The sequence below is a fragment of the Cervus canadensis genome, chromosome 33, assembly GCF_019320065.1.
Source record: "Cervus canadensis isolate Bull #8, Minnesota chromosome 33, ASM1932006v1, whole genome shotgun sequence".
In the NCBI taxonomy this organism is placed as follows: Eukaryota; Metazoa; Chordata; class Mammalia; order Artiodactyla; family Cervidae; genus Cervus; species Cervus canadensis.
Window position 1 is genome coordinate 9876504 of NC_057418.1, and position 60948 is coordinate 9937451.

At 37.9% G+C, this 60948-nt stretch overlaps 2 protein-coding genes across 13 annotated transcripts; both read right to left on the bottom strand.

Moving 5' to 3' along the window:
* Positions 1–7709: 7709 nt before the first annotated feature.
* On the bottom strand, positions 7710–23613 carry MTFR2 (mitochondrial fission regulator 2). 4 transcript variants are annotated; one of them, XM_043456857.1, is made up of 8 exons: positions 23289–23613; positions 21774–21886; positions 16264–16368; positions 15671–15783; positions 14219–14454; positions 12385–12739; positions 9573–9760; positions 7710–8601 (listed from the first exon to the last, which is right to left on the bottom strand). In XM_043456857.1, exons 2-7 carry the CDS (start codon positions 21834–21836, stop codon positions 9574–9576), a joined length of 1059 nt encoding a protein of 352 aa, XP_043312792.1. In that variant the 5' UTR covers positions 21837–21886; positions 23289–23613; the 3' UTR covers positions 7710–8601; position 9573. The 4 variants fall into 4 exon arrangements, with proteins under 4 accessions (XP_043312792.1, XP_043312790.1, XP_043312791.1 ...); XM_043456855.1 differs by having other exon boundaries at positions 22733–23613; XM_043456856.1 differs by having other exon boundaries at positions 22666–23613.
* A 5242-nt stretch (positions 23614–28855) lies between these two features.
* BCLAF1 (BCL2 associated transcription factor 1) lies at positions 28856–60562 on the bottom strand. Of its 9 annotated transcripts, none has more exons than XM_043456865.1 (13): positions 60403–60558; positions 52431–52521; positions 50672–50785; positions 48958–49863; positions 47054–47200; positions 46732–46901; positions 44305–44410; positions 43178–43262; positions 40572–40747; positions 39260–39440; positions 38045–38191; positions 31652–31864; positions 28856–31493 (listed from the first exon to the last, which is right to left on the bottom strand). In XM_043456865.1, exons 3-13 carry the CDS (start codon positions 50773–50775, stop codon positions 31488–31490), a joined length of 2241 nt encoding a protein of 746 aa, XP_043312800.1. In that variant the 5' UTR covers positions 50776–50785; positions 52431–52521; positions 60403–60558; the 3' UTR covers positions 28856–31487. The 9 variants fall into 9 exon arrangements, with proteins under 9 accessions (XP_043312800.1, XP_043312795.1, XP_043312799.1 ...); XM_043456860.1 differs by having other exon boundaries at positions 47054–47719; XM_043456864.1 differs by having other exon boundaries at positions 48958–49869.
* Between the last annotated feature and the right edge of the window lie 386 nt (positions 60563–60948).

Consider the following 60948-nt stretch of genomic DNA (forward strand, 5'->3'; position numbering starts at 1 on the left):
TAAATTTATAGCATATCATTTTCTATCACATTTGTCAAAGAAAAGCATGGAGTCTAATAGTTACATGCATAGTCTTGGAGATCAGACAAGCCTGGGTTTGAGTCCAGCTTTTTCAGTTGGTAGCAGTTTTCTGAGCTCCACTTTTGTCTGTAAGATGAGGATAAAAATCTCTCTCTCGAAGGGCTGTCATTAAATGAGATAACCTCTATCCTAAACATCCTTCTTAATACATTGAAGTGCTCACTAATTGCTGCTTCACTAATTTGTGAAGTCGAATACACAAATAATTTTTCAAAAGTGCCCAGTGGAGTTGGGGTGAAACAGACCCGGAAGCAATTAGAACTGCAACAAATACGACAGCAAAGAGGAAAGCCCAGTTGGTGGGAAGTGGTCACGTCTGCTGGAGGGTTTAGGGGAGAGGGAGAATCAGATAAGGCTTCTGAGAAAAATGTTCCCTAAACTGAGTCTTAAAGGGTGAGTGGGAAACCCCATGTGGCAGAAACAGCAAATGCCATAGCACAGAATTATGCTAACTTGGCACTTTGGGGACCAGATGTTACCTATTGCCTTTGGTGGTCAGATGAGGCAGCAGTGGTATCCATTAGAAGGGGCTGGTTCATCAGGAAAGAATTCAGACTCTGGAACCCAGAGTCTGAACTCTAGCAGTTTACTAGTAGCATGAATGTGGGTAAAGTACTTAACTTCTCTGCTCCTTAGTTTCCTCATCTGTAAAAAAGGAATATGACTTAACAGGTTAATACTTGTAAAAAGTCTAGTTCAGAGACCAGAACAAACTAAGTTTTTGAGTTTAGGTATCATGATTGATTATCATCATCTCTGACCACAAGCAGCAGGACCTTGGAGGACAGGAGCCATGGTCTAGTTCTCAGGGAAGAAGGGTTGGAGTGGAAAGACCCAGCACAGGCTCCCTGGCTACCAGCTGCTTAGGGCAAGGCTGAAAGCCTGATCATGAAGGGGGGACTCAAGGTTCTTAGTGGGGAGGACAAGACAGAGACCTAGGCAGAGGCTGAAACCGCATGGGCCAGAGTGCCGTCCTGCTCAGGGGACCCCCCGTGCCACGTCATGCTTCCATGCCCCAGCAGATGGACCTGAAATTGCTGATACTCCTCTCCAGATTAGCCTCTGATAAGGCTTCTCTCAACTGCAGGATGACACTGGGCTAATACAAAAGCTGGGGGGGGGGGGGGGGGGGGGGGGGGTAGAAGGGGAGGGCAATCATTTAAACAATTACAGTGTCTTTGGAAACATTTATTTTCAAGTGTAAATAATGGTATGAAGTGAAAATGTTAGTCACTCGGTTGGACTATAGCCCTCTAGGTGCCTCTGTCCATGGCATTTTTCAGGCAAGAATTCTGGAGTGGGTTGCCATGCCCTTCTCCAGGGGATCTTCCCAACCCAGGGGGAAAAAAAATTCTACCACTTTTTTTTTGGGTGCCATTATGAGGGATCTTAGTTCCCTAACCAGAGACGGAACCCATGCCCCCTGCACTGGAAGCCCAGAGTCTTAACCACTGTACAGCCAGGGAAGTCCAAAATTCCACCACTTTAATGTACTAATCTTTACTGGAATAAAAACAAAAACTATAATCTTATTATTCATAATTAGCCTTATGCTTCTCTCTAGCAGTCAAATAATAGCTGTACTTACACTGAAGAACTTATAAGAATCTCACTGAAATCTTAAAGTTTAGCAATCCTGTCTTCTGCTCTTATCCTTGAATTACATAGAAAATTTATTTTGTTGGGAAAAGAACTGAATTACAAAAAGATACAAGCATCCAATGCTCATAGCAGCACTGTTTATAAGTGTTTAAGTGTTAGTTACTCCATTGTGTCTGACTCTTTGCAACTTCATGGACTGTAGGCTCCACTGTCCATGGAATTCTCCAGGCAAGAATACTGGAGTGAGTTGCCATTCCCTTCTCCAAGGGATATTCCCAACTCATGGATCAAACCCAAGGTCTCTAGCATTGCAGGCAGATTCTTTACCATCTGCACCACCAGGGAAGCACATAGTCTAGACACGGAAGCAACCTAAATATGTATCAATAATGAATGGATAAGGAAAATGTGGTACATATACACAATGAAATATTACTCAGCCATTAAAAAGAATGAAATAATGCCACTTGCAGCAACATGGATAGACCTCAAGATTATATTAAGCGAAGTCAGAAAAAGACAAATATCATATGATGTCACTAACATATGGAATCCTAAAAGAAAATACAAATGAAATGATTTACAAAATAGAAATAGACTCACAGACATAGAAAACAAATTTATGGTTACCAAAGGGGAAAGCGGGGTGTGGGGGGGGGGGATCAATTGGGTATTAGGGATAAACAGATACACACTACAGTATATTATATAGATAAACAAGAAGGATCCCTTGTGTAGCACAGGGAACCATATTCAACATATTCTAATAACCTATAATGGAAAATAAACTGAAAAAGAATGTGATTCAGTTAACTGAATCACTTGCTTTACACCTGAAACTTTGTAAATCAACTATACTTCAATTAAGAAAAAAAGTTGAATTAGTTTGATGATAAATCGCAGGTTGATAAAAGCCATGGTCATTTGTAATTCATGATTATGCTTTAAAGTAAGCTGTTTTTGCAAGTTATGAAAATCTGGCTCTATTTTGTGACTTCTAAAGATTTGACATCCACGTGGTATAACCAGCTAGTAGCTTCCCAAGCTCTAGAGGTAAAGAACTCCCTGCCAATGCAAGAGACACAAGAGACGTGGGTTCGATCCCTGGGTCGGGAAGATCCCCTGGGGAAGGGGATGGCAACCCGCTCCAGTGTTCTTGCCTGGAGAATCCCCTGGACAGAGGAGCCAGGTGGGCTACAGTCCATAGGGTCAAAGAGTCGGACAGAACTGAAGCGACTTGGGTCGCACACAGGTGCTCTCTAATACTATACTTCCCTCTTGTGGCAAATATAGAAAACTGCAGTCTGAACTTCTTTCCCTTTCAAGTTTTTCTGCCAAGTTTTATGCATCCTTGTAAACTGCCTTAAATACTTTCAGGGAAAAGGCAAAGTGTAAACAAATAAGTAAACAAATTTACAAGATGGACAATTTTTCCCAGGGGTTAAAAATATGTATTTTATAAAAGCATGTATATATGTGTATGTGTCTGTGTGTTTGCAAACCCATCTGCCTGTGTTCAAATCCCATTTGGCCACCTACCAGCAATAGAAATCTGGGGGAGTTCATTCGGTCCCATCTGTGAAATGAGGAAAACAATAGTACCTTGTCTTGTTATAAGGGTTAGAGTCAATATTTGGTAAGCACAAGGAACAGGAGCTGATATATCAATGCCATTCAAAATGAGAGCTCTTTGCTCTCATCTGAATGGTAAATCACAGCCCACTCCCAAGTGCAGTATAACAGACGTTCTTAGGGACCCACAGACCATTTCCCCACAGTGTCCAGTCCAAAACCACATCTCCTTGGTAAGAATATTTGGCACAGAGTACAGAAAACCTGATGCGAAGAACTGACTCATTTGAAAAGAACCTGATGCTGGGAAAGATTGAAGGCAGGAAGAGAAGGGGCCGACGGAGGATGAGATGGTTGGATGGCATCACCGACTCAATGGTCATGAGTTTGAGAAAACTCTGGGAGTTGGTGATGGACAGGGAGGCCTGGCGTGCTGCAGTCCATGGGGTCGCAATGAGCCCATTGCAAACTCCTGAGCGACTGAACTGAACAGAAACTGAAATGGCAACCAAATTGAGCTGTGAAAGTAAAAGTCATTCAGTCGTGTCCAACTCTTTGCAACCCTATGGACTATACAGTCCATGGAATTCTCCAGGCAAGAATACTGGGGTGGGTGGCTATTCCCTTCTCCAGGGGATCTTCCTAACCCAGGGATTGAATCCAGGAAACCTACATTGCAGGCATATTCTTTACCAGCTGAGCCACAAGAGAAATCCAAGAATATTGGAGTGGATAGCCTAGTCCTTCTCCAGGGGATCCTCCCGACCCAGGAATTGAACCGGGGTCTCCTGCATTGCAGGCGGATTCTTTACCAGCTAAGCAATCAGGGAAACCCAATTGAGTTATGATTAACCAAACTGAGCTATGATTATGTCTCTTTTCACCTGAGCCAAGTAAGTCAGAGGATGTTAATATCATACATCAGACCCCAGGGCATGTCCTGCTTCATTTTATAGTCAAGGAGCTCGGGGCCCAAGAGGTAATAACACAGTTCTCCCAGCACATTTCCAGCATTTCTTCCATTGGTTCCCAAAGCCACACAATGAGATAACTGTTTAATGTTTCTGAGTCCTTGAAAACTAGTTATTTCCATGAAAAGAAAAGGGCAAAGCTGTGAAAGACCAACCAAAGCTTACCTACACGGGAACCGAGGGGAGCAGAGTAGGTTCGAAGGGGGATATTTGGAGACAGAAAAGCATTCTCAACACCAGTTTTTAAAATGCAAACATTTTCAGGAAAATAAGTAGAAGGAGGACAGGGTAATGGGTACTGGGAATTCTGGACAGTCAATACTACTCAAAGGCTAATGGCAGTGGAAGGCAGGCTGGACCCTGCAACATTTTTGGAGCCCGTGTCTTCTGTGGATGACTAGTCTGCTAATGGACTGTGATGCACCACTGTGACAAACCTCTGTGGGGATGTCCTTGGTTGAAGAAGGATGCTTTGCTCAAGGTCATGCCGCACTCATCAGTGTAGGGTCAATGTGAAGACGTAAAGACCCGGCACCCTCAGAGCAATGGCAGACTACAAGCACGTGTGCTAAGTCACTTCAGTCATGTCTGACCAGGCTCCTCTGTCCATGGGATTCTCCAGGCAAGAATACTGGAACGGGTAGCCATGCCCTCCTCCAGGGGATCTTCCCAACACAACCCAGAGATGGAACCCACGTCTCCTGTGTCTCCTGCACTGGCGAGCAGCTTCTTCACCACTAGCACCACCTAGGGAGACTGCCCCATACGGCTACTCCAGCTTCAGAGCTCCCTCTGGAGTGCTCTGAGGCCCTTGCTGAGGCTACATTTCAGCCCAGCTTCTCCCTCACCCAATCCTACTTCCTTCCCTAGTGGGAGTATGTTCCTGAGAACACAGATAGATTTCTTCACATTAACCCCTATCTCACAGTCTGCCTCCCAGATGACCCAACCTGCAATAGCCCTTTTTTGGTTTTGTGTTTGATTTATTATTATTATGAATTTATTTTTTGTATGTTTTGGCTTCACCACGTAGCCTGTGTTATCTTAGTCCCCTGACCAGGCCCTGAACTGGAGCCTCCTGCAATGAAAGAGCAAATTCTTAACCACTGGACCACCAGGGAAGTCCCAATAGCCCTCTTTTTTTAATTTATTTAACTGCATTAGGTCTTAGCCGCAGCACAAGAGATCTTTGTTGCATCACGCAGGATCTTTCGTTGCAGCGCATGGACTCTCTAGTTGTCACACGAGCTCTAGAGCTGTCAGGCCCAGCAGCTGCAGTGTGTGGGTTTAGTTGCCCCTCAGCATGTGGGATCTTAGTTCCCTGACCAAGGATCAAACCACGTCTCCTGCACTGCAAGCCAGATTCTTAACCACTGGACCACCAGGGAAGTCCCCCACTAGCCCTCTTTTGATATAAAAATCTCACACTTGCATGATTGGCTTGTCTCCCAACCCAGTTTTTAAATAAATTTCATAATCAAAGCACAATTGCATTCTCATTGTAAAAGCAAGGGCTTTTGGTAACCGCTACCCATAACGGTCCCATGCCACTATTTGCAAATCCAGTGCCTCCTCCAGTTGCTGATGTATCCTCCTAGGAAGTCCCATCTCCCCTCCCTGCCTTGACAATCTCTACTATCATCTGCCTGTCCAACCAGTCAAGATTTTGAACAGCATTAGCTTCCTGCAATCTATATTATAAAACCAATATTTTTTGCCAAATATAAAATAGTATTAGAATGCTTTGTCAAATGCCTTAATTCTTCTATACAGATTAACTACCAGCCAATCAAGAAAGAGAATACAACTTCGTTTAAGGCATATGAGGAAAAGGGGAGAGGAGGGACTCTTTAAGACCAAGTGGGAGGATTCATGTCGCAGAGTCAGGAAAGTAAGTTTTTGTTTATATATCTTGCAAGAAGATAAAGATTCCACATTGACAATATGTTTAGACAAGTTTAAAATATGTTATAAACAACACTTAGGTATTAACTAACGTACAGATTCATGATGAAAGCCTAAACCCTCACAGATTCTACAGTCAACATTAAGTCACAAGGAGCCCAAGTGTAGGCCACTCAAAAGGCCTCCCAAAGGGGAGTTTCAGGGCATGGACTTGTGTTCCCCAGGACATTGGAAGTCAGCCTTCTAAATAGAGGTGTTAGTCACTTGGTCCAACCCTTTGCGACCCCACGGTATAGCCCACCAGGCTCCTCTGTCCATGGAATTCTCCAGGCAAGAATACTGGAGTGGGTTGCCAGACTTCCCCGGTGGCTCAGACTGTAAAGCGTCTGCCTACAATGCAGGAGACCTGGGTTCAATCCCTGGGTCGGGAAGATCTCCTGGAGAAGAAAATGGCAACCCACTCCAGTATTCTTGCCTGGAAAATCCCATGGATGGAGGAGCCTGGTAGGCTCCAGTCCATGGGGCCGCAAAGAGTCGGACACGACTCAGCAACTGCACTTTCTCCAAGGGATCTTCCAGATGCAGGGATCAAACCTGGATCTCCCATATTGCAGGCAAGTCTGAGTCACCAGGGAAGCAAATAGAGGTGAGCCCAAGGTCAATTCAATTCTGATGCATCCTAGTGCTGACATGTGCTTTGGACAAGCAGGAAATTCATTCTGAAGTAGAAGAGAAAAGCCCCTCTTCCCCCAAAACCAACTTGAGGTTTCTTAGGAAATAGACCTCACTTGGCAGAAAATAGTATCTTCAAAATGTTCCTGCAATGCAAGACTGCCCTATGGGATAAAAAGTAGTTATTTCAGAGAAAGAGGGACTCTAATTCCAAGTACAAGATGAGAAGAGGCAGAATGGGGACAATGACTAGGAGGGGCGGGAACAACAGCAAGAACAAACTGCTGAGAAGTGTCAGGAGACCACTCAGAGGGAGTAACAGGCGGGTCCGAAGGCCACACTGGTGCACTTGCTGTATCACGATGAATGCTTTTGGCTGCAAATAACAGAAAACCCACTCAGCATATTTTTTCATCTTTCTCATGTAATAAGAAGTCTGGAGATGGCTTTTGCTGGTGTTAGTTCAACAGCTCGCTGATGTCAGGGTTCACATTTCTGTGACTCAAAGCCTATTCCTCATGGTCGTAAGATGAATGCAGCATAGCCAGGCCTAACTGGAAGGTGCCAGGTGAAAGGGGTCGGAAATGGAGATAACCAGGCAGCCGACTCTCAACCACCATACCATGAAAACGGTAAGCAAACCGGGCTTTTTTAAAAGGAGAGAGCTTCCAAAATGGGTGGGTGCTGAGTCCATCCAAATGGAACCTAAGATGCATTTCTAGGGAAAAATGGAAATTGCCACACACATTAGTGTAACGGCAGAGGGGAAAAACACCTATTCCAAACTTAAGTGTTTCATCGTATTGACTAAGAAACTAACTACACAACCCTCTTTCACCCCAAAAGTTCAGACTTCCTAAGTGTAGTGAGAAGAAAACATGAATTTGAAGCGCTATAAAACACAAGCAAGTTCAAAAAGGTGTATTTACTTACAAAGGAACAGAGCACAATAAAGAACAAAGGAAATAAAATGACAGGTGTACATATTTACATAGCAAGTGTAGGCAAAACTTATCAGGAAGATTCTTTAAATACTTCTACAATTGAGCATTTAACAATCAAAATCAGCTTCTAAGAATAATTCTTTATCACCTCAAGTGTTTTGGAGGGTTCAATCTATGATCCAAAGTATGACTCTCTTAGTGAAAAAATTATAAGTTTATATTCTTTGAAAATCTCCAAGTTGTTGGAGGCCAGGTAGACCACATCACTACCAATCTTTAAAAGAGTCAAAGACGCTTAAATAAGCAAGTCATAACTGATTTAAGAAATCTTTTTTAAAAATCCAAATGTACCATCATCGGCTGTGTAGTACAATACAGACTTAGTTTACATTACTTTCTTAATCCACTAAATGGTTTCTGTTACCTTATAATGAAGTCTTACCATTCTCAAATGAGAAACATTAAATCGTTTACTATTTAGCTCTTAGGAAAATCATTCAAAGTATTTATTCAGCTTTAATAAACTTAACATATGTGGGAAAAAATGAAAAAGATCCATACACCTGACTATCATCAGTAGCCCGTTAACTGTTGGATCTTATAAAAACCAGACACAGGTCAGCATCCTTCTGACCTTTGCATAACATACCCCAGTGTACGGACTACATTTAAATTCATTAACAGGAGTCGCGATCCTTTCACAGGCAGGGAGAGGCTTGTCGGTATACTTCTGCAGGCCTGCCTTCGAGGGGTAGACACAGCCCCTGTTGCTCATGGCTTGGTCTACACCTGCTGGGTTTGTAGGTTCTTCCTTCAGTTCAACATACTTCTGACTTGAGAGACGGGGGTCCAAACTGAAATAAAGCAAATGTTTAATACATTATTCTGATGTAAAAAACAGAATAGCACCAAATGACCCTTTGAAGCTTAACTCATTCAATAGTAAGTAGTTGTCTGAGAGCGGGCTATGTGTCAGGCACAGCGCTCAGGGCTGAGGACACGGAAGGTGAGACCTCAGTTCTCCCGGAACTGACAGAGGAGAACAGCTCTCCCCTGCTCTGCTGCGCTGAGTTCTCATCTGCTTTTCGGCTTCCGCCCCTCCTCCTCTGCCAAGCCAGTGACACCCACTGGACGTTAGACTCTGTCCCTCTTTCACTCCACCCTTGTTCCCATGGCTTAATCCTCTTTACTTCCTCAACGAAACGATGAGATGGGAAACCACCCCCCAAATTAGGGTTATATCCGAAGTAAAGCAAAGAGGCTTCAAGTAAGGAGCAATCTTCAGGGTTAAGAGTTGAAATATATTGTGAATTTGTTTCAGTGTCCAGGGAGCATGGTCATTGAAGATAATTATGATCTCACTTGCTTTGTTAAGCACAATTATAAATATTCTATTTATCTAAATAATCCAGTCTTTACATGTGACCAGGAAAAATGCTGGGAGTATTCACATTTAAATATGGTTAGGTTGAATCTATTACATCATTCCTTTCTGGTCCTCTTAAAGTTACAGACGCCCAGTTCATACTGGGTGGTGACAGTGATAGACAGCAATGTCAAGTTAGCACATGTCCAGGATAAACCAGGATAAACTTATGCATAAGTATTTTTCAAATCAAATGTTTTATCTCAAAAAACATCATAGTATGCTAAAAGCTAAAATGAGCATGTAAGTGAAAGTCAGTACAAACAACCAGAACATTAACAGCACACCATATCAACAAACAATTTTATGGCTCAGTCCACATAATTACTTCAAAAGAATTTGAAGGTAAAGATACATCATGAACAATATGCATGAGAAAAACTGAAAATTTAACCTTACATTATAAGCGCACCCTTGAAGTTTCTGGACTAGAAAATGGAGAAGACTCCCAACAATTATCTTCTTTCTCAAAGGAATCTTCTTCTTGGAATGCAAATTTCTGCTTAAGTGCATGGGATATTAGAGACACTGGATCCCAAGGTGAGTCTTCTCTTTTCCTTTTATGAATGGGTCTGCCTCCAGGAGACCTAAAAAAATGGAATAACTTAAAACTTTGTGTATTAAGTTCCTTACTAAGAGCTTCCCAGGTGGCACTTGTGGTAAAGAACCTGCCGGCCTGTGCAGGAGATGTAAGAGACAGGTTCGATCCCTGGGTCAGGAAGATTCCCTGGGGAGGGCAAGGCAACCCACTCCGACTGAATTCTGGAGAATCTTTTGGACAGAGGAGGCTAGCAGGTCCCAGTCCGCGGGGTCACAAGGAGGTGGACACAACTGAAGCAAGTGCGCACAGAAGCCTTGACAAGCATAGCAAAAATATAAGCATTATACAGCAGAAATATAAGCATGACGTACTACAATCTAATCAGTTTTCAATAGATTGGAACGTTTTGCCTTAGGATAACAAATGTATGGATTAGGAATCAGAAAGCTGAGAAACCATATGGGGCTCTACCACCATCTGCTAGAACCTGGGATTTATCAAATATCATCTTTGGTTTTTTATTTTCTAATTCTCCAGTGGGTAGAAAAGTTTAAAGAAATATTTAATAACTTTTAAAAGGACTACGGAGTTCATGAAAAGAAAAACATCAGGCTGTTTGTTCACTCATTCAGTCTTAATGCTGACTATTTTGCCAGGCTCCATTTTTACACTCTGGGGGTAGAGAGGTAATCCTGCTCCCATGGAACACTCTAGGGGCAGCAGTTCATCAGTGAACAAGTAAGCAAGAACATCTGGGGCAGCAATTAGTGCTGTTAATAAAATAAAAGAGGGAAGGACTTCCCTGGTGGTCCAGTAGCTAAGACTCCCCACTCCCAATGTAGGGGCCCCAGGTTTGAGCCCCAGTCAGGGAACTAGATCCCATTGCCACAACTAAGAGTTCGCATGCTGCAACTAAGACTCAGCGCAGCCAAATAAGTATTTTTTAAAATAAATAAATAAAAGAGGGAAATGTGATAGTGGCTAGGATAAAGCACTTTCGATGAGATGATGAGGATAAGTCTCTTAAAGGATTTGCCATTCTTGTTAAGGAAATGACAAGCAGTCAGTTTTACTGTAAACATCCAATGATGCATCAGAAAGGAGGCTGGCATCTGTTAGAAAGGGAAAACAGGTACAACTGGAGTGCAGTGAAGAAAGAAGGGAAGTAGGACGGGATGTCAGAGACACAAGGGCTGAATCCAGGCCACAGCAAGGTGTCAAGATGTCATTCTAAGCACAGTGAAAACCACCAAAGGATTTTCAGCAGGGGAATGGCATGATCTGACTTCAATTTTTAAAGATCACTCTGGTCATTATTCATATACGGAGAATGGACAAGGAGGCAAGAATGAAAAGAGAGTGACCAGTTAAGAGGTCACTGCCAAAGTCCAAATTATATAAAATGGTGGCTTAAAGTGAAAGGTGGCAGTGAGGACAATTGAGGGTATATAGATTTGAGTGTGGCCTTCCCCCTCAAAAAATTATAACAGGAAAAACACATAGAAGAACTGAAAAGGATTTTCTTTAGAAGTATAATAAAAAAGCAAAGAGAAAGAAATCAGTAGAGGAAAGATATGAAGATAAGACAAATAATTCTGGCATTCAAACTTCTAATAGGAGTTTCAAGAAAAGGGAAAAAATAGGAGACGTATCAGAAAAATATTTTAAGAAATTTTCAAAAATAAGGGACAACTGATTGAGTCCATAAGTGCTCAGCGTGAGAAATTTTAAAAGAACACTCCAGGGCTCATCGTCATGAATTTTGAGAACATTAGGATCAAAGAGAAGATCTCAAATGCTTCAAGAATAAGGAAACAGGTTTCATATATAGTATCAGGAATTAAAATGACATTAACCTTGCAACAGGAACACTGAGAGCTAGAAATGAGATAATGTCTTCAAAATTCTGAGGAAAAATGATTTTCTGCCAATTATATATCCAGCCAAACTAGCAAGTGTGAGAATAAAAAAAAGTTTCAGATACACAAGATCTTAAAATAATTTAGCTTTTATGCATTCCTCAGGAAGCTACAGAAGACGGAACACCCAGGAAACAGGTGATGCAGCACCGGACAAACAGGATGCCCATGATGACAAAGGAAATCCTGAGGATAACAGTGCAGCAGGCTTAGGACCACAAGTAAGGTCAGAGAAGGACAGGGGGCTCCAAGAGGGGATTCCCAGGGTCTGGGGGGAATTCAGAGAGGCAACAGTTAACTGCCATAAAAAATAAAATTAGTTAACAAATAAAATGTAATTGTAGTATATGAAACTGCTTTCCTGTGAATGATTACTATTATAATAAGGATATAAATTCTGAACATGGATTTTAGACTGTGACTTAACCATATTGGGAAGATGTAATAAGAAGTGAATGTGTACATGTGTGTTAGGAGGTAGAACGTCTAAGAGAATGTATTTCAGATTTCTAACAATTCCAGTAAATATAACTAAAATACCAAAAAATAGCAAAAGTACAATGTTGTTTCAAAAATATGAAGATAAGACACTAGGAGAGTCACAAAAATTTGAAAATGATTCTCTCTGGGAGCAGTATTTAGGGTGAAGAAGAATCAAAGAGAAGACTTACATATGTTTAGTTTGATAAAATAATTTCTTTAAATACCACTGATAAAATTTTGGTTCATTTTGCAAATTATGACAACACACCTTTCAATAGCACGTAGTTTAACCTTATTCATATCCTTTAGAACATCCAACATGTTTGGAATATCTTCATTTTTCTGGTGTTTTGAATGATGACTATAATTGGTCTTCCTAGCATCTGGTTGCAGATTTTTCACTTCAGTTGCTGAATTATCTGATGCACAAATATTATTAGATGCTATTTTCTTGAGAGAAGAACATGGAGGCTGTACAGAAGAAATCTGAGGAGGCGGTGGTGGAGGAAGAGAAGAAGGAAGCACTGAACTTGAAAATGAATCTTCTTTGACATTGAGTTGAGTAGCCCCTGATGATGGCTTTTGTCCAAAACCACTAGGCCTGTCATTCAAGTCCAAGAAACCTAGAGAAAATTTAGTCTGTTGAAAAATGATGCAAAACTGTCTCCGACATAACATGTAACACTAATTAGAATCAAAATAGGAACAATTTCTATAATGCTATCAAAATAATGACATGGTGGCCAAGAAGGAGAATCAACCCCATCTGCTTAGCAATTTCTGGAACAGTCAAGCAAATAGTAGATTTCTTTTTACACCAACTAGGATTCTTTGTGTAGGGGGAAGGGAGAGAATGCATTTCAAAGAGAAAGTAAAAAATGTTTTCAGTTACAATATAAATTTCATCCTCAGTTTACAAAAACTAAAACACAATCAACAGCTTGTGGCTAGAAACACACGAACTGATATATTCACTCTATGATGATACCGTAAACATCCAGGCACATATTTCTAGGCAAGAGCCTAAGATGGGTACCAAATACTTAAATTTTTCACAACAGATTTGCTCCTAAAATCATATGTAACATGACTACTTTTTAAAAAGTGTATATCTAATCTCATTTTTTATTCTATGGTAACATATACTATATAGTCTTTCATATAAATTATAAATCTATAATACTATATAAATATGGGTTATAAACAAATCATATGTGTGTTTATATAGACGTTTCTACATACATACAGATATGGTGTGTGTATGTATATTTTATTTAAAGCAAGTCACATCTCTAAAACTTTTAGAAAGAATCATCTAGAAAACAGTATTCACCTAGATTTGACAGAAGTATAGCAGCAATAACTTCAAACGACAAATATATGAACCTCAAACCTATACTCTTCTCTCAAATTAATGCATCCCTCTGCTTAAATTTCCATCGCTTTTCTAAAGACTTAGAAAAGCTTATAGTTGTCCATCCATATCCTCAGCCATATCCTCTACATCTGTAGACTCAAAAAACTGCTGATTGAAAATATTTTTTTTAAAAATTCCAGAATAGTTTCAAAAAGCCAAACTTGACCTGCCACGCACTAACAACCATTTACATAGCAATTCCATTGTATTTACAATGATTTGCATTTTATTAGGTATTATAAGTAATGAGAGATGATTTAAAGTACAGAGGAAGATGGAGGATGTGACAGGTCATATACAAATATGCCATGCCATCTTATATAAGGGACGTAAGCATCCTTGGATTTTGGTGGCCACAGGGGTCCTAGAACCAAAATGCTGAGGGACAACTGTACTTAGAAAATCGGCTTTTAAATATAAAACTACCATCTTTGGCAGCATAGCTAGCTCTTCTTTAAACCAAAGCCATTCCGGTCACTACAAATGCATCTTAATTTATTCTTAATAAACATCAGTGTTTATATATATATATATACATACACACACACACATGCAACATCCCTTCATATTCCATATCATCCAGAAGATACATTAGCAGCAAACACTCTTTTCTTACTTAGAACCGCACTGACTTAAACACTGGAGGAATATTATCCAACCAAAACGAAAACCCAACGTTACTTACCAGCTTTTGTACTGTTCCCCAGTTCTTGCCGTCCCACAATTGTGGCAATCTGAGAGCGAAGAAAAGCTAGCTCATCTTCAAGGGCAGCTATCTTTTTAATTGCAGTTTCACTTTCAGGCCAATCATTTTCTCTTGGTTTGTTATGCCTTAAAGCAGGTGTCAATGGACCTTCAACTAGTTGCAAAGGATGAAAAGATGCAATTTTCTCCTCTTCTTCATTTTTCCATGTAGTATTTCTATGGGTAGAATGAAGGAAAAAATGGAAAGAGAGAGATGGAGGAGGGAAAATTTTCTAAGAGAAATAATTTCTTTCAGTCAAAGAACAAAAACACCACAACAAAATCAGAATAGCACTCTTTACTTTGTAACTGTCTGTAGACTCACTGCGGACAAACAGTATCTTACACAACTTTGTATTCTCAATACCCAGAACAGAATGTTGCCTTTAGCAGGTGACCAAAAGTGATCAGTGAATAAAGGGACACATCTTGCTTTCAAACTGTAAACCAAAAATAATTATCCTATAACTGTTCTATTAATGTCAAATAGTACAAATGGATTTATTTAGAAATGAAGTTAATTTATTCAGAAATTCTACATAGCTGGAATATAAGGCATGAAAGGATTCCATGTTAAATTGGGGTAAATGCTCTAATTTTTTGAAAATTTATAAACCAGCTTTACATAGAATAAATTTAAGCAGAAATTTTTGAATAATTGACCTTTATTGTACTTACAGCCTGTATCTGAATGCCCTAGTATTCCCAAGCAGTAAAACATTCAAATGATGAAATATATTTAACATCATTGCCTGGTACATAGTAAACACTATGTAAATTTTGGCTTACTATATAAAACAAAATAGATCTAGTATTGGACTTCCCTGGTGATCCAGTGGTTAAGAATTTGCCTGCCAATGCAGGGAACACGAGTTCGATCCCTGGTCAGGAAGATTCCCCTTGCCGAAGGGCAAATAAGATTGTGCACAACTACGAAGCCTGTGCTCTAGGGCCCACAAGATGCAATTCACCAAGCCCACGCTCTGCAACAAGAGGCTACCACAATTAGGAGCCCCTGCACTACAACTAGAGAAAGCCCACATAAAGCAACAAAGACCTGGAGTAGCCAGAAATAAATAATTTTTTTAAAAAAATCCAGTATTTAGTATACAGGAAAGAGCTTTCTCCTAAAAATGAATGTGGTGATCTTCAAATCCTTTTAATATCATTCCTTCATAGGCCTGGGTCAGGTTTAAACGTGCATTAAGAAAAACAAGCCAAAAATGAGAAAAAACACCAGTCATCCTTATCATGAAGACATTAGTAGGACTCAGCGTACTAGAGATACACAAAATAAATGAAAAGGCTCACTTAGTCTGAACACACTTCGACACGGGCAAGAATTCAGATTGTAGCCCACACCCCACTTTTGCAAGATATGTAGAAAAATTACCGAAATCTGAGATAATTGGCTTCCTCATCATGTGCCACACACCAAACGTCAGCAAAAGACGGAACTACAGATCCACAGTTAGCTGGGTCCATAGAGTTCAAGAGCGGAACCAGCTAAAGGGAAAAAGGGAAAAGAAAGTCAGAGTTCTGCGGGCAGTCAGGGCGAGACACACGCCTGTGGAAACCACTGACATAAGTTAAACTCCACAAGTGTGAAAATTTCACAAGTGTGCAAAGGAAAAAGGATATGCAAGAGAAAACCATACACCTGTTCGCAAGCAAAAGGACTCAGGAAAACCCAGTTCTAAAGTCTGAGCGTGTGGCGCCGTTCTCTCCCCAGGAATGTCATCCAACATAAAACACAGACTAAAAAAATCAAAGAAACGACTCGGATTTCTTCACATCTGCCAATCTTGGGATATAATTATTTAAAGTAATAAAGACAAAAACACAGGTGAAATCACCTGTTCCCAAGATAAGCTACAGGTTTCTGGTTTGCAGGAAACATTTCTTCTTCTGTTCCAGTCTATGTCCCTATTTCCCTATAGAAATTTTTATACATGGTACTTAAATAATACACGTTGACTGACTTACCTCAAAATTAGGCCTGGGACAAGGTTCTAAAGGAAGAAATTTCCCAATGATACGAACAATACTCCGAGCTGATCCATAGTCTTTGTTTTCCCAAATGTGTAAAACCTATTTAAACATAAATCACTATTTAAAAAGTAGTACTATATTGAGCATGTTTATACTGTTTATGAAAAGAACAAATGTTAAAGATAGAATAGCATTTTTTTTTAAATATAGAATAGCATGCTTTTAAATTATTTTCTTCAAAGAATCAAACTATTCACATGTACTTTTTAAAAAGCAAGGGTACAGGGGAGTTCAGCAGAGGGGGGAAGTTAACATAAGCACATTCCAGGAAGATCTTCTGCGAAAGCACCACAAATTCATTTCCTTTTATTTCTGATAATGACCAAATATCCTGGGGAACTTTATTAATTTTTAAAAATTGACAATGTCAATTTCTCAAGCAATGAAGTAATACAGAGTATATTCATGTAATTTCCTTTAAAGAGGTGAATAAATAAATCATGCCCTAGACAATTTAAGAATGCTTTACTTACTGTGGTATTGGCACAAAAACAGACATGTAGATCAATAGAACAGAACAGAGAGCCCAGAAATAAACCCACCCATGCACGATCAATTAACCTATGATATGGGAGGCAAGCATATACAATGGAGAAAAGACAGTCTCTTCAGCAAGTTGTGTTGGAAAGATGCACAGCTACATGCAAATCAGTGAAATTAGAACACTCCCTTACACCACGCATAACAATAAACTCAAAATGATTTAAAGACCTAAACATAAGATATGATACCATAAACTCATAGAACAGAACATAGGCAAAATATTCTCAGACATAAATTCTAGCAATATTTTCTCAGATTGGTCTCCTAAGGCAAAAGAAATAAAAGCAAAAACAAACAAACAGGATCTAATCAAATTCAGAAGCTTTTGCACCACATGAAAACCATAAACAAAACAAAAAGACAACCTACAAAACATTTGCAACCAACAACTGGATAATATCCAAAACATACAAACAGCTCATACAACTTTCTAGTAGCTACATTTGAAGAGTAGAAAGAGACAAGGTTAATTAATTTACTTAATGTATTTAATTCATATATGCATATTATGTCAATGTGAAATCAATATTTTTTAAAAACAATGACATTATTTTATAATACATTATTTTTTTCAGACTAAATCTTCAAAATCCATTGTATATTTTATACCTGTAACAGATCTCAACTTAGACATTTCAAGTATTTAAAAGTGACAACCACACTGATCAGTACAGCCTATGATACAGATGCCCGACTTAATTAACATTATTATCTCTGTGGTTCTGCAGATCACTCACAGGTGCACCCTTGCTAAGAACCACAGGCCTAGACACTTCACTACAGTGACGGCCACTATTGTCACACACAGTCATGTAATTCTTGGTTAATGTGAATGTCTTGCTCTGCAATTCCCATCCTGCCAAACTTCTGTCCTTCTCTCTCATTCCTTCATTGCCACTAACCATCTTCACCACTCCTATGATTTCACCTCCCTCTTATATTCCTGCTCTGGCACCCTCCAACTAACTTCACTGACTGTCCTACTAAGTAGGGATTATCAAGTTGTTTCCATGATATGTTCAGTTCAGATCAGTGCAGTCGCTCAGTCGTGTCCGACTCTGCAACCCCGTGAACCACAGCACACCAGGCCTCCCTGTCCATCACCACTCCCGGAGTCCACCCAAAATCATGTCCATTGTGTCGCTGATGCCATCCAGCCATCTCATCTTCCATCGTCCCCTTTTCCTCCTGCCCTCAATCTTTGCCAGCATCAGGCGCTTTTCAAATGAGTCAGCTCTTCGCATCAGGTGGCCAAAGTATTGGAGTTTCAGCTTCAACATCAGTCCTTCCAATGAACATTCAGGATTGATCTCCTTTAGGATGGACTGGTTGGATCTCCTTGCAGTCCAAGAGACTCTCAAGAGTCTTCTCCAACACCACAGTTCAAAAGCATCAATTCTTCAGCGCTCAGCTTTCTTTATAGTTCAACTCTCACATCCATACATGACCACTGGAAAAACCATAGCCTTGACTAGATGGACCTTTGTTGACAAAGTAATGTCTCTGCTTTTTAATATGCTGTCTAGGTTGGTCATAACTTTCCTTCCAAGGAGTAAGCATCTTCTAATTTCATGGTTGCAATCACCATCTGCACTGATTTTGGAGCCCAGAAAAATAAAGTCTGACACTATTTCCACTGTTTCCCCATCTATTTGCCATGAAGTGATGGGACCGGATGCCGTGATCTTAGTTTTTCTGAATGTTGAGCTTTAAGCCAACTTTTTCACTCTCCTCTTTCACTTTCATCAAGAGGCTCTTTAGTTCCTCTTCACTTTCTGCCATAAGGGTGGTGTCATCTGCATATCTGAGGTTATTGATATTTCTCCCTGCAATCTTGATTCCAGCTTGTGCTTCCTCCAGCCCAGCATTTCTCATGATGTACTCTGCATATAAGTTAAATAAGCAGGTGACAATATACAGGCTTGACCTACTCCTTTTTCTATTTGGAACCAGTCTGTTGTTCCATGTCCAGTTCTAGCTGTTGCTTCCTGACCTGCATACAGGTTTCTCAAGAGGCAGGTCAGGTGGTCTGGTATTCCCATCTCTTTCGGAATTTTCCAGTTTATTGTGATCCACACAGTCAAAGGCTTTGGCATAGTCAATAAAGCAGAAATAGACGTTTTTCTGAAACTCTCTTGCTTTTTCAATGATCCAGTGGATGTTGGCAATTTGATCTCTGGTTCCTCTGCCTTTTCTAAAACCAGCTCAAACATCTGGAAGTTCATGGTTCATGTATTGCTGAACCCTGGCTTGGAGAGTTTTGAGCATTACTTTACCAGCGTGTGAGATGAGTGCAATTGTGCGGTAGTTTGAACATTCTTTGGTATTGCCTTTCTTTGGGACTGGAATGAACACTGACCTTTTCCAGGCCTGTGGCCACTGCTGAGTTTTCCAAATTTGCTGACATATTGAGTGCAGCACTTTCACAGCATCATCATTTAGGATTTGAAATAACTCAATTGGAATTCCATCACCTCCACTAGCTGTGTTCATAGTGATGATATGTTCATTATTACCCCAAAATGGTTCATTCTTTTGATACTGTTCTTGTGTTACTAATGGATGAACCACCCCATTCATCTAAGAGTAGATGAACTACTCTTAGCTAGAGAAAAAAAAATAAGAAAATAACATTTAGAAAGACAACTTCCGCTGGGTATTCTGCAACCTCTTCATAACATGTTTTGTTCACTACTGTGTCACCCAGAGCAATTGCCCATCTCTGAAATCCCCAAGGCTACCATTTCCATTATCTGCAAGTGGTCTTGCCTCTGCTCTTCAGAAAACCAGTGACTGATATAACATACTTCACCTTTCATTTCTCTCCATATAAAATCTCTCCACCATCTCTCACTTTAATTCTACTCTTTTTTGATGGTGCTGTTTGAAATTTTATTAGTTTTTTTTAGTTAAAGTATAGTTGATCCACAATGTTGTGTCAACCTCTGCTATACAACAAAGTGACTCAGTTACACGCAGACATTCCTTTTTTATATTCTTTTCCATTATGGCTTATCACAGGATACTGAATATAGTTCCCTGTGCCACTAAACAGTGTGATCGTCTTTATCCATCCTACATATAATACTTTACATTTGCTCATCCCAAACTCCCAGTTCTTCCTTCCCTCTCCCGATCCCTTGGCAAACACAAGTCTGTTCTTCATATCTGTGAGTCTGTTTTGTAGATAGGCTCATTTATACCATATTTTAGATTCCACTTATAAGTGAGATCACATGATATTTGTCTTTCTCTTTCTGACTTACTTCACTTAGTATGATAATCTCGAATTGCATCCATGTTGCTGCAAATGGCATTATTTTGAGACTTTTATTCTACTTTTGAGCATCCTTCTTCCTTCCAAGGCCTTATTTACTTCTGTTCCCTGACCAACTACTTTCTCCAGGGCACTGCTCAATCGTTCTCTCACTTGTATCTTAATTTTTTTCTATGATTAAGGATAAAATGCTTACAAACACAAAGTTGCCTCTAACACTGAAGACTGCTGAAGCCACTTTCCTTCCTGGACCATTCTTCAAACTGCTACAGCTCGGCTGCCACTCTCCCCCTGCAGAAACCCCTAACGCCACCGGTAATCTGATAACCAACCAGCAGCAACTATGGATTAGCAAGTCTTCAGCTACCACTTGGTCTTTGTTATTTTTAACCTCCCCAATTCTGAAATTCAAAATGCTTTGTGATGGACATCCTCTATCATCAAATAACAGAAGTACACAGATAACTCCAAATCTCAATCTCTTTTCTTTCCTACACCCAGAACCACATATCTAATTATCTGCAAGATATTTGTATTTATATATTCCAACAGATTTACCTTATCTCCCTAGGAGAAAGTAGTTCCTCATACTGAGCTGTCCATTTTTATTAATGGCTCCATCGTTCTTCAACTTACTTTTGTTCAAAATCCTTTATTTATCCTTGACTATTCTAATTCACCACACCAAATAGCAACAATTTGCCCACTTTCTGTATGCCCCTTTATTATTTTGTCTTATATGTACTCTTATAGCTATATGTATATGTTTCTCATATCTCACACTATAAGAATAATGAACACAAGAAAGATGCGTTGCTACTCTGCATCACCTCCAGAACCATGCATATTGTCTTAGATCTTAGATGTCATAGCTTCTCAGTAAGTAGACAAAATCTGATTTACGATTCTCACACCTAAGTCAACCTTTCTCCTGAATTTGCTGAAATATATAACTCATCATTCTATAACAAATGTCAAACACTTTTTTTTCAACTTTTTATTAAGGACTGATGTTGAAGCTGAAACTCCAGTACTTTGGCCACCTGATGCGAAGAGCTGACTCATTTGAAAAGCCCCTGATGCTGGGAAAGATTGAAGGCAGGAGGAGAAGGGGACAACAGAGGATAAGATGGTTGGATGGCATCATCGACTCAATGGACATGGGTCTGGGTGGACTCCGGGAGTTGGTGATGGACAAGGAGGCCTGGCGTGCTGCAGTTCATGGGGTCGCAGAATTGGACATGACTGAGCGACTGAACTGACTGACTGGCTGACAGTTGACTGACAATGTTGTGTTAGTTTCAGGTTCACATTACCTTAAATAAAACCACTAGAATTTTTTAAATATTTTATCTACGAGGGTCATGTCTGTCTTTCACTTCGTCATGTCTATCTTTTGCTTGGTTTCGATCTTTCATCAGCTTTTGACCCTTCAAGTAAATAGGTTCCTAATAATCATATCCTTTTTTTAACTCAAATTATCAAAGCTACACTATTGCAAACTTGCCTTTGTTACACCTTATACAGAAATAACAATTTTGCCTTGAATGTTGACATATAAATCACTTCCAAAATAAGACTCCAAATACAACAGGTTCATTCAAATCCATTAAAAACCATTTACCTGGTTTATGGGAACACCAAAATATTCCAGCATCTCTCGTAAGATACTCAATATGAATGACATTGATGAGGCAAATACAGAAGCAAATTCAAAGAAACATTGTTTCTTGATACCTTAAGGGGAAAAAAATAAGAAAACATTACTCTTGATAAATAACTGCTGCACACACAAACAAAAAAGCCTTCGTTACACATTACACCATCAATGAAACTAATCTTTCTGGCCAGCATTATTTTGAGGTGAGGAGAGAAAAAGAGGAATGGGGGAATGGGGAAGGGCTGGGTTAAAAAACAAAAACAAAAAAAACTTCAATTTATCAGTTAAGTTGCATTAAAAATTCATAGGATTTTTTGAACCTCTTAAGGGACGCAGCGCTCAGCTGCTCAGTCGTGTCCAACTCTTTGAGATCCCGTGGACTGTAGCCCACCAGGCTCCTCCTTCCATGGAATTTTCCAGGTAAGAATACTGGGTTGCCATAGGCTCCTTCAGGGGATCTTCCCAGCCCAGGGATCGAACTCACATCTCCTGCATCAGCAGGCGGATTCTTTACCACCGCGCCACCTAGTTAATAAATATCAATCAAGGATAGGCTGGAAACTTAGCAGGAAGCCTTCAATTTAGTTGCAACAGCGAGAGCCGAAAGCTTCGCCTCCCTCCGAAAGCTACGGCTGAGACTAAGCAGGGATGAGATCAGCCCTTCCTCGAGGGCAGGCAGGCGGCCGACTAGAGACTTTGACCAAACAAAAGGAATAATAACACTTCCTTACGGACTATCGGCGCACCACCCATCTCTCCTCGCTCATTCTAAAGATAAGGAGTATGAAGCCCAGACAGGTGACGTGACTTGGTCACCCAACTACTAAGTAACAGACCGAGACTAGTTCCGGCTTACGTCACTCCCTTTGGCCCCAAGCCGCCTCGGGGTCTCTCCGCTCGGTGAGCGCCGTCGCCTGGCTCACCTTCCTCCGAAGCCCAGCCTCCTGGCAACCGCGGGAACTTTAAGCTGCAGTCATTAAGGAACCTCGCGGCGGAATCCGCAGAGGACGAGGCCAGGCGTGCTCTCGTCCAGATTCAGGAGCGCTTAGAGGTCCACACGTGCCCGCACTCGCGCCCCGGCTTGTCTGCCACGGGCGGAAACACCTCCACTGGCCCAGGAATTGTCCCTGAAGCCCCTCACCCAGGCGGGGTAACCGGGATGAAGACTCGGCCTTCCTCCAGTGCGACACTCAGCCTGCGACTTAGACCTGACCGCTACTTCCGCGTCCCAGGACGAAAATTAAACTCCGCGGGCCTTGACCCAAGCCCGATGTCATTGGACAAACCTTTAGATCGCTGCTTGTGATTGGTTACGGAAGGTTATTTAGACCCACAGAATGTCCTTTTCCCTCAAGAAGGCGGGCCTTCAGCGGGGCAGCCAATGGAAGCTTAGAGTCAACGGGTGGGCGTGGCAGATAGCTCAAAATGGCGACGCATGCTCAGAACGTGTCTCTAGGTTTCCCCGGCGCTGTCAAATACCTGCGTAGGAAGCCTGGCGTTGTGGAATCTTATGGCCTCTGGGCCAGGCTCACGATCCCGAGTTCGTGCCCCGTACAGATCATCGCAGGGAAAGTGTGTCGTCCTCTACATACAGACCCCTCTCCCAAGTACGCTTGTCGTGGAGTGTCGCGATTTATTGTTTAATCATTCGTCCATTCAGCGAACATCTGTTGTTTATGGGACTAGTGAACCAGTGAAGTTGCTCAGTCATGTTCGACTCTTTGCGATCCCATGGACTGTGCCCTACCAGGCTTCTCCATCCGTGGGATTTTTCAGGCAATTCCAGTACTGGAGTGGGTTGCCATTTCCTTCTCCAGGGGATCTTCCCGACCCAGGGATCGAACCCAGGTCTCCCGCATTGAAGGCAGACGCTTTACCGACTGAGCCACCAGGGAAGCCCTGTTTATGTTTAAGGGATTAGCAGGTGCTTAAACACTGTCACCGAGAAATCTGCAGCATTCATGAAATGCTCCAGGTTATCTAGGCTATCAAATATGAGACGTATGCTGACCTGGTCTAGCCGATGATGGTTAAGCGATGACCAAGTCCTGGCAGTTGATATCTCAATTTTCAGTTCTGATCTTAAGTTAATGGGCTTTATGAGACACTACAGCTCCTGCTTTTCATATTTCAGCATGAAATGCATTGGAGTAACTTAATAATTTAAGATTGTCTCCTGCTGACCAACACAATTTTTAAGTGGGAGAATTTTCCAACAAATTTCTCTGTGTCCACAACATGTATTCATTCAGCTAACACTGGATGTCTACTATGTGCAAGGCATCATTCTGACCACAGATAATGCAATTAGCAAGGTAGCTAAGATCCTTACCCTCCTGGAAGTTACATTCTAGTGGAGACCTGAGGTTTCTCTGAACACCATATAAATAGCATGTCTCCATTCTCTTTTCGTGATTTATTTTTCTTTACAGTACTCAGACCATGTAGTATTTATGCTCTACCTACTGCCAAACTAAACTCCAGAACAGGAACTCTGTCTTGACCCATGCTGCATCTCCAGCATTTTAGAGGAATACCTGGTATATTTGATGAGCATTCAATTAAGAGTTTGTTGAGTAAAATTCTTCTATATGCTTAAGAGAAAACAGATACCAAGAATGATTTGACACTAAGAAACTGGCAGAACAATAGTGCTTAAAGTCATAGGCCCAGTAGTATAAGCTAGATAGGATGAAGGGAGCAGGAGAGGGCTGCTGGACAAATCTAACAGGAAATAAATGGATCAGCAAATAAATCATGATCTTGTAACTTCCTCTTTCCAATCTGGTATCAAACAGCACACAATAGGGCCAAAAGGCAAAATATCCTTTGAAAGAATGAGAAGGAAAACCAGTAGTACTAACACCTCCTTCAGGCTGCACTATTAATAGAACTCAACTGATCCAAGTGCAAGATGGGCCCAGGTCAAATGCTACACCTTCCATGAATGTCTTGCTGACAACTTTCCTCTAACTCTTCAGAGATCCTTCCTCCATTTTATGTGTACCAAAACAGTCATACATACCACACCTTGCTAATCTTTTATGCAACATGACATTATTTTTCTATGACTTTTAAGTGAAATTACTGTCCTGAACTTTGAGAATGATGCAGGATTCAGTAAGTCTTTTCTACCTTTTCTGTCATTTAGTGGTGTTTGAAAATATGGTGGCATGCATTCCAAGATCTTCCTGGCTGTGTTCCCCTCTCCCAGTTGAATCTAGGCCCTTTTCATCTCCTGTCTCTACTCTGCCCATTAAGATTCCTTTCAGTCCTTTCCTCACTGTCGGGTCCTGTCCTTAAAAGGGAGTCTTGTCTTGACAGGTCTACTTTTAAGAGTTCTCTGAGGTCAAGGGCTCCAGTCTCTCCAGGCCTTACTGTGGGTGCCTTGTGCTCACTCCTGGAGGGGACAAAGCCCCTGTTTTAGCAGGCTCATTTGAGAACCTCCTTTTCCAGCCTGTCAGATGCTACCCAACTCTTACTTTTACTCACACAGGAATCAGTACCAGGCAGGTTGGTGATCTGTCCCCATCCCGCAACTTGCAGGTTAATAGGAAAAGCTTGTCACCTTTGGTTTTATTATCTCTATATATATATTTTCCCAGAATCATTAATAATACATTACTGTTAATCATCACACTAGGTACTGTATTCTCAAGAGCAAGAAATTTTGATTCAACTTTAAACCCAATGCTAGGAATACTTTCCCAGTGAATAAATGGAGGTTGAGGGCTAGTTTGAACAAAGGCTAGAAAGTTAGGTACTTAATCTTGTGAACTGCCCAGTTACAAACCCCATTAGTCTTCTGACACAAACCTCAATTTTAGGTGATTAGGAGGACTCCAATTATTGTAATTACCTTAAGTAATGTGGCAGGATACAATGTTAACATTCTACCAAGTGTGTAACAGCCTGTCCATAGTATGTTATGTCCTACACAACATATAATGCTAATTATTAAACATTTTACTCTAGCAAAGAATGACACATAAGCAGGAGTTGCCAGCCTGAAAGAGTAAGGACAAGAGGAATTTTCTGATTTTTCGCTAAGGTATAAGATTTTAAGACAGATAAATGAACAAGGAGTAGGATAAGGCAAACGATTAAAAAAAAAAAAAAAAAACTCACAGAAAATTCCTGTAGTTCATCCTAAGATTTAGGCAACAAGAAATCAATTTTAGTTTAAAACTTTTTTTCAATTGAAAAACATTTCACTGATGGCCATTAAAAAAAGAAATTTAAAGGTCAAGATTTCCAAATTAGAAGACTGCTGCAGTAACTGAGGTAAATGTGATGAGCATCTTTACCAGTTATCACAGGGGTGAAAAGAGCCACATGTTGACTTTGAAAGTTGAGTATCATCACCAAATGTAAACATAAAATCACTGTATACTGACATTAACCAGTGAAATTTGTTTTTAAAATATTGTTTGGCTGCCTCCGGTATTAGTTGCATCATACAAGACCTTTGATTGTGGCACGGGGACTCTCTAGTTGTGGGGCTTGGATTCAGCAGTTTAGGCACATGGGCTCAGTTGCTCTATGGCAATGTGGGATCTTGGTTCCCCAATTAGGTATCAAATCTGTGTCCCTGCATTGCAAGGCAGATTCTTAACCACTGGACCACCAAGGAAGTCTCTAAATTACATATTTTAAGTATTGTTTTATGACTCCATTTGGTGATGATATTCAACTGCTTTCAAAAAAAATCCAAGTGCATTTAACATTCCCCTCCTAGCAGCCACAGAAGTACCCTGGAAATTAAGTTTCTAGAGAATTTCCTGTGTCCAGTGGTTAGGATCTGACGCTTTCACTGTCAGGGCCCAGGCTCAATCCCTGCTTAGGGAACTAAGACTCTGCAAGCTGTGTGCAAACTTCAAAAAGTTTCCTTTTCTAATACAAATAAGCCAGAAAAATTATGACCTCCCATAATCAAGGATTAGGGAAGATTACAAATAAACCACCATTCTGGAGGGTGAGAGTGGTAATTTTGTGGCTTTTCACAAGCCATACATTTGCAATTACTATGATAGTACCAAGAAGTTATCATTGTCAAATACAGACTTCATACTGTGAATGTACATCCTTTCTTCACCTAAGTTTATGGTTTACTTACTATCATTTTTTTGCTTGTCCCAATTTATTTTATGGGGTGGCGTTTGTGGGAAGGCTTTTTATTTTATATGGGACTATAGTTTATTTACAATGTTGTGTTAGTTTCAGGTATACAACCAAGTGGCTCAGTTATACATGTACCTTTTTCAAATCTTCTCCCATTTAAGCTATTACAGAATATTAAGCACAGTTCCTCCCTATGCTATACAATATGTTTTTGTTGGTTACGTATTTTAAACATATATCATCTACTTTTGGGGCTCATTATTATTCAATCAAGAAGCTGGGCAACTCTAAGATTACTAAGAAAAATCTGATTCCAATTCTTAGAACAGTATTAAAACCACTTATTGTTTTCTACTTTCAAGAATCAAGATTATCTTCTGCACTTTAAAAGCACTGCAAATCAGCTCACTGTTATCAAACACCTAACACGTCCTTGAGATAAATGTCTTACATACAGATCATTATAATTAAGACACATTATTTGGAATTTTTCTCCGAGTAGTTGCAGGAAAGTGCCAGCCTAATGCCTGTTCTTTTTAACCACTGGGATCCATTTTTGAAAAAACATGTGAGGAGGTAACACAACAATAAAGAGAACTAGCACATTTAACATACAACTTTGGATTCATTTGCATAACAGACACTCATCATTACTGAATGATTCTGAAACTTGAGTCCAGTTCATAAATTTACACAATCTCTACTAAAGCTCTCAAGTCAAACAATGGAATACAGTAATTTCTATATATTCCTGGATTCCAAAATAAAATTTTCACTTTAAATTAACAGACTTCAAATTTTTAATATCCACTTCAATAAACTGAACAATCAGACCCTTGACACTCACATTTATAAATGATTTCAACTATATTTTGAGAACCCAAGATGTTATGTAACAGATATTCTGAAATTCTGTCAAAGGATCTATCACAATCTACTGCTTATATAGACTGAAACCAATCAAATACAATCTGAGGGTGAAGTTAATTTCTCCATGTTCCTTTCCTATTTAAGCAAGTTACAAATTCAGACAGGTCTCTGTACTTCTCTTTCTGAATGTGAAAGGAATATCATTCCACATGGAACAAAGCATATCCCAGAGATTCCAGCTGAAAAGTCAAAGAGGAATTTCCTGGTCGTCCAGTGGTTAGGGCTCCTCTCTCCCACTGCAGGGAGCACAGGTTTGATCCCTGGTCAGGGAACTAAGATTCCCTCATGCTGTGGTCACAAAAAAAAAAAAAAAACCAAAAAGAAAAAAAGCAACTATCTTATGAAAATAAGTCCTTAATAAATAAGATGGCATACTTTTATGTAGGTAGCTGATACATGTTAAAATTATCCAGTGTAGTTAAATATACAGAGAAAGGAGTAACTTAACATTTGTATTAATCAAAATATTACCTGACTTAGCACACAAATTTCTGTGAAAATTGTTTCAAGTTACAGAATGGTCACTTTATATTTCAAGTAACTTACAAAAGGGTTAGGCGAAGTTAAGAATTACACCAGTTCTAACTCAAAGTGAACAAAGACTAAGATACCAAAAAAAAAAAAAAGACCATTTTTTAGTTAATTACTACATTTTTAGAAACAGAAGTAATGCTGATGTCTCCATCATAATTTATAGCTGACAGTTCCTGTATAAACACATGAACAGGAGGGCTAGACTAGAATCTGGAATTCCTGTATTAACAATGGCTTACAATCACCACTGTAACACTTCCCATGTTTCCAGGGAAAAAAGAAAAAAATAGATGTGAATTTGAACAGTTTTATAGAGTATTTACTGATCTCCCCAAAAACCCCATCATACTAGTAACTTTACTAACAGATGAGCTGGTATCCTAAAATTAGACATGAGCCATTGACATCAGCTGTATAGAACACAGACATAGTCTCAAAATCAGGTAAACAAACAACAGCTATTACCACTTATGACATTTTATTGGCATATGACAATTTACAAGGGTCCCTGTTGCATTATACATCACACTGAGTAAGAATCGTTTAGCCATCTACATTCATTCTTATTGGGTATATTTTTACTCAAATTGTAATTGAATTCCCAACACTTGATTTTAACTGTGACAAAAGGGAAAAATGGTAATTCCCAAAAGTAGGCTGCAGTAGGAAAAACAAATTTTGCTTTTTATATTAAAATTTCTAGGATGTTGAAAAGTGTACACAGCTAAAGACTGAGTCATGGCCTTCTTAAACAGCTTTCTTAATCCTTTCTAGAAATATCCTTTGGTTATTTTTATTTTCCTTCTCTTAAGCAAAAGGAAATGTATTAATGCAGGTTATCAAACAGCTACTATTTTCTGGCACTTGTAAACAAATATCCTTATCAAGAGCAACCATTCAGCTTTTAGAACATGTCATTAAGTGTAGAGTTGAATTGTGGTTTAAAGGTATCACACAGGCTTCTTTGTATGCTTGGCTCTAAAACAAAGATAACAGCCGCAATGGCATTCTACTGAAGTGTTTTCACAATCCCCCTTCCCACGATATTCTAACAGGATACTCTTCCCCTCAATTTTATTTAATCCAAGTAACCAAATATGAGTACATGTGGGTTAAAGCAATGCACTTGAACTTGTAACCTGCTGATAGGACTTAGGTAGCTTTATTCCTACTCCCTATTAAATAATTTCTGAGTAAATTCCCCTTTCCACTTCTCTTATGTGGAAAAGCAAAACTGCACATTTATAGTCATGCACAGAGATTCAGTATCGAACCAAGTAATAACTGTTAAAATAAAAGCTAAATTTATTTGAATAAAATAAAATGGTCGTGAAAATTTTCCTGTGTTGGAAATCAAATCCATGTTGCTTCAGCATGTAATTACGTGCTATGCTGACTAGGAGAGTATTAGTTATGTCCTGATCAATGCAACATATACTTGTTTTTACAGTGTTTCCTTTCTGCTCAAACAATTTCGAAAAAACAAAATAAGAGAAATCATGCATTGCTTAAGGATTTTAGGGCCACGAACATCACATTTGTTGAGTTTTGTTTTTCTATTTTTCCCTCATATAGCTGTTAGGTAAACGCCTCTGACTGCAATCAAGGTGCCAGAAGCATCCCAAATCATCAGTGAGTATGAACAAGCCATACACATAAAATGCTTAAGTTTACACTAACACAATAATCATTATCTTTTAATGCAAACAAATACAACTAATTCAGTTGCTGAATTAACAAAATGAAATTTGACTACTTTTATATTATGCTCACAGAGCAGACTTAGCACTGAAATTTTACTATTTCCGATTTTCATTCCTTCTAAGAGATATCATCATAAACATAAAGGCAATTCACATTTGAAAGATTATCTTCCTGAAGAACAGAACCCTTGGGAAGAAAAAGAAAAACCCATTTTACAAACTGAAACTGAAATAGTGGGGGTGGGGTGGGGTGGGGAAAAACAAGGTAGATCAATGCTATGACAAACTTCCTGTCAAATCTCTTTATTAGTGACATTTGGAAAACAAGTTCCTTAAAATACTACTAATGAGCAGTATATTCTGTTTGCCTATTATTCCTTATGGTTAGACTATGAACTAGTGATTCACCTGTCTAAAAGCTCAAATAAGTATGTGAGATATGACGTCAGGTACACATCTTTTTAACCTTATCAAGTTATTCTGCAGAATAATCCTCTTCCATACCAATATCAGAATTACAGGCTTTGTTCTGTTTTTCTTTTTTAAGTAAGACGTTCAGTAGGAATGGGGGTTTTGTTTATACTATTACAAACCAGTTTCCTCTCTCAAAGAACTGATATCTAAGACCATGACTCAAACTTTCAAAGAAAAACAGAGAACATTGAATTTTGAATGCAAATGGTAAAGGCTCCTAAAAATGTTTTTTTATAGTCCACTGCTTGCTTTCAGTTTAAGAAAAAATTTTTTTCATACCTTTCAATTTAACTTTTAACAGCTAGTGCTTTTGAGCTATTGGCAAAGCTTCTTTTTCCATCTTAAACATTTGATGAGATGTTAAATTAGCTTAGTTTACCAAAATAACAACTTTTTCCATGGTACATTTCAAAAATTAGTCACCCTACAATGTAGTGTGTTTGAGTTAAGGAGAATGTTAAACAGATGCAACCAGTTAAAATAATTAGTGTGGTCTCTATAGACAATTCCTCTTCAGGGATTTGTATGTAGAGCTAACGTTTACTTCAGAATAAACATTAACACAAACAGGGAGGGGAGAGAATCAGAACTTTCACAGAGCTGTACTTGACCATATCTTATAGACAAAGCAGAATTACAATGCATGTAACAAAAACAGTAAAAGTATATATTTTTTAAAAGTTGATAGTTACAAATATGGTACGTAACAATTTTCTACTTTATTTCAGTACAATTTTCAACATACATTCTACTATTTTTCAAGATATTTGAAGATTCAAAACAAAATTTCTCTAGACTACTTGCAAACAGTAAAATTTAAGTAAAATGCTTACATTCTTATTTGAAAACAAAAATCATGTAAAAAAAAATGGTGGGTGCAAGTTCTGTTCTCTGTTGCAATCTTACTTCAGATTCCCTATTCCTAAAAAAAAAAAAAAAGAGAAAGAAAATGAAGATTAGCAAAGATATGAAGAGTGAAAATAATTCAAAATAATCACGGTATCTAAAAATCAAATAACTGGCCCAACAAACTCACACAAAAGAACATGTCAGAACCACTAACAAGTTGAAAATTTCTACCTTTTCTTCTTTGCGTCTGTCCTTCTTTTCTTCATTATTTTCCATGGTCTCTTCTTCATCTTCAACAATCCCGTCCCCTTGGTATTTGTCATGAGTCCACTTTGGACTGCTACCTGACTTTTTGAAGTTAAAGCGCCCTCTGCCACGTTGAAAAGTACCACGACCTCTTCCTCTTTTGGCCCAATAATCCACACCATCATCTCTGTCATCATGCTACAGAAAGGTTAAACAAAGAAAGAAATGTATTTCTTGTAAGGAATATGATTACATCCCCAATCGTGTTATTGTATAAATCTTCTGAAAATTGGGTATATGAGGTGGGTACTGTTCTAAAACACACAAAACCAATAAAACTGAGCTTTTCAACAAAAACATGCTGCATCATGAAAGTAAATAATTACATGCTTAGTAACCCAAGCATTTGAGAGCTGCCCAGACAGTTTTCTGAAGAATCTCAACTGCTAAATTACTGCCAGTTATCAAAATTTTTATTGCTCTGCTTTCCATTATTTCAATCTACTATGCATAGGTGAGATAATGTAACTAATATTTTTCCCCCAAAATTACCTCAGTCACAAATACATAACAAAGTATAAAAATGTCATTACAACATTATCAATAACATTTACTAAATAAAATAGGTGGTAAGAAGGATCTCTTACATATAGCTACAGACTTTAAAAAATCCTATTGAGATACATCTAAATTAATGTTTATTACTTATTAATCTTCTTGGCAAGGGCACAAGCCAAATCAAGATGGAATGATCCCTAGGGTAATACCTCAAGTTATTTCTTGTTCACTAACCTAAAATTCTGCAGCTATTACATCCCAACCTTAATTTTTCATTAACTGCATCCAAATAGATTGTTCCCGAATTACAAATTATTCCATTAACCAAAGCAATCTGAAAAAGTGAAAAGTACTTGGCTTTGTGTATGAGCAGATGAGCATTAGGAGAAGGCAATGGCACCCCACTCCAGTACTCTTGCCTGGGAAATCCCATGGACCGAGGAGCCTGGTAGGCTACAGTCCATGGGTTCGGACATGACTGAGCGACTTCACTTTCACTTTTATGCACTGGAGAAGGAAATGGCAGTGCTCGCTTCGGCAGCACATATACTAAATTTGGAAATGGCAACCCACTCCAGTGTTCTTGCCTGGAGAATCCCAGGGACGGGAGCCTGGTGGGCTGCCGTCTGTGGGGTCACACAGAGTTGGACACAACTGACGTGACTTAGCAGCAGCAGCAGCAGCAGCAGATGAGCATTACATCCCAAAGAACAAAACAAAGAATGAAAAGTTCTCCTAGTAATGTAACTGCTGCCCATCTCAAACAAACTTTTTAAGTTTGTACCTAACCTACAAAAAATGGGAATGATGCCCCTTTATGAGACAACAGGTATAACACAAACATAGCTGCATAACTTATAGAGTTCTGATACTGACCAACTGTCTAAAACTCACTAAACTTTTTAAAAATAATACATAACTAAGCACCTTTTCAAAACAAAGATGTGCCTTTGTGCATATTCACATAATACAGCTCACCCTCCTACATGACTTAAAAAGTTCACACATGTAATTAACAGACAGTGTGAAAGAGCCCTCACCAATTTCTTTTCTAATTAAATCTAGCTTTATCGAAACAGTGAAAGATGACCAGCTAGAGGTATGCAAACTTCAAAAAATGAACTTAGGAACTATCAAAAATGTACTGTTTCAGTATGTCAAGGTTTAACTGTAAACCCAAAATTGACTATTTTAAAATAGTCTGCCACTCAAAATAATATGTACATACAATGACGTAATTTCAGGCTCCTTTTTGTTATCAGCACAACTCTACAGAGTTTATGCTTTTTGTTTGTGGTGTTTACACAGTATTCCATGAATTTGTAGGAAGAAGCAAATGGATTTTGAAGCCAGAGATATGGATTTAAATCTTAACAGAAACTGAGGTAATTTTACTTCCTCATTTTAAAAAAACAAAGATAGTCTTAAAGGAACACTAATGATTTGTAAAAAGTGCCCAGCCCAGTGTCTGAAAAGCAAGCACTCAATCAAAGGTGGTGATGATAATGCTTACATGGTGCTTATTTCTAAGGATGAGGCATTGGCCTCAGCATTTTCTATATACTCACTCACTCACCTAATCCTCACAACAACTGTAAAATACTGTTACTAACTCCATTTTAGGAATAAAGAAATCGAGGCACAGAGAAACTGAGTAACTTGCCCAAAGCCACAGGGCCAATCTTTTCCAATGCCCTTTATGCCCATCATCCTGACAGTAAGCTTCCCAGGAATCATGGTAACAGTAAATGATTACTAAATGAGGTAGCCAAGAGCTAAAACAGGAAAAGCAGTAACAAAGCTGGACACTAGAGTTAGGCTAGCAATTACTTTTAAATATACAATCATCTTACACAATAATCTGAAACTAAACAACAGCTACATCATCACACTGTGTTTTTCAAAGGATATCCCAGCAGATACCGAAGTGACACTTTGATGCTAAGCATACTAGTTTTCTTTTTCTTTTTTGGACAAGTGGCATGCAGAATATTGATTCCCGACCAGGGATGGAACCCATGCCCTCTACAGTGGAGGCATGGAGTCTTTTTAACAATTGGACCACCAGGGAAGTCCCTAAAGCACACTGAGTCTTAATCCTCAAATTCTTACATCCAAGATTTCAGTCTTACTGTAGACTAATTAAAATTAACTACTTTACAGAAGATAAAGGGGACATGAAATATTTACAATATATAATCAAAAACATGTTAACTGAGGCCTTCCCTGGTGGCTCAAAGAATACACCTGCCAATGCAGGAGACACAGGTTCAATCCCTGATCCAGGATGATCCCAAGTGCCATGGCCAACTAAGCCTCTGCGTCACAACTAGTAAGCCTGTGCACGAGAGCCCAGAAACCACATCTGAGCTCACAGGCCCTAGAACCCGTGATCTGCAACAAGAGAAGCCACTGCAATGAAAGTCTGAACATCACAACTAGAGAAAAAGCATGAGCAGCAGCAAAAACACAGCATAGTCAAAAATAAGTAAAATTATTAAAGGAAAATTCCAGTTCAAAAAAAAAAATGTTAACAAAGGAGGCCATATTAGAATCAAAACCTTCTGAATCGTCTTCTCTTCTCTACAGAATGATCAAGTTTCAAAAGAGTTAATTTACTAAAGTTCCAATGCAAATCTCTGTCCCCACAAGGAATTTTCTCTTCCTCAGATGACATTAACACGGGGAACTTAACCCATTTCAGTACTTTCCCATTTGCTCCAACTCTACAAATACTCTCAAATCCCTCTACAGAATCTCAGGTTCTAAAGACTACTATCTTTCCTGAAATATTTATTATTGAAAACATTATCTTATCTTTGCATAACTCAAAGTTTAGAGAAGGGAAATTTCAGATAAGAATGCAGTAACTGTTACCAAGTACTAGAGGAAAAATGATACATGCCGTTAAGAATCTTTGGACCCCAAGGCATGGGTTCAAATCCTAACCCCACTCCTTCTGGCTGCGCACCTTTGGTCAAGCTGCTCAATCTCTTTACCCCTGTGTTTTTCATCTGTACAAACTGAATAACGGTCCTACCTCAAAATGACTTTACAAGCATGAAAATAAGCGACTTTCACTTTCAGTTCAAAACACTTAGAATGGTGCCAAGCAAAATGCTCAGTAAATGTTATCCATTATTATTACTAAGTATTAAATGTTTCATTACTATGGACAGAATGTCCATGCTTATTAATTATTCTGAAAAAAAAAAAATCTAGAGGAATCTATAGCTTTCAACTTCATTCTGAATTTAAAAAAATTTTTGTATTTCTATTCTCATCACTGAAAAATACCTTTGCAGACTATCCATAAATTTAAATACACATGTAGAAACCAAAGCTGTCATTCCAATGGCTCATTAATTAAGAACCAAAATAATTAATTTGGGGAACTGATTTATATATATAAGAAATGTGACATTAATTTTACTTCTAGTGAGCATTAGCCTGTGACAAATGCACATGTATGTCTTATACAGAAATGAAGATTTTAAAATATAGTACAGAATAGCAACATGTAAAATGTTAACACTCATCTTGATTAGTGTAACTAAAGCCTAATTACACGCTAATCAAAAATAATTATGTCCCAATTTAAGACAAAAACTATGATACTAGAAAGAATGTCATAGAAAAGTCAAAGTGAAAGTGTTGGTCACTCGGTTGTGTCTTTACAACCCCATGGACTGTAGCCCACCAGGCTCCTTCATCCATGGGACTCTTCAGTCAAGAACACTGAGTGGGTAGCCATTCCCTTCTCCAGGGAATCTTCCCAACCCAGGGATCAAACCTGGGTCTCATGCACTGCAGGCAGCTTCTTTTACCCTCTGAGCCACCAAATTAAATATTTGTAAAATGTTTTAAGTGTTAAACAATTATTTAACTTGTTCACCTCTCATTTCCTTAACTTTCTGTGCTTTTACACTTGTTTTACTGTCTGGCAGTTTTATAGACTTGCTCCTCACCCACACCTTTGAAAAGTTGGCCTTTTAATCTCTTCTCTTCTGACTGGGTGATATTACTGTGGTTTTGTGACTTTATGATGGCATCTAGATTTTTCTCTCTCTAGATCTGCATTACCAACTACCTACACTGCACATTTCCACTTATTGTGTCTTGGGCGCTTCTGTAACAGAACTTAACCTTCACCTCAAATGAGCTGCTTTCCTCTGTATTCCCTGTGCTTGCAATATCCTTTCTTCTCACTACCAACACCAAACTAGAGGGTCCCTGAATAAGCCTTCATAAATGTGGCTTTAACATTTTTCAAAACTAGTCGCTCAGACACTCAATTATTTCTCACATCTGTTTGTCACAGCCATGTTTTTCCAAACTCTGCTTAACATCCAAATTTACTCAAGTATTATTGTCTTCCACAATTTGGCTCCTGCTTCTTAATTTTCCCAAACTTATAACAATCATTTAGCCATGTGAGTACTGGAGTTCTCTATATTAGGATGTTTCACTCCTGCTTTTTTACAGCACACCTGCTCATCTTTTAAGCTTATGATTCAATCCAAACTCCTACAAAGTCTCTCTTAATCAGTATCTCCTTTGCAATAATCCACCCTTCCTTGGGAGGACATCTACCATATGTATTTAGAATGTTCTCTATTATCAGTCTCTTACACCAAGAATTGAAATCCTATGTATCTTTCCATCCATAGCATAAACAGCAGTGTATTAATTCATAAATTCCTATATTAAAAATGAAATATCTTTTAAACTTTCTGTAACTGAATAAAACACCTTCCACTTTCCAGAGATTGTCAAGTCAAGCATAAATTTCTCCTCAAAGGAGCATAAATTGTGGAAACATTATGCATAATGCACTCTATAAAAATTTAACTTTTCCAGACTCTTAAGTCATTAAAGTACTCCAAAAAAGAGGCAAATGGAAATTAATTTTTGAAACGACTACAATGCCCATTCTTCAACCAAAATATAGATCTAGTTCAGAATACAACTATATAGTAGTCTACCTTGGCAGATGGCTGGGACATTCAGCTTTATTCAAATATACTCGTAAAAAGTCAAACGAAAGACACATTTCTAAAAACTCAGCACTATTTTCCTCCTTGCTTCAACAAAACAACTAGTCTTCAGAAATAATCTCTAAAACATGACTTCCCTGAAAAGCTATGACAAAAATGAATATTCTGTTAATAGTTTTGGTATTTCCTTAAGTTTCTATAATGGAAGATAAACCCTTCTTCTTGCGTGCCAAAGCGCAAAAAGTTTCCATCATTACTTAGAGAATCTTTCAGGACCCACCTCCTCTAGCTTCATCCCTTACAAACTACTTCAGAAAGAAGAGCATCACAAGGAAGCATCAAATTAATGTATATCTAGCAATTTTCCCATAATGTAATTTTTCAATCTTCCTTTTACTCCAATAAAAGTTAACAGCCTCCTGAAAACCTTAATTACATGCACTGTGGAAAATTCTCCTTGTCTTTCAATTAAACAAACAGCTGCAGTGATGAAAGGGAAATCTTAATGATTTACCTTCTCAACTTTACCGTCTTATAGACAGATATGAAACAATTTAATGTTTTTCTCTGAATGTGACTATCAAATCAGGTATATTTTTACTTTACCCTGACCAGTCCATAGGTAATATCAATAAGGTATAAACAGGACTAAAGGGACCCACATGTTCAAAACTTCAAATCATCTGGGTAATGATTTATTTTAAAAGTTTCCTATATTACAGTAAATATTCTCATAGTAGTGGATGCCTGTACTCAAATGTATTCACCCAGTATGCTTTGAAAATTATTGCAAACCAAATAAACAGAGATTTCTAACACCCACCAAGAAGTACTTCTTGCTCTTTGGGGTATATTCTGGATCCCATTCCTCTTCCTTCGGTCTCTTTTGAAAAGTAGTATTTGAGTTGTTTGGACCAGTATTTGTCCCAGCAAAAACTCCTCTGGCTCTTCCTCTGCCTCTAATTCGAAACTGATTAACAAAGTTGTTTAGTAATGAAATCAAAAGGTATTAAGTTACATGCAAACTCTAATTTTACTGCAGTAACAAAAAACATTCCCTAATTTCTTCCCTAAATCTCAACTTCACAGCCACTGAGGATGGGAAGGGTGGTCATTTTATACTAGTGAGGAGGGAAAAAATTCTGCCTATTGAAAGCTAAATAGGTTAAGAAGAAATGCACAGTCAACCTCCTAAGTTGTCAGAACACTGCACTTTCTTCACGGCCTGAACTAAAATTTTTAAACAGTTTAAACTTGAAAAAGTTGGTTTTTTTCCCTTTTACTAGCCAAAAGAGTGTCTAATTTCTTTGAATTACACAGGAGTCCTAAGTGTTAACCACATCTATCACCATATGGGCAAAGCTCTTCTCTTTCCCAAATGATCTAATTAATAAACCCTACTAACAACTAACTGGATACTAGCTCAAGTCAGAAATCTGAACCTAGAAATTAGTCAAGAAGATGCACTACTATAAAGTCATTAAAATTACAATTGTAAGAATTTATGGAAACATGGGAATAATAATATATATACTAGGAAGGATAAAAAGTCATGTAATTTCTATGACTGACACACATATAAAAAAGAACTTGAACAGGCAAAAATGAAAATAGTTGTTAATACAAACGGATTTTTTTTGTTTCAAGACATGTTCTTATTAATAAAAAAGTGATTAAAGAAATGGATCTAAATCATTAACTTCCTTTGACTCTTGGGTCTCTAAGCACTATGCAGAGTTATTGATTCCAAAGTTAAGTTATAGAGATGTTTCTAAATCTCAAAATGGCATACTTTCAAAATCGGGCAAAAACATGGATTTTTTACTTTCTATACAAAGGAGGTTATCATCCCAGCTCCAGCTCCTCCTCACTCTCCCAAATGGCATTTCTTAATGAAGATATATCAAATACCATTTTAAAGACTATAGGAGTAATGACTCACACAACAATGACTAAATCATCATATATTTTACTTTCCTTATGTACAGTGCTCTAAAGTAAAGTTCTGTCAAAGACAGAAAATAATTTTATTACTTACAAAGGTTCCTCGTGGTCGGCTAACTCCTGCAAAGCCTGAGTATTCTTTCAGCTCATGGTGAGTTTTAAATTCTTCTTCTCTTTCCTTCTTACTCTCCTTTTCTTCTCGAGAACTAGGAGAAGAAGGTGATGCTGAAGAGGATGAAGATCGAGAATGATCTTGCTCTCTACTTTTATGTTTACTGAAAAATAAAAGAAACAAGAAAAATGTGCTATTTTTAAAAAAGATTAAGAAAGACCCTGATGTATCTTACAATAAGAGGGATATTTTTCAAGTCAAAGAAACTATCCCCTATTAAAATTATCATGAAACTAAAATGATTGGGTGTTCAACTTTGCCATAGTCTGTTTCCATTCTCCTCCAATATTTGTTTTATATCACTACTGGAAAACATGCTATGACCTGCCAGTTAGAAACTAGCAGTCTGGAAACTTCAAGAATATAAAGTTCAGTTCTTCAACATTTTTAACTTTTTTTTTTTTTTTTTTAAAGGAAAGGAAGGGAAGAGTAGGAGAAAGTACGAATGTCCTTAAGGCCATGTTTCAAAATGACTGCAGTTTGTACAACCCTGGGTAAAAACAGTTGATAGGTTTGGGCCATAACTCCGTTATTGAAATAAAAAGCATATGACATTATAAATACCAGTAAATTAAAATTAATCATAAATTAAGAAAACACGAGTAAAATTACCACCATTCACCTAATGAACAGCAAGAAAAACGATTATCTATGATACTTAGTATTCCTATTATTTACTTGACTCTATCATGATCAATACATGATTCTACTGCAATACCCACAAAGGTCATACCTGCGATAACTCTTACCACTTCTAACAGTATCCATGGAAACATTACTTTGAAAGCCTAATACACATTGCTATTTCAAAAAAACTAGTCCTTCCTCCCCCCCATCTCTCCCATGTTAAACCACTAGACATCAGTTTAAAATTCTTGTACTCTGGGTGTTATGAGTTGAAAAAGTGCGGAATCAAGCATAACGAACCAAAGTTCTTACACAAACTGTTTCTAGAAATGCACTGCATTGAAGTCCAACCTCCTGATGTAGCCTGGATAATAGGACACATTAATTTGTCATTTTTTTTTCAGTGTTAGCTTGCTATTCCAAAGTTTTTGTCCTCATCCACCATAAGCCGTGTAAAAGACAAATACATTTTTGCTGTAAAACAAATAATTTTAATTGTTTAAATTTAAACATTCGATTACACAGTCAAAATTGAAAGCAATTAAGCTGACAATTATTAAAGGCTAATTAGAAGCTAAAACCTAACTCCGACAGTTTTAACAATTACCTGTCATCTTTGTAAGATTTGTATTCCTTGTAATCTTTTGGAGTTTTTTCCTGCTTTCTTGATCCACTGGATTCCCTGGAGCCCTTGGAATCCCCCCGTTCTTTACTTCTTTCTTTTCTCCGACGATCTATGTCATGCCGAAGATCAGCAGAATCACATCTTAATTTTTTATCTCCCTATAAAAGACAGATATAAAATACAGATTTCAGGGAAACTATAGGGGAGAAAAAAGAAATATATATATATATATAAAATACCAACTTTTTTTTTTTGCCAGTTTCTAAGCTGGCATTTTAGTAGCAGAAAAGAATGAATATAACATACTACTTCCATACTTAAGTTTTTGTTTAAAAACGTACTTGCTGTTTTCACTAAACACTTGTGAACACAAGTACAACGGGACTGGAAAAGGAATTAAAAGCTAATTGTCTTCAAAACGTCATAGGTTTCTGTTCAAAGCAATCCATAATAAACTTTCATAAAGTAAAATGATATTATTTTTCCACTCGGTACATCCTCGTTAATTAGCTCTCATCTTTTGAAACAGCTTTTTATATACTTTAACAATGATAGAGATTATACTCAGTTGTGGGTATAGCCATCTGACAGTAAAATTAAGGGATCCTAAAGTAAATGGTTCTCATTATTTAAGCCTCATTATCACCAAGTTCTTCCCAAATTAGTTGACCAACCCAATAAAAATCACTTTAAAAGTTAAATATTCTGTATTTTCCATAACATGCAAACATAATATGATTAATGAAACCAACTGAGGTTGAACAAGGGTAGAAACAAAGCCAGAAAGATTCATTCCCAATCCTGTACTCAGTATCTGGGCCATATACTGCCCTTTCTCAATTCAGGTATTGCAACGGACATTAGTTTAACTGGGTCACAATTCACCTCCTTCTTGTTCCATTGCTTTTTCAAATACTATATAATTTAGGAAGATGGAAAGAGGCATCTAGGAATGAAGAAAAATTATACATCAGTAAGATGCTAAGCAATGTGGACATCCTTGCTAGTATTCAACAATAAGAAGTACTTACTCTGGGAAGTCTAGCTACAATGTTCATAAACATTCCTAAAACTGGAAGTATATGTCCAAATGGTACCAACTACTCACCTATTTGCTCCCACAGTTATGAGAAAAATCTAATCAAGAGCAAAAACCTTCCTAGTCACCTAGTAATATGCTATTGCCAAGCCCATGGGTAACAGTGTAGGTGGAAGTACTTTGTAAACACCAAACTATATATGTAAACTACACACTATTACATGTATGTTAATTGTTCATTCAGATAGGAAGATAAAGGATAAAAAGCAATGTCTTTTCCTCTTATCCTTCCATTAGTTATCACTATTTTCCCTCCTCTAGGTCAAAATCTGGTCTGAATAATGAAGAGAGAAGAAAGACACTCACTCTGTCAGAGTGTAAGAATAGACTAAATTGTGGGCAAAACAAAATTAACCAACATTGAACACAAGATATTGAAAATAGAAGCCAAAATTAGCATTCACTTCTCAGAATCTGCTTTACCAAAATCAATGTGCCCCATGCAAAGAAACCACTTTCTAAGCTCTAAATATCTTATTTAATAAATTAACAGCATGCCTAATTAAAAAGCTTATAAATGAAAACCCTTAGTAACAGCTTCTAGTAATAAAAGTGCCAATGTTATCATAACAGCCCAGTTATTCAACTCTGCAAAACAGATGTATTCTCATTTTTCTTATTAGAAAACCGACATCCAAAAAGCTAATCACATTCCTATTATCAAGATAGTACTCAGTAATGGCCACGATTGGAACCAAGTAATACCGTTCCAAGTCCCTAACCTTTTCATTACAACAGACAGTTGCTCCCTTTTAACCTTGCTCCACATTTCAACTAGAAATGTTATGGCCTGTCATATAGACTAATGTACCTAGAAAATATCAATTTCAAATTATCAGTGACACAGAGTCCCCTTAATGACTGAATTCCATTCTTAAGAGTCGCCCGACCCCAACACCAGTCATTCAGACTCCTTTCTCAAGTTTAAAAGCATTCTTCCCCCAAATCTACAAATATTCCAATAGTAACACAGTTTTTATTGCAAGTGTTCATTTGTAAACCAGTTTTTAGAATGCTTATTTCCTAGTCCAGATCAAAAACACCCAGTAGCATGGCGATTACTTCTTGTTCTCTCTTTGAAGAACCTAAAGATATTAATTTAGGCACACATAAATGAAGGAATATTTATTCTGGATCACCCATTTCACCTCTAATAGAAACCTTTATATAATGTGTATCTTTGCTGTTATAATTTTCCTGTCTACTCACTGATTCTTTGCCTTTTTCTTAGAAATACTTTTTTCCTTTCATTAGCATTTAAAATAGTTACTCTAGGTTTAACATATAGTAAAGGGTGAGCTTAATTTTTTTCTAGGAAGAAACACTAGATACACACTACCACAGATACATATATATATATAAAATACATTTACAAGTTATAAATAGATGATGTCTATAAACATTTTGCCTAGACAAACTGCTTATTAGAACAATATCATTAACTAACCAGAAGTTAACATGGAAAAGAAAAAGTGCATTCAAAACATACCTTTTGATTTTCTTCTTTAAAAACTCTCTCTTCCCCTGCTAAACGGGTATGCTTCCTCAGGGCACTTGGAGAGATGTCAATTCTCCTTAATGTAAAATAAAGTCTATTTGTAGTCACACTGATTTTATGATTCCACAAATTCCTAAAATTTGTCCATTTTTGTAAAGGGAATACGAGACAGTTGTTTCTCTCCCAGTTGACTAAATTTAGTATAGCAAGATTATTAAACTAATTCCTAATAGATAATTAAGAAATAAAAATGAATTTATTAAAAATAAATTAAAATGCCTCCAATTATTTGTCTACAAATGAAGCCTGATCTTTTAAGATATCAAGCTTACTTTAATCATCAAAAAAGAAAAAACTTTTTTGATCAAAATGAATATTATCATGTAAGTATCAGCATGTGATTATAGTACATCAGTATCAACGAATACACAAGTAGGATTATTTGTTCTTAGGTGCTCTCCGATCTTTTTACACATTCAGTGTCTCTAGCTTTGCTCTGTGCCTCTCCTTGCCTTCTTAAGCTACTGTCAGTTGAGTCTTCTCAGTGCCTCTTCAGCAGTGACCACCAAAACCATACCTACTATGTATTAAGCACTGAATTAGATACTTTACAATTAATACTAACTGTCACCATCATCCTGCAAAACAGGATATTTTATTTGTTATTCTTATTTGTAGATGGAAAACAAACATTCAGAGATTAAATAATGTTTTTATCACAATGCAATTAAGTGAGAACAAGGAATTGAACATATCTGACTTCAAACTCATGATCTTTTCACAAGGAACAATTTTATCTCACCAAGTATTTTTATTTTACAAACTTACTGGAAGTGAATAAAACTCAAAGTTTACTTACTCTAGGCATCCAACCCCCTCCCAAAAGACAAATTGCTAACTATTTAATTCCATACTGGGAAGTGATAAGAGTATTTTAAGTTCTAACAACCAGTTTTAACCAAATAAACTGAAAATTAAAAAGAAATTGTAAATTACAAACTTTCATTTGAGCCATGATACCCATGTAGCTTCATGTATCTTATCTATAGCTTCAACATGAACTTGTCTAACAGCGTCTTCCTAGCAAAACACCACTTTCACATGCCCAGCATACATACCTGTGTATCTCAGGGCTCTTTTGCCTGGCACTATGTTCTTCAGTGGCTTTCTGATACGACGTGAACCTCTCGTTTAGGGTCATTGAAGATGATTTGAAGTATTGCTCTGTTGATTTAGGAGAAACACTGCCCAATTAGTTACCTTTACCTTAAGAGGAATTTTCAATTGTGACAGAAGGGCATATAGCAGGTGAATAGAAAATAAAAATACTCAAGACACCTAGTAGAAGAGAATCAAGTGTTACAAAGAACTCCTACCCTGGCCCATGTAACTTCTTGTACCTCAACAGGTAACTGATGCAAAGTTTCTCACAGGTCTCTGTCAATATTACATATAATCCAAGAACAATAAATATACTAAATCAAGAGTCTCTAATTCAATTTCAATAACACACTACACTTCCCCAAATAAACAAAAAGCAACAATAATACGTGACTGTCCTTAAGCCTTGCCAATGTGAACCAATGAAGCTAACTTCAAGTAATCATTTGCAGAAAACAAAAAATACTAAAATAACTTGCAAAGCTTGTTTTAATAAACTAATAAAATTATTTCATCAATAACTATGTTGTTAACAAAACCTGGATTTAAGAAAAAACTGAATACTGGCACTTCAATTGGAAAAATATTTTTTACATAAATTAACACTAATTACTCCAAAAATCTGGCATCTTGGCAAACCTGACAGTACATTTGATATTACTGTCTTGTCTTTTAACAATTTTAAAATTAGTAATATCAACACCAATTTTTTTAAACCATTTCAAGATATGCCGTTGATGTAATATAGAAAAGACGTATAAGGTCATGAAATGTTACATTACGAAGCAAGCTATCTGCTTAACAGGTCAACATACATCTGTGTCAACTTACCGCCCAATATCCAGCACATGTCTCATAACCAATCATTAAAACTTGAAATGGCCACTACCAGGGTAGTGCCTCAATCATAATTCCATGAAACCCAGGAATTTGAGCTAGTAACTCAGTTTTTATGCCATTTTTGCCAGGAAGACAGAAGATTCAACTTTGCCTGTATCTTTCAACAGCTATTTTACTTTGAAACATGGATTTGCCATTTCAAAACATATTCCAGGACCTAGTTACAATGAAAAAGAAAACATCACTGGGCATTTTCAGCTCTATAGGAAGTAAGAGCTGTTCAGATCGGTTGCACAATACCAATAATGAAACATAACTACAGTTCTTTTCTTTAAAAAAAAAAAAAAAGGAAAGGAAAAAGGAAAAATTTATCAAAACCTGATCTCAAAATTCAGCAATAAACTGTAAAATGTAGAGACAGGTAAAAAAAAAAAGTGAAAAAAGAAAAAATGTTAATGCTTCATATTCTATGCACCACAGTAATATGGTCACAAATTGGTTCATAAACCTAGTTATAGCCAAATAGCAAAACTCTTTTGTTACTATGTTTAAATAACTACAGTAAAAAAGAAATTCATTAACTCTTCACTATTTTGAAATAAGTGCATGAAGAATTCCTGAGTGACAAGTTTCAGCTATGAGTTGTTCTCGGGTCCAAAGACAAACTTATCAAAAACGGCTTTTCAGAGCAACAGCCACGGAGATTCCTGGGTAAGAAACCTATGTCAAGGTAAACTCCCTTTCAAACACAAAAATAAAATAATAACATCTATTTGCCCAAAAAGTCACAAGCTAAAATCTTTGAAAATTATTAGTAACTCTGGAACTAAAATTAGACACTGCTGAAAAGAGAACATCACTACTTCAGTTGAAAAGAACATCCTTCATCATCCCTAGGACCTCAAGGAATGTCATCATTATTATCCTTACTCACTACTCACATTATCACTACTTACCTAGCATACTTTTAAATTTCTTGAAGTTTTTTCCCCCTTTAAAAATCCTAATAAAAGTTTTCTGATTTATTATATAAAAAAGTAAAATATTATCACAAATTAAGTAATACAAAATTAACACAGAAATACTGTTTTCCCCTCCCCACTGGTTTCAAGTTTCTTTAAAGGTTAAAAAGAAATTCTTCATAATAGTAACAACATTGCACCACTTTGTTATAAATCTATGCCAAGAGTACATTAATACAAGTCTTACGAATGCAATCAAAGATAATCTGCAAGCACTCTGAACTTCAAAGACAGTATTATGGCACATTTCAAAAAGACTTTCAGCACTGTATAAATCTGTATCATTTTTTATCATGATACAGATTTTCAGGGTATGTTTTAATTTTACTTACACTTATTAAATATTAAAAATCACTTTCTTAAATAGGTGTTAATGTTAACAAGACATATCTCATTTATGAAGTGCTATTTATACAAAATTTTAATAGTCTACATAGAGCCCTAGGGTGTGTTATTATTATGCACAGCTGTTAATTTTTTTTTTACTTGCAAGAAAAATATAATTCACGATACTAAACATACCTTTAACATGATGAACCAAGGACACAATGTGTTGAATAAATGACTCAGATGTGCTTTTGCTGGCCTGTGGCAACTTAATGTGGTCAAAGATGGATCGGAATTCTTGCTCCTTCTTGACAGAATGGACAAGTGTACTAGCAAGCAGTCTGTCTTTAGTCAAGGAGGCAGGTCTGGAGCATATCGGTAACAAACAGACACATACAAACAAAATATACCATTGGTTTGAATATGAAAATGGGAAGAATGGTCAGAAAATAAGATAATTAACTGGATTATTAACTAACCACCCACAGATTATTTATTGGGGAGCAATGTGGATTACCTGTTAGAATCATCAAGAGGAACAGGTGCCATTTTGAGCTTGACTTCAGGACGATGAGAATCACTGGCTATCATTTTGATCCTAAGTGGGCTCTCTTCTCTGAAGGTAGACTTTTCTCGTGCATCCAGATTCTTGTGTAGAGGGGGACTGTAATCAAAGAGGTCTTTGAGCTTTTCAGACTTTACCTGCTCAGGTGACTGAGTTTCTTTCTTTACTGTTATTCTCTCAGAATTTTTGTCGTCTTCCTTGTGCTTATCTTTTGCAGTGCTAGGCCTTTCCACTACATATCCAGTCTCTTTAAGTTTGTAATTTTTTTCTTCTCTAAATCCATCACTTTCTCTATTGCCTTTCAATGAAACTTTGGACTTGTACTTGGGTCCTTCCTCCTCAGTATTCCGGTGAGACGTAGTAGCAAAATTTTTACCCTGATCTGCAAGAACTGACTTCCTGAACTGTCTATAATCCTCTGTCTCCTCTGTGTCATCCCCTTCTGAATCATTAAACTTTTGTTTTCCAGATTCTTTATCACTGAAGTAATCTAGAACTTCCTGATCTTCCCATTCTCCCTCTGCCCTCCCTTTCTCTGATCCTTTCTCCTTTGAAGCCTCTTTATCCCTGGTATTACCCCTATCAAGCAGGAATACTCTAGACTCTTCATCTGTGAACCTGTGAATAAGCAAAGAAGAGGATGGTAACTCTGGATTGCATTCATTCTGGACCACTTACATACTTAACTGTGCTTCCCAATATCACAGGGCCAGTAATAAGAGGAAAAAAATCCTACTGAAAATTGCTTTTTTCATATTCCACTTATAGAAAGCATTAAAAGCATCCATAAAGCTTATGTGCTGAGTTTTTAAATAAATGCACATATTAAGACTTCTGAAGTTTAAAAAAAGTAAAGCCATTCTCAAAAACTTCTATTTACTGATAGTTCACAATTCTGCACTAACAAATCCAAATTTTCAGAGCTTAATTTTTGAGACTAGGAACCACTAAAAACTTATCTGTAATACACTTATCTATTTGACACTTAAAATATACTTATCTATTTAATATATTTATCTATTTGAATTCTACTTATGATAACACTCAAAATTTTACTCTTTAACATATTTACTAATATAAATAAGAGTTCAAAAAAGTGGACTTCAATGTAGTTAGTATTAGATAGTACTATTCTATCTAAATCACAAAATAATTCATGTATATACTTTTCAGTAGAAAATGATTTCTGGCAATATTAAGTAGAAACTATGTATCAATTCAATAAAAATTAATTTTAGGTTGGGAAGCACTAAACCATAAACAGCAAGCTTGCTGTATTTCCTCACTTAAAACCAACTACATTACCTTAGCAATCCATTTTCATTAAGGAACCTTTAGCAATGCTTAAAATTAGCATTTAGACCAAGCATCTCTCTGAAATGTTACTAGAGTCACTAAGAAATACCATTTATCTTTTCTACAGTCAGGAAGATTTATTAAAAATTGGCAGCTGGACTATTTATCCTACCACACAAGAATATATAACTGCATTATTTTATGTAGGTCACATTATAATGATGAAGACGACAAAATAAGCTTTCAATGCTTTAACACTTATAAAATTAATCTCTGTAAGCTTTTACAATTTTTACAGGTTAACCATTAGTTATGCTTTATGCTACTCAACTTCTCCTTTACATTCTTAATTCTGCACTTAAAAAATGGATGAAATGAAAAGGAAGAGTATGAATTAGCTTCATAAAAATTAAAACACTTTACAATCAACTTGGAATTATTTTATAAAAAGTCACGAGTAAAAATACTTAAATACACATCACAATGCAATTTGAAAACATACATCTGAACAGAATTCAGAGAAATATTACTATTATGATCTAAATTCTCTTAACTCTTACCTTTTTAAGAATTTTCCTGTCTTTGCAGTTTCCTGATCTCCACCATCAGGATAAAATGAGGAACGTCCCCTAGCCTCATCTCTTGGAGCATTCTGTGGTGTGATTGTCTTTGCAGGGCTTCTTCGTGAAGGTATGTGATGAATTGGACTATTCTGAGAAGGGCTGTATCTACTTGATCCATTTCCAACAGAACCAGACCCAGATCTTTCAGGACTATGCTGAATGGAATGTGAATGCTGAGAGGGGGTGTTTTTTGCAGAGTGTACTGTACTGAGCATGGGGGCATCAGAGCAAGATGAACTCTGACTAGGTGGTGTAGCAATTGGTGAAGGACTATGGGGTGATCTGGGGCTATTATCATAAGCTGAAAGGCCAGGCCAAATATCACCAGATGTGGCCGATGATTTATTAAATTCATCAATAGATTCAGATGGGTCGTGTTCAAATGTATCTTTCGGTTCCTCCTGTGATTTATTTTTCAAAGGACTCTCTTCTTGAGGTTCCCCTTCAGCTTTTTTGGTTTGTTTTTCCTGAGACCCTCGTCTTTTAGAGACAGGAGACTTGCTATAAGGGGACGAAGAACGAGAAGAGGATGATCTTGGAGACCTAGAGGATCTATATGATCGGCGAGATCTGCTTCGGGATCTTTGAGAAGAAACGGATCTTCTTTTTGGACTCCTGGAGCGTGAACGACCTCGTCGAGGACTCCTAGAGTGTCTTCTATTCCAAACAGGTCTATATCCACCTCGATGATATCTACCTCCTCCTCCTTGATAATACCCTCTACCCCTTCCTCTGTACCCATAAGGTCGTCTCATTCCTCTATTATTTCTGTAATCTCGACGATAATCTCTAGAATAAATTCGATCTCTACTACGAGATCTTGAATACGTCCTGGAACGAGACCTAGAACTAAAAATGAAATAAATATCAATGAAAGAAAAATAAACTATTCCATTGTACCATTCTGACTGAATATATTATGCAAATAAGTTGTCAAAGCTAAAAATTTATTTTTTTTAGAAAACCCTCATTTATATAAAAGTAAAAGGTGACTATTTTCAACGAAGAACATCTCAATTCTAAGGTATATATTGAGAAAATGGGGGGAAAACTGACATCCAACGTAAGACACACTAACAAAATTACATTTATGTAGGCACTTCAAGTGGTAATGTCAAAAGAATATGTAATGCCATGGAAGAATATTCATTAGTGAAATATCACTGGCTAAATGCATATGTAATAAAAAGTTAGGCCAAGAAAAATACTAAAGAAAAATCAGAAATATTAATTCATAATGACATTATGGTCATTTATTTTTAACTTATAGTTTCTATTTTCCATGCTAAGTATGTATTACCAGTTAAAGAAAAACAACCAGAGTCAATCATATTTATATAAAAGAATAAACTTATTGAGACCTCAGAGTCAGAAACAAGAAACTTATGAAATAATATGCAAAAATTCTTTACTGCCAAATAATTCTTACATTATCCAATTCATCTCTTAACATTACAACAGTTCCCCTTTATCTGCAGAAAATTCATTCAAAGTTTCCCCAGTCAACTAATTCTAAACAACAGATCCACTCATAGGGTTCTTGGAGACTAAAACATGTTAATGAATTTAGCATTCTGCCTGTGTAAGCAATCCATAACTATTAGCTGGTATGATTATTATTATTTAAAGAGGTAAAAGCACAGTAATTCACCTGTATCTCTTCTTCCTTGAGTGTGATCTTGATCTTGATCGAGAACTAGACTGTGATCTAGACTTTGATCTTGAAGAATGCGATCTAGAATTGGAGCGACCCATTTCTTTTCTCCTAGGCAAATGAAAGGGCAAAAAAGGTTAAAATCACAATGCAAGAGAAGCAGTTTCTATTACTTATCTTCAGATACAAATTAAGTTTATAAAACGTAAGTTTCTCAAAGGATATTACCCATCATTATTCAAGTGAGTACTAAGTCAATTATCCCTAACTAAAACTGCATGGCAGGTATTGTAAAGACACAACAGAAGATTTCTATGGACTTTTCCACTTATGTGCCTCAATCCAAAAAAAGCCAGCAGCTGCAGAAGTCAGAAAGAGCAATGACCTCAGACTGCAGCAGTACGTTAGATGTTATTTCATGCCCAATACAAATGCCTACCTCTCCTGTAAAAAAGATAAATAATATCAGAGTATTACAGATAACAAACCTGAAAAGAAAATACAAATGACATAATATTAAAAAACAGTAAACCCACCCAGCTGTCATCATAAGTGTTTTATGGCTTTGAAATGGGACTAAATTGACCACTCCATGTATACAATACTGCTTGGAATGGTGATGGATAAGTCTCCTAGTAGAATAAAGGTCACTAAGTCTCTGAACAGCTGGAGCCCATGGCTCTGCTTTCAATAGTCATAACTGTAGAATAAAAATGGACTTATGTGACAATGCCTAGTTCACCCTATAGCTTTCTGGTGAAAAGATGAAAAAGGATAAAAGAAACTAAAGAGATTGCTCCAAGAAGAGATTGGGACTGCAAGAAAAAGAGAACTTGTACACCAATATTCTAACTTTTCTAAATACTAGCTTGTATCTAATGCAATAACCAGACCTCACGGAAATAAGTAACAGGACTAACTGATTTATAAGATCTACTCTTTACAAAATTAAACCTATACATCTCCCAAGTTTATTCCTGCTACAACTATTTTCAAACTTTCACTAACTTATACAAAATAAGTATTTTTTCCAAAAAAAAATCAACTCACTAAACTTTCCTAATAGCCTGCAACTGCCATGTATTTAAACCATTTTGATCTAACTAGACTTTGCTCAATATTATGAAACAGTTTTTGAAAAGTATTGAGATGAACTAGAGGAGGCAATGATGTCTACATAGTTCCTCACCAAAAAAAGCCACATAAATGACAAATTCAATGGGTTTCAAATAAATATTTATTCCAAAATAAAACACAACTGTCTTCAAAGAGACAAACACCAGCTACATCTTCTCTCACTCTTAATTCCAAGTGAGTTAAGATATAAAGACAGTACCTTCCTCAAAGATGTATTGAGGATTAAATGAGTTGATACATATAATATTCTTAAAACAATTTTTAGCACATAATAAGCAATCAAACTTAATTACTTTAACACCCATGTAAGGGGGAAAAAGTTAAGTTATGGAACTCTTCTTGTATGCATAAGGATAAGTTAAATAAGCAGATTATTTTTGAATAACTGTGTACTCTGAGTCTTTAAGTAGATGTGTTTATAGAATTAGAAGCAGATACACAACCTAGAAACAGAAGAGAATCTTTTCCCTAAAACTTTTAAAATCTGGCTTACTTCATAAAAGTCACCATAACAAAAGTTTCAGACCATATCACGTGTAATCAGTCTAAATCATTAAGTTCAGAAGTCACATTTTCTTTAAAAAGTCCAAACTGCAGACTAGAAAAACTAATCATCTACCTTGGGTTTTATGCAGGATCAAGCAGTCAACTGAAGTCTTTGAGATACTGTAAGATTCTTCCTGGAGAGAATGTTCTGAGAAATTAAATTCCTAGCAAAGATAAAAAAAAAAAATTGAATTATGGTAAAAAATCCACTATTTACAACATATTACCACTCAGCACCACAATAAACTCTTAATAAAGGCACTAAATATTTCAGGAACAGGATACTGAATCAGGAAATAAGCTTTTAACCATAAAAGCTTAAAGAAATTTAACTTTTGTTTTAATTAGAATGCAGCAGTGAGTGCATTGTGAAACTACAGCACCTTTAATTCGAACACTTGAGTTCTAATTTTAGCAATCTGGGCTTTAGAAAACAGAAGCTATACTGTCATCCTATCAGAAAATTCCAAAGTGGTTAGCGTGAGAGGCCATCTTGGTATATCGAAACATATTATGTATCTACAGTAGGGGTTTCCCTCAGAGCTCAGTTGGTAAAGAATCTGCCTGCAATGCAGGAGACCTGGGTTCGATCCCTGGGTCAGGAACATCCCCTGGAGAAGGAAACTGCAAACCACTACAGTATTCTTGCCTGGAGAATCCCATGGACAGAAGAGCCTGGCAGGCTACAGTCCATGGGGTTGCAAGAGTCGGACACAACTTAGTGACTAAACTACTACCATCTACAGTTAGTATTCATAATGCTACAGTTTGTAACAACTACGGTATGAGTTTCCTTTAATGTTATTTATCTTATTTTCTCCTGACCACTTCCTTTCATATAGTTCAGTTTCATTTGAAGCTGATTTTTAAAATTAATGTAACAGCCATCATAGTAACTCTAGTAATTTTGTGTCTAAAAGTATTTATATATATATATATATACAGATGTTCCAAAAAAAAAGAAAACAGCCAGTAGATGAAACAAGTATCAACTGGAAGCCAGAGCTCTTCCTAAACTAATTTACATTACTATGCAAATAAATTTAAGTTATACTCAAAGTATTAAGCAGTTTCAGTATTTACTGAAATGCTTAGCGTTATGAATAAAATTCAGTTATTATCAATTATGGGGCTTCCCAGGTGGTGCTAGTGGTAAAGAACCCGCCTCCAGTGCAGGAGACACAAGAGACGTGGGTTTGTTCCCTGGGTCAGGAAGATCCCCCGGAGGATGGCACAGCAACCTATTCTAGTATTCTTGCCTGGAGAATCCCATGGACAGAGGAGCCTGGAGGGCTACAGTTCATGGGGTCAGAGAGTCAGACATGAGTGAAACGACTTAGCACACATTATCAGCTATGTACAAAGCACAGCAAAAAATACGAGGGGATCAGAAACTAAACAATACAAGATTGTACGTGACAATACTCAAGGAATTCATAAACCAGTTTAAATGGAGGGAAAAAACTCATGTTAATATGAAAATCTGTCTTATCAAATTATTGATCCAATGAAAAAATGTAATAAAAATGAAAACACAAAGTAGAAGAAATAAGATTAAACTGGTAAAACAAGAACTGTCCCCTAATTATACATGGCCTTACAGCTAAGGGAATTATTTGATTTTTAAGATAGGAAGAAGGAATAGGAACCTAGCAAGTACGGGAAATATCGCAAAATAGAAATTAGCGAAAACAAAAGATCATGGATACATTAACAAAAAGATTTCTAAAGTACTCCTATGTTTAGTTTTAAAAACAGTAGATTCCCCCAAGTGGGCAGAGAAAAACTCTCATCTTTTAAACTGACAGGTTGTTATGAAACTTTATTCTGACCGAGAAGTCCAATACTACTGATTCACTGCTGGAAGTGATACAAGGCTCATTTTAGCCAACACTTACCCCAAACAAGTCTAAAAGGCTTATTTTAGTTTCTGTATATCCAAAGAAGAACCAATTGCCAAATCTCTCTTTACTCCAAGTCATGATTTTCTGAAGTACCAAGAAAATATATGCTAGAAATAGCAAAGTGAGGAAAGAGGGGCTGTAGGCTGTTAGCCTAGCAGATGTACCTTCTTGTTCATGATCGAAGGATATATTCAAGCATCCATACCAAGAACTCAATGATCATATATAAAATGACACGTAATACATTTAATAATATATAATATACATTACAAATTAACATTTAATACTATGTAAATATTTAAGATAGTACAAAGACTGTAATCAGCTTGCCTTTTTTCTTTTTATTTATTTATTTTTTCAGTGGGTTTTGTCATACATTGACATGAATCAGCAATAGATTTACACGTATTCCCCATCCCGATCCCCCCTCCCACCTCCCTCTCCACCCGATTCCTCTGGGTCTTCCCAGTGCACCAGGCCCGAGCACTTGTCTCATGCATCCCACCTGGGCTGGTGACCTGTTTCACCATAGATAATATACATGCTGTTCTTTCGCAACATCCCACCCTCACCTTCTCCCACAGAGTTCAAAAGTCTGTTCTGTACTTCTGTGTCTCTTTTTCTGTTTTGCATATAGGGTTGTCGTTACCATCTTTCTAAATTCCATATATATGTGTTAGTATGCTGTAATGTTCTTTATCTTTCTGGCTTACTTCACTCTGTACAAAGACTGTAATCAGCTTGCCTTTTTTCTTTTTTAAATGAAAGTCTAAACACAAAGCACTGTTATATATTATGAGAGACATGACAGATTCCTCCCCTGCAAAAAACTAGAGAGGAACTAGAAATAAACAGTAACTAAATATCAAACATGTGCCAAGAACTGTGCTAGACTTTAAATAAAATTATCTCATTTAATCCTCATAATTTCATAAGCTACATATTTAACCCCACCTTTCAGATGAATTTAAGCTTTCATAATTCATATGAATTTAAACAAAGGAGACTATCAGAAGCCAGACACTACTACTGTAGGAAATACAGCACTTTAAGTGAAACACTAAGTTGCCTTCTCTGTTGGAGCTTATGTTCAAGCTAGGGGAAGAGAGAAACCAAAGAACACGAAGTGATGTCAAGAGATGGAGAGGAGGACTACTACAGTGGGTCCCTGAACCATTTTTAAAGAGGTAACAGTTAAGTTAAAGAGAAGGAACATTGCAAAGATCCAAGAAAAGTATTCTAGGCAAAGGACACAAACTTAACCAGTTTAAGACAAACTTGTAAGAAGGCTGAGGTACTGTGATCAATGAGAGGGTACAAGATAAGGCAGGAGACAGGAAAGGACTAAATCAAATAGCATCTAACAAGGAGGCCAGAGTCGAGTTGAGATTTTACTCTAACCATAATGGGAAGGTCCTAGATGGTCTGATTAGGGAAGTGTCACCATCTTATTTATTTACATTTTAAGATGGCTGCTATATAGAGCATGAACCACATGGAGAAAAGAAAAGGGAGACAAATTAGAAGGTTGAAGTAGCAGTAAGTACTTGAGCTGAGTCTTAATTTTAGCATATTCAGGATGTGGGCTCCAAATTTTTGCAAACTACTGCTATTCATAACTTTAATAATGCTCAAAATACCTCCCATGACTATTACTCCAATTGACTAGGTTCAAAATTCTGGTTTGACAATTAACCAGCTACCCAACTTTGGACAAATTACCTTAATCTCTTTCAGCTTCACTTTCCACATATATAAAATAAACCTAATAACAGTACTTACTCATGGGCTTAAGAGTAAATGTGCTGAACTAATAAATGGAAATAACTTATCTGGCATATGGTATGTATTCAAATATTAACCGGTCTGAAACAGTCTTAACTGCAGTTTATTAATTTCACTTCGAATGATTAATATTTAATATTTTTGGCATAGCATTAATCAGCATTATTAAAAAAGTCAAGAAATGCTTAACAGGGTGTGAGGATGGCCAAGTGGTCTAAGGCTCTAGACTCAAGAGATGTTTAACAAAACAAGTGGAATTTTGCTTTAAAACACTCCAGAAAACTGGAATTTGAAAAAGAACAGATTTCACACGTATAACTGAATCATTTACTGTACACCTGAAACTAACAGAACGTCAATCACATATACTCCAATATAAAATAATTTTTAAGCACCCTCAAAAAAAAAAGCAAATAATGTTAAAGTTGGTAAATGCTGATAATTATTAAGCCTAAATAACAGTTCAATATTCTACTTTTGTGCTTGAGTATTTCCTTAAGAAAAAGCTTTAAAAATAAAGGTTTAGTCACAGAATTTTTAGTTGTGTCCAGCTCTTTGTCAGCCTGCTTTAGAAAAAAGCATGCAGAACTGAGAAAAAGAACACCTGCATTCCAGACCAGATTGTGCCACTCCCTGGTTCATGTGGCCCTAAAAAGTTTTCCACCTTTTTTGGCCTCCTCCTAGTATACGCTTGCTCCTTGGAAGAAAAGCTATGATTAACCTAGACAGCATATTAAAAAGCAGAGATGTTACTTTGCCAACAAAGGTTCATCTAGTCAAAGCTATGGTTTTTCCAGTAGTCATGTACAGATCTGAGTGCTGGACTGTAAAGAAAGCTGAGCGTCAAAGAATTGATGCTTTGACATCAATGAAAACTCTTAAGAGTCCCTTGGAATGCAAAGAGATCCAATCAGTCTATCCTAAAAGAAATCAGCCCTGAACATTCATTGGAAGGACTGATGCTGAAGCTGAAACTCCAATACTTTGGCCACCTGAGGAGAAGAATTGACTCACTGGAAAAGACCCTGACGCTGGCAAAGATTGAAGGCAGGAGAAGGGGATGACAGAGGATGAGATGGTTGGATGGCATCACCGACTCGATGGACTTGAGTCTGAGTAAGGTCCAGGAGGTGGTGGTGGACAGGGAAGCCTGGCATGCTGCAGTCCATGGGGTTGCAAAGAGTCAGACACAACTGAGCGACTGAGCTTAACTAGTATATGGAGAAATACTAGATCAAGTAAAGTTGAAGGTTTGAAAATTCCAAAATAACACACAAATGTCAACCTGTATTATTATTGTTTGCAGACTTTTTTTCCAGCTGGGGGCAAAGAAAATATTAAATACTTAGTATCGAACACTGGACCGGTTCCAAATTGGGAAAGGAGTACTACATCAAAGGCTGTATATTGTCACCCCGCTTATTTAACATCTATGCAGAGTACACCATGCAAAATGCCAGGCTGGATGAAACACAAGCTGGAATCAAGATTGCCGGGAGAAATATCAATAACCTCAGATATGCAGATGACACCACCCTTATGGCAGAAAGCGAAGAAGAACTAAAGACCCTCTTGATGAAAGTGAAAGAGAGTAAAAAAGTTGGCTTAAAACTAAACACTGAAAAAATGAAGATCATGACATCCAATCCCATCACTTCATGCAAATAGATGGGGAAACCATGGAAACAGACTATTTTCTTGGGCTCCAAAATCACTGCAGGTAGTGACTGCAGTCATGAAACTAAAAGACGCTTGCTCCTTGGAAGAAAAGCTATGACCAACCTGGACAGCATATTAAAAAGTAGAGGCATTATTTTGCCAATAAAGGTCCATCTATTCAATGCCATGGTTTTTCCGGTAGACATGAATGGATGTGAGAATTGGACCATAAAGGCTGAACATGGAAGAACTGATGCTTTTGAACTGTGGTGTTGGAGAAGACTCGAGAGACTTCGGACTGCAAGGAGATCCAACCAGTCAATCCTAAAGGAAACTGGTCCTGAATATTCACTGGAAGGACTGAAGGAAGCTCCAACACTTTGGCCACCTGATGCGAAGAGCTGATTTCATTAAAAAAGACCCTGATGCTGAGAAAGAGTGAAGAAGGCAGGAGAAGAGTATGACAGAGGACGAGATGGTTCAGTGGCATCACCCATTCAACGGACATGGGTTTGAGCAAGCTCTGGGAGATGGTGAGGACAGGGAAGCCTGGTGTGCTGCAGTCCATGGGGGTCTCAAAGAGTTAGACAAGACTGAGCAACTGAACAACAACAGCAACGTTTGTAGACTTTTTTCCAGCTGGGTGCAAAGAAAATATTAAATACTTTACATTCTGAAGTTAACACTGACAACCACTGTTTAATAAACTTGAATTGAAAAATGAACAAATTCATAACCCACAGCTATAACCTAAATATTTACACTTACCAATCACAGACAGTTGGACTTCCCAATTCCCTTATCCATTTCTTTGTCACTTAAGAAACCACTGTAAATTACACAGCTGTGGTTGTTGTTCAGTTGCTAAGTTGTGTCCAACTCTTTGCCACCCCATGAACTGCAGCATGCCAGGCTTCCCTGTCCTTCACCAATGATTCTGAATGTAGCTTCTGGAAAACCCTAATACAAAGTTCTATATAAAATATAAGTGAAAAGACTTTCCGTCACTATTAATGCAAGTCGTCACTCACATAGCTAACCTGGTATAGGTAGCCGCCCATGTTCAATACACTGAACTAAACCTGAGCCTACCCAAGTCATAAGTTTTTAGAGACCTCCAAGTCCTGAAAGACTACTGCTCTTCCAACTCAAGAATCAGCTCTACCCAAAAAATTTCCTTTGCCACAATTATCTGAATCAAGGGGGATTCCCATGACTACCACAATTTAACAATGAAAGTGTGGTATTCTTAAAACAAGATGCTAACTGCCATCAGTAGACAGGCTTTAGTTTACTCACCTAAAGTGAGTTATTTCAGACACCCAATCCTTCCATTCAATAAGTTATCCAAAATTGTCTAGGATCACATAAAACTGCAAATAAACTGGTAGCGTTTCCTCCTATGTAAAGGTTCTTTGTCTAAACTGTAGCCCAACCATTCCAACCACAGTCTAATCTGAATGACAATTCACAGTAAGAAATAAACTATTTTGCCTTTTAATATTCCCCAAATTTAAGAGGCTCTGCTGGACAAAAAAATACAAGACTGAAGGAGCTAATCTCTGTACGTCATTTTTGGTCATATCTGCTTCCAAATTTAGTTTCAACTTTTTTCACTTCTAATTCTCTCTATATATATAAAATAAATTTTAAAAGTTTGACTTAGGAAAGTAGTTGCCAGTACCGCTGCTTGATTCTGACAAGATACACCTTAAAACTTAAAGCCAATCACGGCTTTATGATGGCAAAGTCCCTAACCTCAACTCACCACTCCCACCCAACCATTTATACCACCAATCGCGGATGCAACTTCTCTAACAAGGTACAATGGTTAATATGCAGGAAGGACGTGGCCTCGCGGGTACTGCAGAATTGCCCTTTAGCCCCGGAGGTGGCAGGGCCGTCCTTACATCCATTGGCTAAGGCCGCTGCCCAAGCTAGTAACTAGGCACCAAATCCTAGAGTCAAGAGTGCACTCTCGCTTCAAATCACAGTTAACCAGGGGGACCAGAAGAAAAATTTCCCGCAACCCGGAAAGCCGGAGGCGGATGCCGGGGTCAGAGAGTGCGGAACGAGATCCTAGGACAAACTAGAGTAACAAAATCAAGGCGAAAACCGGCCGGGAGCGTGAAGCCGGGTACAAGGAGTTAAAAGACGGCGCGAAAAGTGGTTAACCTACCCAAAGCACTTTGTTGCAGGTTAGTTATTTTGTCCAAGCCTCTCAGGCCGGAAAGAAAGGTGGCGATTCCAGCCAATGAGAAGAGAACACAAGTTGCACCTCCGACCGCCTGAGGAGCCATAGGCGGGGAAGGGAAAGAAGAGGAAGCGCGCGTGCGCCGGGGCGAGCTTTCAGTCGGCCACGCGCACAGGTCCGGACTGAGGAAAATGGGGGAAGGGTTGAAAAGGCAGATCTGCGCAAGCGCACGGAAGGCCGCGCGGTCTGTGGGTCTCGAGCCAGACTCCCAGGCGCGCGCGCGCGCACGGTTCTCGCTGCTCACCCCACCCCCCACCTTTTCGGCCCGTAGTGCCTCGAAAGCCTGAGGGAAACTGACTGGGGAACGCATAAATAACGGCGCAACGTCTCCTGAGCTCTCCTGTCACCGCCAACCCGCCACTACCAACAAAAGATTCAATAATATTCATTCCTCCTCGATATTCACTGCCTTTTGAGTTATCTGAACGCAACGCAAGGCCTACCTGACACGCCGAAGGACGGTTCCCGGGACTTATCTCACCGGTAACTACACAGCGGCCATTTCCCCACTCAAGAACGGGAGGAAAACCATAGAGGTATCTTCGACGCGCTAGCTCCTCTCCGTCACTTCCGATTTGGGCGTGGCCTCCGGTGCCGCTAAATATCTGACCAAGCCCCACCCACCCCACCGCCCTAAACCCTCTCTCCGGCCGCGGTAAAGATGTTGCCTGAGGCTTTCTGGGAAGTCGCGCGGCTGGTCTCGCGCGATGATCTGGCGGCTCCGCCTTCCGGTCTTCACCAGCCGCCTCCGCCAGGGTGGCGGTAGAAAGTGGGCGGGGTGTTTTGGTGATGTGGGACGTGGTTCCACAACGTAGGATGCACTGGCCTGGTTTGCATTGAGCGAACCCTCCGGACCTCTCTTGTCCCCACTTTTGCTCGTCTGGTCTATTTTTTCCGAGGGACCAACTCTGACGAGGCCGGAAACAAAAGGATCATTTCACACTGAGGAAAAGACACGGACTTTATTAGCACACTGCGTCTGTCTCTGC

Bases quoted from the DNA above. Each gene is read 5' to 3' on its own strand.
- BCLAF1 (XM_043456859.1), bottom strand. From the start codon at position 50,775: ATGGGTCGCTCCAATTCTAGATCGCATTCTTCAAGATCAAAGTCTAGA. The intron at 49,870-50,671 runs GTGAATTACTGT...TTTCATTTTTAG, and splicing joins TCAAGGAAGAAGAGATACAG to TTCTAGGTCTCGTTCCAGGA. The intron at 31,865-38,044 runs GTGGGTGTTAGA...ACCTTTCTGTAG, and splicing joins AGAGCAAGAAGTACTTCTTG to CATGATGACAGAGATGATGG.
- MTFR2 (XM_043456857.1), bottom strand. From the start codon at position 21,836: ATGTCATTCATATTGAGTATCTTACGAGAGATGCTGGAATATTTTGGT. The intron at 16,369-21,773 runs GTAAATGGTTTT...ATGTTTAAATAG, and splicing joins TTGGTGTTCCCATAAACCAG to GTTTTACACATTTGGGAAAA. The intron at 14,455-15,670 runs GTAATTTTTCTA...TTCTACCCATAG, and splicing joins GCCAATTATCTCAGATTTCG to AAATACTACATGGAAAAATG.